Genomic DNA, 72,089 nt, shown 5'->3' with positions numbered 1-72,089 from the left:
ACTGGTGTTATACTCTGTCATTATGTATAGGAGAAAACACGTCTCTCTCTCTCTCTCTCTCTCTCTCTCTCTCTCTCTCTCTCCCGCTTTCTCTCACACACACACTATGAACACTCTGTCTGTGTTATGTAAATGGAGATACTGGTGTTATACTCTGTCATTATGTATAGGAGGAAACACGTCTCCGAGGTTTTGGCTGAAACTGTAAAACCGCGAGCGAGGGATAAGCCCGAGGGCTGATGACATATAACTGTGTCCTTTACCTCCCACATTCGGATGAGACCCCGTGAATGGAATAAAGAGTATTTCATTTGCATTTGCAGCGGTTGGGTAGTCTGGTGGTTGTACCGTACGCTCGCTACGCCAGAGACCCGGACTCGATTCCCCACACTGGTGCTCTATGTGAAGCCCATATCTGGTGTCCCCCGACGTGATATTGGAATATTGCTAAAAGCGGCGTAAAACCATATTCACTCACTCAGTTGTTACACGGCGTGACACCTAAATGTGAGACGAAATTCTCAGTTCCGCAGGTCTGAGACGGGCATGGTGTTCAAAATACAATGATCATAAACAGTGCTAATCCTGGATTCGAACCCACGATGTTAGAATCAAGGGTCGCAACTCTGCAGCGCATTAATTCCCCACAGATGGTACTTGTTGTTACCCTGTCTGGCGCTCGGCATTAAGGGGCTAAAACAAGGACTGGTCGGCTCGGAGTCAGTATACTGTGTCTGAGTGGGGTATTCATGTTAAACTGCGGCATGGTATCTCAGTGTGCTAGCACTATAAATCGGCATCAGTCCGGACTAGTACAAGCAGCCACACACATACACGTGCATGCACGTCGCTATATAAGTGCAATAATCTTGGACGCGACGTTAAACCCCATTTCACTTCACCTCACCATCATATAACCGAAATGGTGTTCACAGCGCCTCTAATACTATCTCACACTCGCACTGAGTATTAAAAGAGTGAGTAGGGTGGGAGCTGGGTTAAAACGCCTCTTTGAACAGTATTTCATTTATATCACGGCGTGTCAGCTTAATTTGGGAGGAAAACCCGAAGTGATCTGATGCAGGCCTCAGGCGTTTACCACGGTCGTGGTGCTGACAAACCTAACCACATTGTCGGGGCGAACCGGGATTCGAACCCATGATCATTGGTTTCTGGTATGCTCAGAAAGAGAAGCAGCGGTGGACATCAAATTTCGGCGCCTCAGACGACTCGGCCACCCTCGCCCCCAACACTCGGTAAAGGTAAACAGTTGCTGTCACGGACCTTTCGGAGATCCTATGCGAGGACAAAGGTCAAAGACACAAATACTGGTTGGTGTATTATGTTACACAGCAACATACATATATTGACATACTGGCGTCCCTGCGCTGACACGTACACGCAGTGTGACCTTGTCGCAATGAAGAACTCACAACCCCTGTGACTTATCCAGATTTTGCCTTGGCTTAACCTATAATCCATACCGTCCCATGGCGGCTGGACAGCGTAATTAAATGACGTCGAACAGCGCGGGGTACAATCTTCAGTTGTGTTAGTTACTTCTGTTGTCGTAAATCACCATGGAGTGTTACATTTTTACGGTGGCCCATAAGGGACATGGAGTCTGATTTTCAATATTTTGATATTTCACTTACTGTTATCGTAACCTTTTGCAAATCAACACGATTTGTCATACAAATATGTGATAAATCGTGTATAAAATAGCTATTGAATCGCTGAAAAGTGAAGCGAAAATGTCAAAAACTAAAATGAAAATGCAAAAAAAATATTATCACCGCGGTGGAAATACTTTTCTGTATTTTCATTTTAGTTATTGACATTTTCTCTTAACATTCCAGCGATTCAGTAGCTACTTGAAAGTAAATTTTCCATGCTTTCGGTTGTTTTTATACATGATTTATGACACATTTGTATGACAAATTGTGTTAATTTGCAAAAGGTTACGATAAAAGTAAGTGAAATATCCAAATATTGAAAAACAGACTCCATGTCCCTTACGGGCCACCGTACATTTCCATGTCGGTTCTATTGTAAACTTCCGGGCAAATGATGTATGCTGGTGGCAAAAATAAGATGTATTTGATACGGGTATCATGGTTGTGGACCTAAAGTTTGCTATGTTTCGGCGACTGTTTTCATTCTAATAGCGTTTTAATTACGTTTGTTGAAGTAAAGAAATTGCAATGCTCCAACACGACATTTTTTTAGAGCTGGTTTTTTGCCGGGCACTTTTCCCGCTCGCATTTGACCTAGAATCACAGGTTGTCTAGTATAGTCGGTTATATACACAGTGTTCTGTACGCTAAGTGTCATTGGTATAATCATAGAATAGGTCTTCAGCAACCCATGCTTGTCCTGAGAGGCGACAATGCTTGTCATAAGAGGCGACTGACGGGATCGGGTGGTTAGGTTAGCTGACTTGGTTGATGTATGTCATCGATCCCAATTGCGTGGATCATTGCTAATGATGTATATCACCGGATTGTCTGGTCCAGACTCGATCATTTCCAAACCGCCGTCACATAGCTGGAATATTGCTGAGTGCGGCGTTAAACAACACACAAACAAAAATTAACCATTACCACACCACGTGGTAGTACCTACTGTGCACGTGACTAAGTGCACACGATACCTTACAATACTCCGTTCGAGCAAACACTTCTTGCCCTTGTAGAGGCACGGATGACCCTGTGGTCTCAGACCCCGCAATTCGGTTCGCCCCGATTATGTTTCTAAAGTACACACGGAAATAAAAAAACCAACTGTTTTTTCGATCTCAGATTTTAAATAAATGCAGTTAATATACAAAATATATAAATATTCAAACAACCCAATTAGTACTAATTTGGCATTGGCACAAATACAGCGTATCAAAGGTTTTTATGTCTTTTTACACGTAAAAGTGTGTAAAAATATGAACAAAACAGACTATTGTGAAACTGAGCATAACCAGGTGTTAGTAGATCAAGGTGAATATCCATCACCTATGACACCTTGACGACAGGTGAAAACAGGTGCTTGACACCAACGTGCATGTGATTTGTCAGTGGTTAGTGATTTGTGAGTGGCATTGTGGGATAGTGAATCATCGTCAAAATATCAGAACGTAAAAGTAACATATTCCCTTCTCAAACAACAACTTACATGTCATTATTATAATGTACATAAACATAGCTGTTATTTTTATTGATGTTTTGATAACTTTTTTTCCAAGGCTAATTTGCATAATGTCTATAGCCTGTTTCTTCCATGTCAATTTGGACTTAGTTTTATTTTTGAATGTTGAAAGTGCCTACAAATTACCTCCTGTAAAGTACATTTTGTATTGAGCACTGAGATAAAACTAGCAAATCCAGACTAGTACTTTTCCAGTTGTTTTGTTATTTCGTATTTACATCTACATTATGCTTTGTGTCGATTATTAAATCCAGCAAAACAGGTTTTTTTCATTTCCATGAGTACTTTTAGGCTGGTCAGCACAATATCCGAGCTTGTGGGTTTCACCGAAGTTGTACACGTCTGAGACCTGCATCACTTCACGCTTTCCTCCCACATTAAACTGACACGCCGTGATATAACTGGAATAATGTTCAAAACGACGTTAACCCCATGGATGCCAGGGGGACATATATGTCCCTTCTCTTCAATCCCCACTTTGAAGTCGAATACAATTCAAAATACATCACGCAGACAGATACACTTCAAAGTTTGGAATAATGCGGGAAATGATCTGTTCTGAGATATCATCCACTAGCATTTTCGGCGAGGCAAAAGCACTGGAAATGACCTCTGAAAAGTAGGTACATCGTAAATGTCGCCATTTTTTACACATCACCACTCACAGCGTTATTTACTACATGTTTTGAAATCTAAAACACAGTTTCTGTAAAACTGCCAAATTAAAAAAATCGTCGCACAGTACTTTTATCGGTGTACGGTAAAAAGGGGCGGAATTTGTTGTTTATCAAAGCAGAATAAATGATCGGACAACACACCAGTGCGGCGTTAAACAACCAAGGCACAAACATACAGTAAACTACGGTTAAAACGAACTCGAGGGGACCACTAATTTTAGTTCGTAATAACCGTAGTTCGTTATAAGCATACACACAGCATATTTACAACAAATAGTCGGGACTAAAACATAAGTTCGTTATATCAGTCAGTTCGTTATAAGCGTGTTCGTTATATACGTAGTTTACTGTATATGCAATCAGTTATGTGACTCCTTATAACAGCTGTAAATAAGCTAGTCTGTTAGCGGTGATCTGCAATACCTAAAAGCAAGGATAAACATGATACTTAATACAATTTTAAGGGATGTTGTTGATGCTTATTTTATCCCGGCCAATCCCAGTGCTGTAAGTACCAGTGCCAAAACCTGCATACCTATTTTAAATTTAAGCAAGAACATTTTATATCAGAGTACTGTACATCTGTACTTTATGAAATTATTCTGTAATCTATTTTATTCTATACTTTTAGTCTCTCATAACGCCAAAAGGAGTGGTTCGTTTTATATCACATTATAAAGTGTTTTATATGTAAAAAATGAGGTGCGACTCAAATAAGCCATCCTTACTAAGTTAGTAATTCTATAAGCAACGACGTACACGCTGCTTTGAAAATAAAGATATATATATATATATATATATATATATATATATATATAGAGAGAGAGAGAGAGAGAGAGAGAGAGAGAGAGAGAGAGAGAGAGAGAGAGAGAGAGAGAATATTTGTGTTTCCAGGTCTGAGAACTCTATATTTTCCTTCGCCCGGAGAGCGGAAGGTCCGGGGTTCGATCCCCAGCCGCGTCATACCTAAAGACGTTAAAAGATGGTACTTGTTGTTACCCTGTCTGGCGCTCGGCATTAAGGGGCTAAAACAAGGACTGGTCGGCTCGGAGGCAGTATTCTGTGTCTGAGTGGGGTATTCATGTTAAACTGCGGCATGGTATCTCAGTGTGCTAGCACTATAAATCGGCATCTGTCCGGACTAGTGGAAGCGCTCGTTAAATCTCCAATATGATCACCATCATCAATAAACGGAATTAAGAAAAAACAACGCACCTTTTGTGAACTGGTATGCGGCTGTCGGTGCATTGACTACTCTGAAAAGTATTATCTAATACTGATTATAATATATTTCCAAAAACAGTAAGTTAGTGTTGTAAGAAATATATGACATAATGATCTTTAGAGGGAGTTTAATGCAATTGCGCAACAAAAGCGAAACACATGGTACAGTGGTCAATTCGATGTGCAGAGCGCCGCCCCTGAGGATTGCTAAAATCCGATTATCGCGGGTATATGCCCTGGGATGACCTGGTATGCCCTGTTATGCCCTGTTGATCCTTCTTGATTTGTCAGTACCATACACGGTATGCAGTTCTTTGTCGGAAGATGCAACATCAGCTTGATAGCTTGTGAGTGAGTGAGTGAGTGAGTGAGTATGGTTTTACGCCGCTTTTAGCAATATTCCAGCAATATCACGGCGGGGGACACCAGAAATGGGCTTCACACATTGTACCCATGTCGGGAATCGAACCCGGGTCTTCGGCGTGACGAGCGAACGCTTTAACCACCAGGCTACCCGACCGCCCCACTTGATAGCTTGTGATGCGAAGAAGAAGAAAAGAAGAAGAAAATATTTTATTAAGGTGTCGCATGATATACATACATAAGGTCAAACAGTTAAAAACAATTATTGTATATCATCCGGCCGATATGGCCTATGGGACACCAAATATCTCATAAGTACAAATAAAAGCACATAGTGTGCTAAAAACACAAATGTTAAAAAAAGAAAAAAAATACATTTAAAATAAACGATGTAAAACGTGTAAGAGGCACGGGTGCGCGACATGTACCCCGCATTAAGTAAATGATTGGAAAGATATAGTTAAATAAAATAGATGGATAGATACAACTACATGTGCAACTGTCATAGCAATGCGAGACAGATGACGTGCCCCCGGACCTATGGCATATTACTAGTTATTGTAATAATGCTTTCTACGCTGATACGTACAAGAATAGTGCGTTCTCGTTAACACGTATTCTTTGATGATAGGATCGTGTCCGTGGTCTAGTGAATAGAACGCCTACCCGGAAACCAGAATGTCGGGTGATCAATCTCCGGACGCGTCATGTCAAAAACGTTAAAATTTGGTACGTGTTGTTACCCTGTCTGACGCTCGACTTTAAGGGGATAAAACAAGGTTTGGTCGGCTCGGAGTCAGTGTACTGTGTCTGAGTGGAGTGGCCATGTTAAACCACGGCGTGGTGTCCCAGTAGGCAAAACTATAAAACCGGCATTAGTTCGGACTCGTACAAACAGCCACAAACACACACGCACTCACGCCCGTTCACAAAATAAACTGGGCGGCAAAAAAAAGCAAAGGTCGAGTTCCATGATCGATAAAAAAATAACAAGAAGAGGTTTTGTTGTGAATTATGATATAATCTAGGGAGGGGTAACAAATGATTGATCAACCACAGTTTGAATGAAATTGTGCAATCACAGGTAATGTAAGCTCAAGGTCAACAATGGTGGGGTAAAAAAAATTCATTTTCAAAAGTTGTCTGAAATGTCACCAAAAATTGTCAGACACACTACAAGTTCATTGTCGACACAGTTGCCTTCAATAGCGTGTATGACCCCCAGCTGCCTCAATGCATGTTGTGATACGTCGCCTCATTGATGACGTCAGTCTTCTGATGACGTGGACTGGAATCCGTTGCCACTCCTCTCGGGGCCTGCTGCAATTCTCGGTCTTGCAGTATGAGGCCTGGCATTGTCGTGTTGAAACAATGTCCTCTGCTGTTGATTTTGTAAGAACGGAAGCACAACTGGCTGCAACCCTTAGTCTATGTATTGCCCAGCGTTCAGGTTTCCCTGTATAATCACCAAATCAGTCTTCTGATCTCCACAAATACCGCCCCACACCATGACACCTCCCCCGCCGAATGGATGGACCTCTCGAATACACGCCGTTGCCAAACGTTCCCCTCTGCGTCGATAAACTCGTCCTCTGCCGTCATTTCGAAACAAGTGAAACCGACTTTCATCAGTAAACAGCACTCGACGCCAATTTCTCACTTGCCAGCGTCGATCCTGCCTCGCCCATCGCAGTCTCAGGCGTCGATGTTGAGCAGTCAGTACCTTTCCTCGGAAAAGACGATACGCTCGGATTCCAGCAGCACGAATTCGTCGTAGTACTGTACGTTGGCTAATGGGATGTCCCAACGTTGTTGCTGCCGTCGCCGTCGCCGTCGCCGTCGCCGTTACGAATATGTTTCGCAGGTGAATGAGCCGTATCTGACCGTCTTCCAGTGGTGTTGTCACTCGGGGTCGTCCGGTTCTAGGCCTGTCCTGTGTCCTCCCTGTCAGCCTGTACCGTTGAATCAGCCTGGCTACTGTCAATGGTGTACAACCAAACCTTCTGGCAATTTGGACCTGTGTTGCCCCCATTTCGGCCATACCGATGGTTCTCTCTCTCTGCTCATGTGGCAGTCGTGGCATTTCTTTTGTGTGCTTTCACAACAACGAACACAGACGAACGCATTTATACAGCTAACATGCACGTGCAGTTTATGCCATAGGCTGGAAACTTGTATCACCATTTTTTGTCACCGCACGAGCGCCGTCAAAGGTGGCGCGTTCGGGTGAGGTGTTTTTGGTACCTGTCCCTGGGCAGTCATATTCCCAATACCCACTTTCCACTAGTTATCGCTGTTTTAGGAAAATTACAAATTGCCAACCTATACTTTCTTTTGCCGCTTAGTTTAGATAATTTGTGACGTTAATTGTGACGTCGTTGGTCGTTGCTCATAATATCAATCATTGGTATATCTGGTCTCATCATATAGCTTGAGCTGTGAGGCGTTTAACAACAAACAAATACCTGAGTTTGTTACGGCACCAGTGGAGTCCATGTCCAGTTACAATAAAAGAATATTACAGAAAACAAACAAATATTATGACTTTTTGGTTGTAACATGCCAGATTTGTTAAGCCTACAAGTAATATCTTGACGACAGATCGACAAAACAGGTTGGGTTCTGCAGATTCAACACCCTAACTCTGCTAACCTGTCTAAAGGTTCGCAATGAGGTGAGGTGAGGTGAAATGGGGTTTAACGTCGCGTCCAAGATTATTGCACTTATAAAGCGACGTGCATGTACGTGTGTGTGTTTGTGTGGCTGCTTGTACTAGTCCGGACTGATGCCGATTTATAGTACTAGCTCACTGAGATACCATGCCGCAATTTAACATGAATACCCCACTCAGACACAGTATACTGACTCCGAGCCGACCAGTCCTTGTTTTAGTCCCTTAATGCCGAGCGCCAGACAGGATAACAACTTTTAACGTCTTTTGGTATGACGCGGCCGGGGATCGAACCCCGGACCTTCCGCTCTCCGGGCGGACGCTCTACCATTAGACGACGGAGGCGGCCGGTTCACAATGAATGACATTAATGGACTTTTAACGGTTTCTGGTTTATGGGCGTGCCTTACCAAAATAGTATTGTCATGCTACTCGCGCAATTTCAATACACATTTCATCTGTAAATATTTGTATTTATGTCCTTTGTGTCCCATGTTACATCAGACAATTGGTGTCCTGACAGTCGCTTGGCAGTTAGTTGTGAATGAGTTAAAATGTAAAGTCACGACAGCATTATCACTGACACATATCCTTGACGTTTAGCACACAAATCTAGGTAGCACAATACCCCCCCCCAAAAAAAAAAAAAAAAAAAAAACAATTAACAGACCACAACTTTTCCACTGTGTCAACATTGCCCGCATGTATGTATTGAACAGGGTCAGCCCTAAACAAGCGTCCTAACACCTACACCGCTTCCAGGGCCCTGACTCTGTGTATGGACAGGGTCGGACATGTCGGGGGAATGGAGCGATAATGTTACCTGACCCAACAACGCATGAATATCTTCGGAACATGTATATCTATTTATGTCAAGGGTATGGCGTCAGGCTAACAACATGGCGCTCTTTATATTCATGTTTCGGGAGGAAGGTAGAAATGAGAGTGGAGGTCGTTTGAGGAGCACGATTCGATGTACTTGCGTGTATGACTGAGAGTATATCGACCTTGCAGAGAACTTGTGGTGTAGGTAGGTATTGAATATAACAATGTGTAGCTTTACTGTGTGTATGTATGATGCGTACTGCTTGTAAGGTCGCTACGGTAATAAGTTCCTGTCATATACGACTTGTGCTCATGCCTAACATTTAAATGCACCAATATACATATTTGTTTTGTCTCTTCTCGTCAGTCAAGAAGATGTGGTAGCATTCTATTATCACCAAGACATCTCTCAAGCTCGCGAACGCCCCCCTCTCTCATCTCTTATTTCTCTCTGAACTCCTCACATCTCTCTCTTCCAGCCTCTTCCAGCCTCTTCCACCCTACTTTCATATATTTCATATCTCGCCCTATCTCTCTCTATCACTCGCTAATCGCTTCCTCTCATCTACACTCCCTCATATTTCCCTCTTTTCTGTCTCATCTCTACTCTCCTTTTCATCTATTCTCTTTCTCCAATTTATTTGCCTCTCACCCCTTTCTCTCGTTTCTCCTTTCAATACACCTCTCTCTCTCTCTCTCTCTTTTCATTCAGATTTACCATTCAGAGCAATGTTGGACCCCCACAGATATCGCCTCCTTGTGGCGACGTGGGCAGTCGTGGAGACGTCATTGTTCGGGGGAGTCATGTACGGATGGCCATCACTTGTCTACATCATCAAAGAGGAGGGACTATATTCCCACCTATGTACACCAAATATCTCGCAAAACTCGCACACTGACCAGAATATGACTTATGGCTCTACCTTGACATATAGCATAGAATCAACATCCCCGTCATACCTGCTATTCACTAGCAAGACACACTTAAAGTACCCTCAAGTAACGTACGAACAGTATATGAATCGGAGTTTAAAGACCTTCGCGGATGAACACAATTCAACTCAAGCAGCGGAAGGATTCGCTACCGGAAGTGTGAAATGTAAAGCCCAGGATTCAGTGATTGCTTTAGGGCAGACGATTTCCGGTAGTGTGTCTTTCTTGGGAACACTACTCATTGGTCAACTTCACAGACGGATTGGAACCAAACGACTTCGAATCGGAATTTGGTAATATCGCATTTTAAAGAACTCTAAATGTAACTGGAAAGGTAATTGCAACAGCCGATTATGTGTTCTAACATGAAAACATAAAATATCGAAAATATGACGTAACCGTCCTTATCCAAGATGACATTTAATCGGAGTATATTTTGATTCAGTGGTAATGGTATCAGTATACTTGTATAATATGTCTACCATCAAAGAAAGTCATCTAGCAATACCCGCACACTGGAGGACCTAAAATAACCGACAGGCTCCGTCGTGTGTGGATAGAGCGTCTGCTCGGAGAGCGGAAGGTCGAGGGTAATCACAGCCCGCATCACCCCAATAAAAGTAAAAACTGATTTTACTTGTTGTTACCCTGCCTGGCGCTAAGCGTTGAGGGGATAAAACAAGGATTGGTAGGCTCGGGGTCTGTGTCTGAGTGGGGTATGGTATTTCGGTGGTCTGACAATATAACACTTTACCTGGTACAAGAAGGAACACACGCACGCACGCACGCACGCACGTACGAAAGCACGCACGCACGCACCCACGCACACACACACATACGTGCATGCACGTCGCTATATAAGAGCAATAATAATGAACGTGACGCTTAATCACATTTCACTTCACTTCATCTGAATTAACACGTGGCCCAAAAGATCACAGTTGTTTCTTTTCTGCACAATACACAGTGATATAACTACATAAGGTTAAAGTGTAGAAAAACACAGCGACGCTTGAAGTTCGTTGTGGGATTAAGCAGCGGTTGCATTAAGTCTCGATGTCAACTTTCATGGAGTATTAGTTATATTTTTGTGGACCAATGTTTCAGCTATCTCCAAAACAAATTTCAGGTTCCTCTTTGTCTTCGGCTGCCTCTGTGTGGCGTTCGTGACGAATGGTGAGTTGAATTTGAAACACAAAAGAAATGCTGTATGTGTATGATGCACCACAATAGTCAATGTGTATACAATGAAACCCTCTGAATAAGATTTCATACCGGAATACATGAAATCGCCCAGATCCACAAAAGTCCGAATTAACGAATTGTGTGTATATGGTATATCGCGTTAACTATAAAAACACGTTGTAAGGAAATGATAAGAAAATCTTAATGTATGACATGATTTCAGCGACTCCTTGGTTGGTATTCGTGGGGTACTGGACAGTCGGTCTATCCGGACTGGGGCTTCTCATCACCAATATACAGGTAGATAGTTTGAGCTGCAGGCTTCTCATGACTTAATAACAGGTATGTAGTTAGAGCTGCAGGCTTCTCATCACCAATATACAGGTATGTAGTTAGAGCTGCAGGCTTCTCATCACCAATATACAGGTATGAAGTTAGAGCTGCAGGCTTCTCATCACCAATATACAGGTATGTAGGTAGAGCTGCAGGCTTCTCATCACCAATATACAGGTATGTAGTTAGAGCTGCAGGCTTCTCATCACCAATATACAGGTATGAAGTTAGAGCTGCAGGCTCCTCATCACCAATATACAGGTATTTAGTTAGACCTGCAGGCTCCTCATCGCCAATATACAGGTATGTAGTTAGAGCTGCAGGCTCCTCATCACCAATTTACAGGTATGTAGTTAGAGCTGCAGGCTCCTCATCGCCAACATACAGGTATGTAGTTAGAGCTGCAGGCTCCTCATCACCAATATACAGGTATGTAGTTAGAGCTGCAGATTAATCGTGTCGGTATTAAAGGTAGATAACTAGCGCCATAGGCTCCTCATCACGAAGATACTTGTAGATAGTTAAAGCTTCAGGCTTCTCATGGCGTACTTGCAGGTATGTAGTTAGAGCTGTAGGCTTCTCATGGCGTAATTACAGGTATGTAGTTAGAGCTGCAGGCTTCTCATGACGTTAATAAAGGTATGTAATTAAAGCTGCAGGCTTCTCATGATGTAATTACAGGTATGTAGTTAGAGCTGCAGGCTTCTCATGACGTATATATAGGTAGACAGGCTAGAGCTGCAGGCTTCTGATGACGTTATTACAGATACGTAGTTAGAGCTGCAGGCTTCTCATGACGTAATTACAGGTATGAAGTTAAAGCTGCAGGCTTCTCATGTCGTAAATACAGGTAGACAGCTTAGAGATGTAGGCTTCTCATGACGTAATTACAGGTATGTAGTTAGAGCTGCAGGCTTCTCATGACGTAATTACAGGTAGATAGTTAGAGCTGTAGGCTTCTCATGACGTAATTACAGGTATGTAGTTAAAGCTTCAGGCTTCTCATGACGAAATTATAGATAGATAGTTAAAGCTGCAGGCTTCTCATGACGTAATTACAGGTATGTAGTTAAAGTTGTAGGCTTCTCATGACGCAATTACAGGTAGATAGTTAGAGCTGCAGACTTCTCATGACGTAATTACAGGTATGTAGTTAAAGCTGCAGGCTTTTCATGACGTAATTACAGGGAGATAGTGAGAGCTTCAAGCTTTTCATGACGAAATTAAAGGTAGATAGTTAGAGCTGCAGGCTTCTCATGACGTAATTACAGGTATGTGGTTAAAGCCGCAGGCTTCTCCTGACGTAATTACAGGTATGTAGTTAGAGCTGTAGGCTTCTCATGACGTAATTACAGGTACACAGGTAAGAGCTGCAGGCTTCTCATGACGTAATTACAGGTAGATAGTTAAAGCTTCAGGCATCTCATGACGAAATTATAGATAGATAGTTAAAGCTGTAGGCTTCTCATGACGCAATTACAGGTAGATAGTTAGAGCTGCAGGCTTCTCATGACGAAAGTACAGGTAGATAGTTAGAGCTGCAGGCTTCTCATGACGAAAGTACAGGTAGATAATTAGAGCTGCAGGCTTCTCATGACGAATATACTAGTAGATAGAGCTGCTCATGACGAATATACTTGTAGGTAGTTAGAGCTGCAGGCTCCTCCTGGCAAATATACTTTTAGATAGAGCTGCGCATGACGAATATACTTGTAGGTAGTTTGAGCTGCAGGCTTCTCCTGACAAATATACTTCTAGGTAGTTTGCGCTGCAGGCATCTCATGACGAATATACTTGTAGATAGAGCTGCTCATGACGAATGTACAGTTAAAGAGTTAGAGCTAGTAGCTTCTACTGACGAATATACAGGTATATTCATACACATAGCTTGTAACTTCTCCATCATCGATATACAGGTGGGGTATTCACTTATTCACCGTATCTCCTGCAGGTGTCGTATCTGTTCTCCAAGACGAGCGGCACTGTGGCATCCGTCATCTGCGGCGGCTACGATTTCGCCGGGTCCGTCATGCTCTTCATCAAAGTACGTTACAGTGTGACCCTCTCCCCGAGAACAACTACTATTCTATTTATGAAAACAATACTTCGTCAGTCAAAAAGGGACAGTTGACTATTGGACAGTTCAAGCGACACAGTACTGACTTACAGAAACATGACATATTTGTTGCAGTTTGCCTACGAAACAGGAGCATCCCTCATGATCACACATCTTGTTCTGGCGGGAGTAAGTGTGATGACTGTCATCAGCGCCATCTGTTGGATGCCGTCGGGAATGTTTGAAAAAAATGACCAAGTAGCGCCACCTGACGACCAGGATCAGGAACAAGAAATGCAGCCATTCAGGGTCGAAGGTGACAACAAATGTGAACCATTGAAGACTACACACACACACACACACACACACACACACACACACACACACACACACACACACACACACACACACACACACACACACGGTTATGTCGATCTACACGTTAATACGGTTATGTCGATCTACACGTTAATACCTGGAGGATATTCTGTTATGTGATAAGGTTCCTTAAAGTGGACAGTCACGATGTGGCTAAAATACTGCCGATCTGACTTTCAATCTTAACTCACCCACTCACTCACGTTAGGTGGAGATGGTGCATAGGTTGGATTTGTTTAGTTGTAACGTATATTTCATATTCACTTACTTCAACATTAACTTAGCCTGCACATTCCTTAAAACTTTTGAAAGCCAATTACAATTGAAAGCCAATTACCGTTGTGAATCGGGTGTCGAAAGTGGGCATTTTAACTATAGCATGGTTTAGTAACAAAGAAATACAAATTCCTGTCTTTGGCAAAACGTAATCCTTTTCTCGATTTAGTAGTTTGCGAGTGTTGTAAAAGAGTTGAGAGCGGTATCTCTGAATATTTGTGGAAATGAAAATGGGAACGTAATTAGAATAGATACATATACACACATCCAATAATATTATCTACATACCATTTCGGTTGGCCATGGCCAATTAAAAAGCATCGATGGTTATGTCCGTAATATAGATCAATCTCGATCACGGAACCGGTCTTTGAGCTTTGTGAGAGCTGTGTATTCCTATCTGCATGAAAAGCTCAGAAGCTGAAAATCGGTCCTATATCTTCATCATCCCCGGGTAGAATTAGTCCTCCTGGTCATAAGAGACGACAATCCGGATCAGAGGGTCAGGTTCGCTGGCTTTGTTGATGCGTGTCATCGTATCCATAGTTCGTAGATAGATGCTCATGATATCAGTCGCTGGATTGTTTTGTCCATTGTCATGTGACTGGTGCCGCGTTGTTCAACAAACACACAAACATATTTTAGAAACGGCCACACTGGCCTGAAAGCATCTTTCATGGTCACGACACTGAAAACAGAAAGCTGAGTTTGGAAGCTGAATAACTGGACCGATCTGGAGCTTTTTAGATTTTGATTTTTCAAAACCAAAGGGTTAAAGCAAAAGAATACGAAATCTTTGTTGCGATGTCTATCGTTCCATCTTTTATTGATCAAAATGGAAAGCTCTGTTGTGAGACAACACAAGGGCTGGTATTAACAAATTTTGTATATTTCTAGCCTATCCCCACAATCGACTACTATCTGATATTGATACACTCTAGACAGGGACAGTGACCAACACCAGCCTGAGGGAGACAAGCAGCTACATCCGTCCAAAGAAGATACCGCCGGGGAGCAGATCCCGGGGGTGACAAAGTACCTGCTGTCCCCCCTGTACCTGTTCCACCTTCTGTGGTACAACATCCTGCAGATCAGGTTCATCAACTTCACGTCCCTCCTCAACCCTTACCTCACCTACATAACCCGAGGCAACACACAACAGGGTAGGTCGGTAGTCTTAAAGTAGTTAGACCAGAATGTTAGAGAAAACATATTTTGATAATAAAATAGTAATAATAATAGATTATGAAGGCAAATACATTTTGCCTTTTATTTTTGAGTTAAAACATGATTTCTCTTCTTGTAGGAAGATGTTTTAGCCAACAGAACAAAAACAAAGCAATTCCAAACCCCTGAACAGTGCTCTCTTGAATGAAAATAAAAGTAATTTCCACATGCATTGGTATTTCAGGGGGATCGTCATAGGTTTCCCTTCCATTTATAGGCATTTATAGGGTTCAGATAGCCCAGTCGTCTTAGGCGTCACACATTGCTGTGAAGATACCGCATCCCTTGGGCACGCCAGAAAGCTATGGCCGTGGGTTCGAATCCCGGTTCGTCCCGATAATGTTTCTAGGTTTGTCAGCACCATACCCGTGCTCGTGGGTGTCACCAAAGTGGTAAATGTCCGAGACCTCTATTTCGTCCCACATCAAGCTGACATGCTGTGATATAACAGGACTACTGTTTAAAACGGCGTAAAATCCAACCCGCTCAATCCTGTTTAACGAATCTGTGTATGAAACTTGCCGACAGTTATGACAAGGTATATGACTGAACCTTCTTCTACAGTCAGCCATTTCACCAACGTCTTCCTGTACGCCACCATGTTCGGTTACGTCACTTCCTGTCTGAGCGGCATCGTGTACGACTTGCAGAGGGCCAAATATAAAGGTCAGTATGCTCACATAGGGTTAAAATAGTTATGTCTTGTGACAACCTCTTGTTTCATAAAACTGAATCCTATATTTGACGTTTATGTTTCAAGTAAATACTACAAATAAAGGCTTTTTAAAATACCATGATACATGGCCGTTTTTTTATGGATAACAGTTCTATATTCTTTGTAGCGTTTCATGGCTACGTCTTGCCCTTTCATCAGGTGAATACGGAGTAAGTGTATTGAGTTAATATATATTTTTGCTGAAATGTTTACACAAGGTAGGGTTAATGTACAAAGATAACAAGATAAGGAGAAAAAAAAGTGTGATAAATGGAAGAGATGTAAAATTAAGTACAATGGAGCTGGTGGAGCTTGATGTGGACATCTTGAGTATCTTATTGTAAAAGCCATATAGCGCGGGCAGGTAGCATGGGTTGTATACTCCCCAGGGAGTTGAGAATGATAACTGGAATGCAAATGGTTTATTGGCCGGAATACAAATATACCGCATTTGAGCAGATACATAGTAATACCTGGATAATTGCCTTTTGTCAATGTATTGACCTTTTTCACACTTTCGCGATCTTGGATCGGAAACGAGGCTTGGAGAGCATAGTTTCATGCAGTGTGAGTCGCATCAGCACATAGGGGACAGACAGCATGTTGTGCATTTCACTGATGGACATTTCAAACTAACAAAAAATGGTATCCTCTGTATCTAAAACAGAAGATATTTCACATTTAATCATGAGGTCCAACTAAAATATGCCTGTAATACACTGGAATTAGCATTTTGCTGTCAGGATCCAGGAAGTGAATCGAAAGGTGCATTTCGAGATATGTATTTCAGGAATAGATTGTTTTATCATAACCTTGTCGGCATATAGGTACAATGTGACAGTACATTCAATGACAGAAGATAATAATTTTCTTGCTTGGAAACAAATGGTACAATGTGCTTTTTTTTTCTGATAAATGTTGGCCATGTTGTTTTGTGAGTGAATAAGGCTTTTCACTTCCTCGTCCTATTTAAGTGAAATGTGGCAGGAAGCACATTTGTTGACTGAATGGATATGGCTTTCCACTTCCTAGTCCTTTGACAGGACGCACATTGTAACCATTGTGTTACTGTCAGCAGAAAGCTCCTCCAGACATCCGTCACCGGATACTAGTACTTCATTGTGTTGACTCGCTGTCCTGAAATGAATAATTCAATAATATTGTAATGATATTTCTACTTCAATAACATTTTTTTATAAACAATGCATATTAACCTTCTCTCAAAATATTGCTCATTTAGAAAACAACATTCTTCTGAAATTGAGAAGTTTAAGGAAAATTAATCACAGTGTGTAACATTCCATGCTACTTCAGAACAATCTTGAAGGCATCTCAATTCATCTGATATGCCTAAAACTCAAACAGTAAATTCTGTGTTAACTCAACAGATGCATCAATTTAATGACAGTGTACTACAGCTCTTTATATCAATGTCACACAGAAATTCACTCTTGTTTTAATGAAACACGTTTTGATATTTGTATTACCGGTATGTATTTAATCATGAAATACTTTGTTTAGTCTGACCATGCTGAAAACATACTTTCGCTAAAGTGAAATCAATTTTTTATTAAAATCAGGTGAAATATCACGTTTTGTCACACCTAAACTCAGTCTGCCTCATTGACACTATGGTTTTCTGAGTATTGTCATGAAGATCACAAAGAAAATATAAGACTTGAATTTATTTTGTCAAATGAAATGTTTATCTCTTCTTGTGGTGTACTAAAGTTGATATCTTGACTTGAAAATATTAACTTTGTCAGATCACAAGATGAGATATTATTAAACATATTTTATTGTCCAAAAAGACAAAGGGATTGGGCATAAGTGCAGCACTTATTACCGCCTTCTCCCTATATACAGTTATACATAATATTGCATAATGAAATTGAACAATTTATTGTTGAAGCTTCACACTGTGGAAAAATAGTGCACAATATATATACAGTGCTCATATGAAGGATATGTACAATGAGCTGGAAAGTGAAGACAGTGTGCATCTCATACATATCCTAACATTATACATTTTAGTGTTGAATATAGATTTAACAATATTAATGATCAACAGTTTGGAAACAATAATATGCTAGCTACTGAATCTGTTCGTCGTTTCTATAAATTTGTGTACAGACAAGAATATTTTTGTATTCAGGAAAACATCTAAGTTTGGATCACCAAATAGAATACAATGTAGATTTTTTTGTCCTCCAAGATTATTGATGGCTGTCAGTAATGTCTCCCTAAAAACATCATATAAGGTACATTCGAAGAAGAACTAGAATGAATTTTTACAAGGAGCATGCTATACCAGGAGCATGAGATAAATTCATGCTATCATCGTTATTTGACAAGGAAAACAAATTTCTTCTATGTATGTATATTTTTTATAGATTTCTCGTTTTGATTGAATTATAAAATTATCAAAATGATCACACAACTTGACTTGATCGAAATAAACTAAAGTTCCAAAGATTGTTAACAGTAGTTAAATATTACATCATAACAATAAAAAATGACACAGGAAGCACAACTAAATTCTTTCATATAAATTGATATGATTAATAATCAATAATACATAGCAATTGCTTGCACAAAAGAAATATTTTTTGTTTTAAAAGTTTCAAAACATGTTTGTGGACATAAAACCAGATGGGTTTCACAATTAAACAAAGGGAATAAATGAGTTATGATTGCAATACGCATGGGAATTAAAAACAATTCTGTTTATACTTTAAGTTTATAGTGATGTCAATGTCAATTTATGCATTTGAAATATTTGAATACAAACTGTTAAAGAGTTATCTGTTTCTAAAAAGTTATATATTAAAGATCACATGTAGATTGAACATTTACTGGCCATTAATTAGTTGGGTTTTTGTTCATTTCATGACAAGATTAATTTGGTACAGTAAAGTAAATATCATTTTGGTAGAAATATTGTTACCAAAATTGCAGATCTAACTGTACTGTACTTCAATTATTTACACACCCTTTATGTGATAATTCAGTTGAAATATTACACCTCATGCTATCTAATCTGTCAACATCGACAATAAAAATAACAACTGTTCACAATCACAACAGCACAAGAAGATCTAGAGGTCTAATATTCTATTGGAATGCATTTGAGTCCATTACAATTTATATCAAATACGCAACTGATGTAAAATTCTGATTTGTTACGATTGTAAATTCTCAGTAGGTTACAATTTGAGTTATGAGATATGAGTTACATTATATCAACATATCAATTTTGTTAGTTTCTGACATATATCTAGATATGGTCAAAAGGTCAATATTTCGACTTCAAATACAACCCGCAAAGTTATTTAAACTCACAATAAATAGTTTGGCTTAATGGTGTGTAAACAATGAACTATTCCTTACAAGATCTCAGTAGCATTTGTATTAAGTCTGTTCAGCTACCATAAACTGCACTGGGAGTTACCAGGTGGTCATGGATATTTTAAATTGAAATCACAACAGAACGGCCAGACTCAAATTTATATCGGTAAGGAGACCAGATAACAGTAGAATAGTTTGTCAATGATAAGAATAAGAATTATGTTCAATACTTACGATAAATGTACCGGGATGGTTAACTTGTCACAGTTTGTCCCGATTGCGTGCCTTGTTGACATTTCAAACCGGAAGTAGCGAAGTGTGAAAAAGGTCAATACTACTACTACTACTACTACTACTACTACTACTACTACTACTACTACTTGTTGTTATTGTGTTACCATAGTAAACGTTTAACCATCCTCAATGCAATGTATCTCCATTTTATTGTGAAATATTCCCAGGTCCCGCCCTCACCTTTGCCTGTTTAATGGTCACTACGCTAAATCAAATTATACTGCTCTGTAATGATTTAAACAAGTAGTGATATCACAGGTACTCGACTGTACCTTTGTATACCGTCGCAAATACGACCCAAGTGACGCATGATTTAGGCAACTAAGGTATCAGCCTTTTTAATTAACATTTTGTCAACAAATCTAACATAAAATTCACCGAAGGGCTTCCGGGTTATACACGTTATAGTATTTATATAAAACACTCGATAATAAGTTCGATTTTTAAACTTAACTTTGGATGTCATTTGGCGCGATCGCGACGAGTAAAACATTAGGTGATTTTCCGCGTGAAAACGACTTTATAAATTCACACTAGCATACTTTTGTGTCAATTTTAGCTATATAAGACTATTTTAGGCTTTGTAACAATTTAAAACCTTTGTGTGATTTCTATATTCCGAGATATTTTACAAAGCAAAAACTGTATGGGTTGATGGTAGTTGGTTTAACACTGTTTAGGTTGTTGATTTTAAATTTAAACTGACTGTCGTGGTAGTTTTAGCCTGACAACATCTAATTTATACCTTGTTCCTGCCTCTTAAATTGCCGATAATTAATAATTAAGGCCAGGATTATAATAATTAAGGTCGTGATTATAATAATCAAGGCCATGATTAATGTATGTATCCTTGTCAGAATGACGGAAGCCATTTTTCATTGCAGTTACTAAATTCTGTGAATTGTTTTCACATGCAGTCTCAGAAAAGAACCAAGTTCAATTATTTTAAAGATTTGATTTTTTTCACACGTCATTCCTTTTTCCATGGGTCATTTGTTGCTAAACGTGGTGCCCACAGATACATCTCTTTCTTTAGTTTCAGGACAAATTGTCCAATATGAAAGCACATGTCATCTCCAATTTACTGAGAAGACAAGTATGCTGGACTTCCTAATTGATAAAATCTCTGTGAATTTTAAGGAAAAGGCATTTAGGCAAGAATTAGGCATCCCCATGGGCACCAATTGTGCTGCCCTTGTTGATGATCTGTGTTTTATGTATATGAATCGAGATTTGCAAAATAATAACAAGGGAATTTTGCAAAGAAGTCTAACTTTGCTTGAGGTATATCGTTGATCTGATATCGTTCAATAATAGCCACTGATGTACCCACCTGAACTAGAAAGAGTGAAACTGGCTCCTCCATGTCACATTTGGATGAATACGTAATAATTCAGAGTAACAGGATGACAAAAAGGAACGACTTTGACCTTCCAACTTTCCCTTTATGTCGACACATATTCCAGCTCCAGCCTTTGGTGTCTACATTACACAGCTTTTGGGATACAATCGACCATGGTCTTTCAACGAAGATTTCAAGCGCGTCATACAACTCTTGCTAAAATTTCCGGTTAATTTCTACTATACATCCCTGAGTTGTTTTTTCAGATTTGCCTTTGCATGTGTTTGGGCCACCGGTGGGACAGGTGCACCTGGTATCATCACTATTTGATAGTGAATCATAAAAATGCTAATAATATAGTTGGAATCGTACAATGGACTTTTATTAAACAAGAGCGTGAATACGTCATTTCTTAATGCCACCGGAGGACGTTTGCAGCTATTGGCGGCAAAAACAAGGTTGTTGAAATACAATGATGGTAACACATGGACTAACAAAACGTTCTAAAATGTCTTCAACGAGAACAGATTTCATCAATGCCACTGCTGTGTAATCAGTTCAAATCAATGTAACATTCTTATATTAACTATCCAGACATAATATTCCAACAACTGTGACAGTATTTCTGTTCACGCAATCAACAACCATCAACATATCTCAAAATATATTCATATTGTACAAATCCTGAAATAACCCGAGAAATCTAACATCAACACAAAAGTACGCTAGTATGAATTAATAATGTCGTTAAATAAAGATAGTTTTCCTCTCGTCTTTGCAGCACCAGACGACATAATAAGTAAAGATAAAAATATCTGATATTTTATTGGTTTTTGTATATAAATAATATAATGATTATAGTTCGGAAGTTCGTCGGTGCATGATATAAGTTCGATGTAGTTCAAAATATTAATTAAAAGGGCTAAACACCTTAGTTGCCTAAATCAAGCTTCATGTGCTGGGGTGAAATCCCATTTTGTTTACTATCCAGCGAGAAAATGGCTACCTATCAACTTCCGGTTTGGCATGGACAGCGTTTACCCCTATGCAACCGGAACCACTTGAAACATATAGGCTTCCCACCCTGTCCAGCTACAAAAACACTTCTAACAGTATTTTGCATATTTTTCAATACATTGAGGGCTCGCTCGATTGAGGCCGCGATTTGAATGTAGATCTGTCCTGAACTCTGGTGCAGAAGTAACATTTTCACTGCACACATAAACATCTGTTGTTTTTCTATCCAGCCTCGACACCTTTGAGACGGTCCCTCCTGCCAGCGGTTGTACCTTTGAGTGCGGCATCCTTCATTGGCGTCCTCCTGTCTGTCCTCATCCTCATCCCTCACCTGGAAGTCCTGTACGCCATCTTTGTCCTTACGACTGCATACAGATCGTTCCTGTACAGTGTGGCGGCGTCCTTCGTCAGCCAGGTGTAAGTGTAAATCACAACAACCGTCCCTTCTTGGCACCCTTCCTCACTTCAATCACAAAAAGGGGCGGTCGGGTAGCCTAGTGATTAAAGCGTTCGCTCGTCACGCCGAAGACCCGGGTTCGATTCCTGACTTGGGTACAATGTGTGAAGCCAATTCACTGACAAAATAACTGCACTCACGAATATATTTGCACATGATAATTAATTTTATTTTTCAAATGTCCAAATATACTTGTAGGTTTCCAGCTGAACACTTCAGCATCCTGTACACGGTGATGGTCATCTCTAGTGGCTTTCTCTCCTTCTTGCAGTACGCCCTGTATTCCTGGTCGTACGCATACGAAGGGGCGTACACACACGTACGTACAGATCACGTAATGTGTTAACTGATGAGCAAGATGGAAGCTAAAGATAATATGGTCGGGATAATAATGATGCATTTGGTTACTAAATCCAAGCGGTATTTTAGTTAATTATCGCCTTGATTTAATCATAATTATGATCGTCGTCGTTATTGTTGATATTTTGATTGTTATAAATAATATATTACTACGATCACTAATACTATTGTGACGATCTTAAATTGTTAATAATCACCATGTTTAGATCCCGGGGTTCGATCCCTGGCCGCGTCATACCAAAAGACGTTAACAGATGGTACTTGTTGTTACCCAGTCTGGTGCACGGCATTAAGGGGCTAAAACAAGGACTGGTCGGCTCGGAGTCAGTATACTGTGTCTGAGTGGGGTATTCATGTTAAACTGCGGCATGGTCTCTCAGTGAGCTAGCACTCAATCCGGACTAGTACAAGCTGCCACACACAAACGTACATGGACGTCGCTATATTTGTGCAATAATCTTGGACGCGACGTTAAACCCAATTTCACCTCACCTAACCAGTTACCCGGTGCCATCGTTAGGTGAAGACCATTTAAGGTAGAAGGTATGTTGTCCTACGTTTGTGAGGCCTGGTCGTGGTGTCCTGTGTCTTTCATCCTTGGTGATTTTATTAAAGTCATTGAATGTGTGTTTAGACATAATCAACATATTGAGTGTTTGAGTTGGGTTTAACGCCACTTTGAACAGCATCCCAGTTCTATCACGGTGTGTCAGCTTAATGTGGGAGGAAAGCCCGAAGTGATGTAGGTCTCACACGTTTATCACTTATGTGAACCCCACGAACACGGGTATGGTGCTGACAAACCTAGAAGTATAATCGGGGCTTACAGGGATTCGAACCCACAATCATAGGTTTCTGACGTGCCCAAGGGACGCAACTCTGCACAACGAAAGCTTAAAGGTGATATAAAAAAGTCAGTTAATTTGATGACGCTGATTAGATGAACAGTTGTTGATGACGAGAGTCGACTCTACATTACCAATCACCGTTGTCATCCTCCACAGATGTGTATCTTGATGCTGTGTTTGGTGCAACTGTCGTTCCTGCATCCCGTCTACATCGTCGTCAAGTGTCGTCGAGAGACAAGCGTCACCGTCAACAATAACGCCCTCAAAGAGAACCTCTAATATTTCGTCATGTGATCATGTAAATACAATACTTGACCATCTTCCATAATTATGAAATCAAAAATGGGACATTGCCACGTTTTCGCCCTTGCTAAAACAGGCATAAAATATCAAAATTAACCAAAGCGCGACAACGCTACAAATGGTCAAAATGGGCGTTGTCGCATTATCACGCTCTGGCTAATTCTAAAACCTTTTATTTGTTTTCTTATGGGCAAATACGCGACAATGTCTCTTCTAGGATTCCAAACATGGCCCCAACAAAGGGATAACTCTATCATCTGTTTTTTAATTAACATCAACAGGTGGCCTTTCACAAAAAAAACCACCTGCATAGTCTGATGGCGACTTTGATTGACTGCATTGCATTCCACTTACAATATTAGGTTCAATGTGTAAATACGATTCTTGATTTAAATACAAATATATTTCGAAGGTATTCTATCTGTATCAGGAATAAATGGCTCATGAACTCAAATCAGTTCTGGTTATAAATGTGATGTTCACCTGGGTATAGCTTGAATACTGCTGACTGCGGCGTTAAACAACATTCGCTTACTGTATATGTGATGTGTGTTTTGTTGATAGCTTACTGGGATATTTGTGTTCGCAGGGTGTGCAAATGTTCGTTATGTGTGTACTCGTACATAGAGAAAACACAATATCACCATAAATAGTTTTAAACATGGCACGCTTGACATCACATCACATCACAATGTAAAGAAAATATTACAATCTCAAGAATGCGTTGGACCGCCTCCGTGGTCCAATGGTAGAGCGTCCGCCCGGAGAGCGCAGGGGTCCGGGGTTCGATCCCCAGCCGCGTCATACCAAAAGACCTTAAAAGATGGTACTTGTTGTTACCCTGTCTTGCGCTCGGCATTAAGGGGCTAAAACAAGGACTGGTCGGCTCGGAGTCAGTATACTGTGTCTGAGTGGGGTACTCGTGTTAAAACTGCGGCATGGTATCTCAGTGTGCTAGCACTATAAATCTAGTACAAGCAGCTACACACACACACACACACACACACACACACACACATACACGTGCATGCACGTCGCTATATAAGTGCAATAATCTTGGACGCGACGTTAACCCCATTTCACCTCACCAAGAATGCGTTGCCACATTCTGGAGCAGTGATGTCGTATAGTATAGCATTGAGAGCATGTGGCGACACAGGTGGCCCAGTTGTCTGAGGCATCGCAACTAGCTCTGCAATTGGTAGCCAAGGAACATATGATTGTGGGTTCGAATCCCGGTTCGCCCTGATTATGTTTCTAGGTTTGTCAGCATCATACCGTAAACGAGACCTGCTTCACTTCGGGCCTTTTTCCACATTACGCTGGCACGCAATGATATATCTGGAATATACACGCCATGATGTAACTGGAATATACGCGCAGTGATATAACTGGAATATACCTGTCGTGAAAAAACTGGAATATACATGTCGTGGTATAACTGGAATATACATGTCGTGGTATAACTGGAATATACACGCCCTGACATAACTGGAATATACACGACGTGGTATAACTGGAATATACACGCCCTGATATAACTGGAATAGACACGCCCTGATATAACTTGACTATACACGTCCTGATATAACTGGAATAGAAAACGCCGTTGTATAACTGGTATACACACGCAATGGTGTAACTGGAATATACACGCCCTGATATGACTGGAATATACACGCCCTGATATGACTCTGATATAACACCCTGATAAAGCTGTTCAGTACTGTTCAAAACGGTGTCAAAGCCAACTACGCACTCACTTGTAAAGCATAGTTGGTTTAACATGACGTAACGCCGTAGCCGTAGTCGCTGTAGTCGTGGATGTGAGTGATGGCCATACACACCGTACTTAAACTTAAGCCTTCTCCCCTTGTAGTCCCTTAGTCACTCTTGGCAGAAGGCACCATCCAATAAAACAATCACCAGTCACTCATACAATCACTTGCCAAACTTAAAGCACTTCCTACCCATACACTCACGAGCAATCCATAGACGTATTGTCTGCACATACACACACTATCCACCAATACAAGCAGGGTCCATCTGTACGAAAGCTATCGAACCAACACTTGCACGAACTGCCCGAACAAGCATTCTCTGCCTCTTATAAAAAAACTATTCACCCGGACAAACATTGTCCACTTACACAAATATAAGCGACAAAAATAGTTCCGTAATCATAAGACAAATCTGCCCAAAGTAGAGTCCATTGTAAGATTCAGACTATGGAAAGACTTCTGCCGCGTACACCCCTCCCTCTTAAAATATATATAAAAATAAAAAGATTGAACGGCAATGTCTACATATATAACTTTTGGGACACGGGCTGCAGTCTTTCTCCGACGAAATCATGAGCAGGTGTTCGCAAAAAGGTGAGCGTACCTATGACTATCATTTGAATAGAAGTTACTTGGAATCGCTGCTCTGATTGTGTTTTGAGAGAGAAAGAGAGAGAGAGATAGAGAGAGAGAGAGAGAGAGAGAGAGAGAGAGAGAGAGAGAGAGAGAGAGACATCAGTTCCAGTAAAAATAATAATGGTTTGTAGACAGGGATTTTGATTTTATTGGTAGATTGGGCCTCCAATCACTGAGATAAGATACAAACATGAGTTTATTTTCAACCTTTTTGAAACAGCGGAAAGTCTGTTCATCTGACACGGAGTAATCGATCTACACTGTTAACGGCTGACCTACTTTTCTGTTGTATGAGACTGCACATGAATCACGGATTGTCCTTAAAACGGAAGTAGCTACTGCGCGTGTACGGAAAAGGCGTTGTTCGAGTCCTGTCTGTGTACGTGCACATAGAGACGCCTTCTGTACAAGCTCTCTCTTCTGTCATTCCTCGTACGGTATGTATTTTGTTATGTGCTGGGATAGTGAATAGATTGATGTGAATCTACAGTTACTTGCTGGTTGTTATCAACACCTCAATGATATAGCCCCCCCCCCCCCCCCCCCCCCTCCCCCAAATGCCCGTCAAAGTCTAATACTCTATCTTCGTGTTGTCAGAAACATCGACTCGAGAATGCCTTGCGACCTAATTTCGTTATTCATAAGTTGCCTTTGAATTAAAAATAAAATAGATTTTAAATTTAGATTTTCTGTTTGACCACTACTTTAATAACGTGTTTTAAATATCTATTTACTTCCTGGTTTCTATCCGCATATGAATGGTACAGGTCGCCCTTATCCCGTCAAAGATTGTTTGATACATGGAAAGTTCATTCAAGTTCATATATAATGATCATGATCATTATGTCTTTTCCCAGACAAACATGTCGGATCTTGTCTCAGTGGCTGCGATCAAGGATCTTCTGACAGAGTGCCCAATATGTACAGAACACTTTGATGACGCAACACGAATTCCCCGTCGTATGCCATGTTGTGTACAGTCCATATGTCAACCCTGTCTGGAAACCTGCAGTGGAGGTGCTGCAACCCTATCCTGCCCCATGTGTCGACACCGACATAATCTGCCTGGTGGGGTGAAATCTCTGCCCAAAGAGACTGTCATCCTGAAGACTCTGGACTACCTCAAGATTCAGAAAGGTCTCCGTCTGCCATGTACAGATTGTCCTGACAAGGAAACAGCTGTAGCCCAGTGTGACAACTGTGGGGTATTTCTCTGTTCACTCTGCTTGAATGCTCACAGAAGGAATATAACAACAAAAGCCCACACTATAAATACCTTTGATGAGATGAAGGGACGACCTGTACATAGTTTACGTCGTCTTCATCAGTGCAGTCAGCACCAACACCCTCTAGAGTTTTACTGCCACACTTGTGACAAGGCCGTCTGTGTGTCCTGCACTGTAGTAGATCACGATAAAGGGAAGGGGCACAACGTTGTGTCTGTGGATGAAGCACACCAAGAATGGTCAAAATCCTCAGATGACATTTTTTGTCAAGATGAAAGAGAAGTCAGAGAGATTGGGAAAAGCAGAAGAAGAATTATTGCAGATGATAGTGAACATTGAAATGTCAAAGAGGGTAGCAATAGATGATATCAACAAAACCTTTGACAATCTCAGCAATGAATTGAAGCAACGAAGAACAGTTCTCCTATCAGATGTTGAAAGAAAATCTGCTCAGAATCTTAAGCTGACAAAGGAGGCGTTGGAGTCAACAAGAGATTTGCAGACTAGAGTTAAATCTTCCACTGATTACACAAGACACATGAGAAGTAAAGCTGACAAGATAGAAGACCTACAAGTTTTGGGGTCATCAACTGCCTCCTAGCGAGCCATGTTGGAGGAGACACTGCAGAAGGTACCCTTTGTCAGAACTGGAGTCAACTTTGTCCAAGCAAATATAAACCATCTTCAAGATAATATGAAGGCAGCAGGAATGGTCAGATCAGTCACGTTCTCCCCAAGAGAGAGACCGCATGGTGTTCCAGATACTGCACCATACACTGCCATCACACTGGAACCTGAAGAGTTCCCTACATGTAGGTTGTAGAAAATTAGAACATATCATATTTCGTGTTATTCACCAAATGTTGCATGTGTGTTAGTGTGTGTGTGTGTTAGTGTGTGTGTGTGCGCATGCGTGTGTGTGTGCTTGATCCCCACTCACACACAGTTTACTGACTTCGAGCCGACCACTGTTTCCGACCTCTTTAATGCCGAGCGCAAGTCTGGGAAACAGCAAGTACAACCCTGTTTATACTCTTTCCCCTTGCTCACACTATGACATCATTCTCCCCCAATCCACTTTATGCTGACGTCACATCGTCTAACCCCTATACTGGTTACGTCATCACTATACTTTTTTCTTGCATATCCATCACATTTCAGTTACATTTCCCTTCCTTGCCTCATGTCAATTTCAACTGTTGCTGTCCATTTCCGTGTACTTATTGTATTATAACAATGAATGTTTCTTTTTCTTGAACAGAGTACTTGTGGGCTCACTAAGCATATGCTATTTTCTACAGTTTATTGAAATCACCAAATTTATAGGCTCCTGCTGTTCAGGGGGATATTTATTATTATCACTATTGCTGCTCGCGAGACTATTCGTCCATCGCTGCTGCTGCTGGTTGCAACTCCACTTGCCCATTAAACTACCTTTGCTTAACTACCCACAAGTCCTGCCTCACCGAGGCCTTTGACCAAACATATTCTTCTCTTATTTCTTCGGCCTGTCTGGCCAACATGTCCTTTCAGACCAAGTCGGGGAGGGTGTGTTTCAGTAATCCAGCAATATCACGGCGAGGGACACCAGCAATGGGCTTCAAACATTATATCCACGTGGGGATTCGCACCCGGGCCATCGACATGTAGAACGAACTCTTTGACCATGAGACCACCACACCGCCCCTCTTGTTGAAGAGTATATGTAGGCGTGTTACACCAGACAGGAGCATTTACTTATATATTTGCATATATATTTTGTAGAAGTTACAAGTCCTATGTATTTTTTCAATGGTGGAGATGGACAGGAGGATGTCAGACCAGGAGATAACATGTGAGTTGTACCCCATGATTGTTCTGTATCATTGATGATACTTCATTCATTGAAGTTTCTGTGTGACGCCTATCAATACATATCTCTAGTGTGATATATCTAACAGTAACAAGAGGCTTTGCTCAATTAGGATCCACAGCTGACATTTGTTTAATCCTTTGTCGTGGTACAGGAAAATGTATTGCACAACCAGATGAAATTTCTTTTAATGTTTATAAATCATGGATTTTGTTTTTCTAATTTGACTTAATTGTGAATCGGAAACTGTGAGAACTAATTCCTGTTCACTACAATGGCATGTATTTGTATCTATCATGAATGTTACTCTTTACACAGGCCCTATGTTGGATTGGGACTCAGGAATGGCTAGTGATGGTATAAGCGTATCTGAGCATGTAATTACCAACATCTCACCAGCCGTCACTCCTCCTGATACAGGATGTCGGGTTCAAGAAATCAACTCATGTCTGGCATCCAGACCTCTGATGGTCCGAAACAGTCACGGTCAGCTTTACATGTATCAAGTAAACCTTACGTTCTCTCTACAAACAGTGATACCGGACAATACGACGGTACTGGAGAAAACTCTGACCGCCTCCCCTGTAGATGCTGGCTGGAGTCAAGTCACTGGACTGAGTGTACGTGTTGTTACATGCCTAAAGCACAAGCAGCAGCTGTGTCTCCGGGTGTTCTTCAACAACACCCTCCTCACTGATCACCCTCTCATTCAAAACACAGTTGGACAATCCTATGACCTACAACTGGGTTTCTTGTTGGATGGCTCCAATAACAAAATCCAAGTTCTTAATGCTACTGATAACACAGTGTACACCACCGTCACAGATGTTGCCCTTGACAGACCCATGTGGGTCAAGATGTATGCTGGTCGTCCTTCAACCTTAGAGTCAAGAGTGGAACTGATATCAGGCCACAACATCACAGGATCCTTCACCGACTACAATCGGTAGAATAGTCTCAATCATCAGCAATACACTCTACATGTACAACACAGAGTCCAATGTCTGAAACCAGGCCACACGTATAATTATTTGAAGTTTTCAATGTTGTCAGTCATGATCGAAGTATGACACAGATGTTGCATGCACTGTAATGGCGATTGTTTTGCAGTTAATGTAAATTTCAAAACCTGTCGTACAAGAACGAAACGAAATATCAACTATGAATGAATACAACATGTCAAGAATGGTTAAATGTGATTCTTAATACATCAAAGGTCTGTGGCTGTTATTAAAGACCATATCAATTATCGAGGTTATAACAGAAAGGTACAGTTTGGATTAACTACTATTTTATTATTGAATATATTCATGCTGGCAGTGAATACATTGTGCTCTCTGTGTATTACCGTTGGCATGCACAACTGATCTTGGTCATTTGAAGATTTATGGGCTTTGAGAAACCGATGTAGCCGAGAATAATACACTTTTAGTCTACATATCAATACACTGTTAGTCTAAATATCAAGAGATTTGTTTTTTAACATGAAGTATGTAAATTCCCATTTCCGGACTACTGATTGATCACAACATTACGTTTTTGTGTAAGTTGCATCAATATCTCTTCAGATGTAACGTTAATATATGTACATATATAGAACAGCTCGTTGTGGGATTCATGAAACGATAACATGATGCTTTGTAAACTGCTGCAATGGTTAAACTAAGGGAGATAAGCCGTGAAATACTGCTGGCTAGATCTTGTTTAACGTGTAGTATGTAAATTACGTTTTTGTGTTGCACCAATATATCTTTAGATGTAACAATGTAACGTTAAAATACGTACATATATAGGTGTAGAACAGTACTATACCAGCAAACAGACATGGGTATTTACATTAACGTTTCTACTGTTGATAGCTCTTTGTGGGATTCACCAAACGATAACATGTTGCTTTGCAATGGTTAAACTAAGGGAGATCACCCGCGACCTACTGCTGTCCAGATTGAATTGAAGGCAAGTATGTTTTCACTGGAATATAATTACGATTTTGGACATGCTATCCATAGCGTGTGTGTATTTAGCTGACATATTTTTGTGAATATGTTAAATGGTGTATGTGTTTGTTAAGTTTCAAATATATATATTTATATTTTGTAAATCTAGATTGAATTTTTTATAATCTGTTCTCTTTCCCTCAGACTTTTTGTCATGTGACAGTTGTAAGGAATACCTTATATATTTCAGGTTGAAGTAGCATAAAAGGGATTGTTGCCGCTTGGTATCTTGACCTTGTTTTTTTTATTATTTGGAATATATGCTTTGATGTTTTGATAACATAGTGATATCAGTCAATGTGCCCTGGTATATTAATAGTATATTTTTCTAGATTCCTGAATCAATATGTTTTATGTAAGAACTATAAAGGAAACCTCAAAAGAACACTCTTTTGATCTTGTCGTAATTTCTATCAATGTTTTATTCTACCCACAATGACTCAACACTATCAGTATCGAGTTTGGACAAGACAATCCATTGATAGACATCGTGAGCATCGATCCACGTAATTGGGATATGATGGCACACAGCCTCTCGTGAGTTTCTATCTGTAGGTTACCATTAACACAGACGGTAGTAGCCTACTAGCCTGTACGGTAGCATTCACACAGCCGCCTCGTGGGTTACTATGTGTAGGGTAGCATTCACACAGCCGCCACGTGGGTTTCTATCTGTAGGTTAGCAATCACACAGCCCAATCGTGGGTAACTGTCTGTAGAGTAGCATTCACACAGCCGCCTCGTGGGCTACTTTCTGTAGGGTAGCATTGACACAGCCCCCTCGTGCGTTTCTATCTGTAGGTTAGCAATCACACAGCCCAATCGTGGGTTACTGTCTGTAGAGTAGCATTCACACAGCCGCCTCGTGTGCTACTTTCAGCAGGGTAGCATTGACACAGCCTCCTCGTGGGTTACATTTTGTAGGCAAACATTCACACAGCCGCCTCGTGGGTTACTATCTGTAGGGTAGCATTCACACAGCCCCTTAGTGGGTTACTATCTGAAGGGTAGAATTTACACAGCCCAATCGTGGGATACGATCTGTAGAGTAGCATTCACACAGCCCCCTCGTGGGTTTCTATCTGTAGGATAGCATTCACACAGCCTAATCGTGGGTTTCTATCTGTAGTTTAGCATTCACACAGCCCAATCGTGGGTTTCTATCTGTAGTTTAGCATTCACACAGCCGCCTCGTGGGTTACTATCTGTAGGGTAGCATTCACACAGATCCTAGTGGGCTACTATCTGTAGGAGGGCATTCACACAGCCCCCTCGTGGGTTACTATCTGTATAGGGTAGCATGCACATGAAACAGATGTCATATCCATGCATATTCCAACATGAGACTGAAACAATATCTGCACCACCATTACAATAGAAGTGATTATCGTCACATAGAACAAATACAATATTAATATAATGATTCTTATGTACACAATTGCCACCTAATTGACAGAAGAACATCTATACAAATATAGATATATACAGTAAGTGACAATAAGCACAATCATGGCGGCCAGTAGAAAACTGACACAACAAAATACAGATGAATGGTTTCTCATGTTGTCTTGTTTGCACCGTGACATTACTGGGGTGCTTTCCAAAGCGAGGCTAACCGCAACTCACTCGCTGATTCAATTACGATGCTCATTCAGTGATCATAAATACATGGCAGAATATTTGTATAATTTTCTTTCAAAGCTGAGAAAAACATATTCAGCGACGAAATTATCTTTCTGAGGACCCGAGGATTCCAGGCAGAATGTATCCTAAACATTCCTTGCAAAATGCGATAATGTTGTTGGGACAGGGTGTGCAATATGTAACGTGGCTGATTGTGTGCCATCGCACCTCCACTGAGTGGATCGTTCCTAGGGCTGGGACGAGTCCAAATTTACTACGCGGGTACCCGCCCCCCTATTACCCGAACCTACCCGCCCCCCTATTACCCGAACCTACCCGCGTACCAACTGTAGGTCTCAGGAGCTCTCGCAAAATGTCCGATTGGGAACAATTTTAGCATTGCCCTGGCAAAACGTATTTCGATATATTTCGATATATTTATTATACAATCTGGTCATGCATACACTGAAGTTCAACCATATGAAAAATCAGAAGGAATGGGTGCATAGTCAGAAAGAAATGCGAATATTAATGACTTGTAGTGTAGCCATAGAGTTCCAGATAAGTTTAATCATTAGACAATATATCACGTGACTAACCACGGGTCCGGGTAGTCCTGTGGGAACCCTGGACCTACTCAGTACCCAAATGACTTGGGTACCCGAGTTACCCGTCCCAGTCCTAATCGTTGCTCATGCTATCAACCAATAGAGTGCCTTACTCGGATTCGATTATTTGCAGGCAACTTTACAGTTGAATAGTGATAACCGTGCAGTGGCAGGAACCATGCCTGGGAGAGGCGTGTTCAGCTGCGACGTCTACAAACACGACTACGTCTTGGTGTTTCGAGTGCGGCATTTATAACAATGTCGAAATTAGGACCCATATTAAAACTATATTAATACTTGTTATTGGAATAAAAGCGACAAAGCCCTTTCCACAGCCATTGATATAAATTGCCAATGCCAGAGATTAATAACCAGTCTAGATTATCCACCGAAACATTTGGCGTAAAGGGCAAACTAACTGTGAATGTTATGTAAATGGACCACTAGAAATCGTTTGATGACTCAAGGTGTTCGTGAAAAGAGTAAGCATGCCCTGCCCTACCGGAAGCACCCGCTATTCTCACAATTTGAATGAAAAAGTAAGTATTTATTGCCTGATATCTCTCCCATGAAATCTCCACCAAAACCACTGTACGATTCCGACTATATCATAAGCATGAGTTTATGAATCACGATCAATTAGTGACGATATCATTTGTTCGCGTGTTCACGTGTTCACCTGTTCATCTAGTCACGTATTTTTCTTTATACATGCATTGCTGGAGTACAAAAAAAGTTCATCTGGTTCTTTTCCTTCAAATGTTTATTTTCATTTCAATTCTGTAAAGGGGCGGTAGGGAAGGCTAGTGGTTAAAGCGTTCGCTTGTAAAGCCGAAGACCTCGGTTCGATTCCCGACATGGGTACAATGTGTGAAGACCATTCCTGGTGTCCCTCGCCGTGATATTGCTGGAATATTGATAAATGGGGCGTACAACCATACTCACTCACTCACTCACTTCAATTCTGTAAACAGCTGAATTTGAAGGGACCTACGTCAATACTTCGAGTTATCCGAGGTTTGACACAACCGATTATAATGGATAAAGAACGAATACACAGAGATCAAGCTTTTACTTCGAGACAAGCGTTAGTTCGACACAACGGTGTTTTAACTGTATTTCATTGTAAAATGAATGGAAGTTTGTGTTGCAAACTGATTTGTTGGTAAACCTTGCCTATTTGGAATGGACATCCTATTGACTCTTCACTGTTTAACGAGACATCCGTAAAGACGTCAAAGAGCTATGGCAATGATGAGTTCAGGGAAACAGATCATTCCTTACTTTCGTTATTTATAAAGAAGGCTCTGACAGCCCAGTCGTCCACGGCGCTGAACGTAGCTGTGCAGAATTGCGTCTCTTGGGTTTGTTAGGATCAGAAGATAACCATCGCTTGTGGGGAACTACAATAAACAAACTGTTCACCATAACTTATGTAAACACCAGAAATTCCGGGAGAATTTGTATTTGAGTCTGTGAATTGGTTGATATTTAATTTGAAAAACGTGTTCAACACCAGTACAAATAAAAAACCTTAAGAAATTAAAAAGGGTTTTGAATCATTCTCTTCTTCAAATTTACAGTATTGTTGGCTAAAGCACAATCCCAGTTGTATTTGTCATTTATATTACTCTGGGTCTGAGTTAACCTTCGACCTTGACCGCAGCACCCTCAGCACCCGCACCTGATCTACAGTTGACGATGTTCCACTTGTGTCGCGATCTGCGACTGGAGCCGACAACTGATGCTCATCACCTTCCAGAGTAGTAGTTTCCAATCAAACTTTGTTTACAATAAGGGGCGATATGCACGATATTAACCCTTCATGTAAAAAAACTAATTTTTACATTAAGGGTTGCGGGTTGTTACTCCTAATGTAATATTTTTTAAATTAACAGTTAACACGTAAACCTTAATGTAACATTTCTTACATTAAGAATAATTTGTACATTGAGGATTGTCACACACGTTCCACCTGTACGTACGCTATCGAACCAATACATGCACGATCTTCCCAAACAATCACTATCTGCCTCTCATAAAAAACTCTGCATCCGGACAAACATTGTTGACTTAAACCAATATAAGCGACAAAAACAGTTCCATAATCATAAGACAAATCTGCCAAAAGCAGAGTCCATAGTAAGATTCAGACTATGTAAAGACTTCGGCCCGAAAACTCCCCCCTCCCCCCCCCCCGCCCCCCACCGCCTAAAACAAATGTAATTAAAAGGGCTGAACGGCAATGCCCACATATATAATTTTTGGGATCGGGGGGCAGTCTTTTTCCGACGAAATCATGAGCAGGTGTTCGCAAAAAGGCAGGTGTCAAAAACGCATACAAAGGCAAGTAAATTGTTCACCTAAAACGGGGACATATGGTACAAGTCAAGGGAATTGCACCGGACAAGCATTAATAACCCATACAATCACTAGCCATCGGCACAAGCACTAACCACCCTTGTATGCATTACTAGTATCCACCCATACACGCGTAATACATGCATCACACATGCACTATCAATCCATGAACGTTCTTTCCGCCCACACAATTACCATCCACTTAAATACACACTCTCCACCCATAGAAGCAGCAAGGAAACCTACACGTTATGACTGTCATTGAAATAGAAGTTACTTGAAATCGGCGACTGTGCCGTATGTTTCAGCGACCCCCTTGTACCTTAGTCTTAAATTAGTTGAATACACTGTCAAAGAGAGATGGAGTGAGGGAGGGAGGGAGGGAGAGAAAGACTTTATTTAGCTTTATCTATTTATTATGGCCCATGGAGTGTGACTGAGAAAGACTGTGAGGCTATATGAAAAGCATGCGTTTATGAATCACAATAAAATAGTGTCTGATGTCATGATTGATGCTATGTTTGTATGTGTGTAGAAAGAATGCTCACGGACAATGCTTCTTATTTACAATTTCGATAAACAGTATGTAATATCCGACTTACGGGTGTTATTGAGTATTTGATCCGTGGGGACATCGGTTCCATTTGAACAAAAGTAATCCTCACCACCTACAGGTGGCGGGTACACCCTGGATTTGGGGGATCGCATCCATGCTGCTCCAGGGTAAGACGGGGGCCATATGATCATGAGTAAGTTCTATTTACTGACTCTACAAGCACAAAACGTCCTCGACAGAAACGCGAGTGAGTCAAATTTACTTGGCTTCACCTAGGACACTGTGGGTTAAATGCTTACCTCAGTGTTATTGATAAAGAGGTTTCTCCGCCATGTACATGTACTTACTGCGATGCAAATACCTACGAGGCCCAGGCCACATTCATATAAAACTAAATTTAGGAAGTGCAGTACTTCAGAGTGAGTGAGTATGGTTTTACGCCGCTTTTAGCAAAATCGAGCCAGGGAATCGAACCCGGGTCAGTGGCGTGACGAGCGAACGCATTAACCACTCGGCTACCCGACCGCCCCGCAGTACTTCAGAAAGACAACACCTTTTCTCTAATTACACTTAAGGGCCCCACTCTATTTTATAATTTAATTCAGCAGGCTACATTAGTGTCTATATCAGGAAAGTTTGATATATTAGAAGATAATTATAAAATATATACTTGATCCCGAAGCAGACTGTTTAATCATCACATCAACATTACTCACTTTTCTCTAGCCTATAGTTATTTGTTGTGGTCGGCGCAAATATAACTTTAATGATCGCCCTTAAACTCAACATCAACCTACCTACACATACACACATTGTCATTCATCACCTGATGTCGCTGGTCTAAGGGGGGCAACTCTGCATACAATGGAAACTGACGTTCAGAGGGTTACCACCAAGCTCCTCACAGCGATAGTCCGTTCGCGGAGCTCTCTATACTATCGCTGCCACAAGTCAAAACTCCCCACTGTGATAGGTGGCCCCAACCATGCTTGGAGTTGAACTCGCAATCGAATGACAGTTATGTTTACAGACAAGTGACGACTGTCGTGATGCCGAATACACTTACCGCTGATAAATTACTTTCTTTGTTTGTCAAATTGAATTACTATTTCATTAAAACTATCATCTTTAATTGATATAATAAGAATGTAAGGGGGAAGTTGGTTAATTTTCCGTTTGTCTGCAATCTCGAACCAATCTGATTATTGAAACAACAAAGTAAATTCATCTGGAAAACATGGTCAGTCGTAAACCTTTTCAAAATGAAATATGATGGCATTCCCAAAGACATAAACAAAAGTACAAACGTGATTACATATGGGGTTAGAGGACACATTTCAAGATTCTTGTAATGGCCGCGCCCACACTGGTGGGAGCGATGTTACCGAGAGTGTAACGAAGGTGTCACGCGCTGGTAAGGAGCTCGGGTTACCACCACCCCTGGCATTTTGTAAGCGCATTGCCTGCTATGATAACATGTTGAATTGGCTGTTAATGTAAAAGTGACAGTGGTTTCTACACAGGGTTTGAGATTTGTTTGGTAAAAACCTCCACACACCGCTCCCACCCCACCACCCCTCCACAACCTTTTTCTCCTGATTCCGTTCCTGACCGTGACACAGGCATTATGAGTTCCTTTTCACCTTTCTGAAACAGCGGCACGTGTGTTCGTCTGTAAGAGGCGATGTTGTGGCCCCTTGTGTCAGCGATACCCACACGACGTGTGTGCTCGCCTTACACTCACTGTTTATAGCTGACCTACTTGGCTATTGTATGACACTGCACACCCCATATGAATTATACGTAACAGGTTGTCTTTAAAACGAAGGTAGCTACTGCGCGTGTACGGACAAGGCGTCGGTCGAGTACTGCCTGTGTATGGACGGTCTGTATATGTCTATGGACGGTTTCTGTACACGCTCTCTCCTTTGTCATTCCTCGTACGGTAAATACGTTAATCAGTCTATTTGTGATAGATTATGTTTGTTTAGGGATTAAACAATGCTTGTTATGTAGCAATGGATTCTGTAATGTGCAGGGATCGTGAGTTTATAGGTGGATGTAAATCTCGAGTTACTTCCTGGTTGTTATCGACACCTGAATGATTTAGGTCGCCCTGGACCCCCGTCAAAGTTTAATCTTAATGCTATCCGAAACATCCACACGGGAACGTCATGTGACCATTTCTTGCTCTTCTTCAATTGCCTTAGAATTAGAATTAGAATTCGTGTGTAATGTGGTAGGCTTTCTGTTTGACCAGTGCTTTAATAACTTGTCCTAAATATCTAAATACTTCCTGGTTGCTATCCACATATGAATGGTACAGGTCGCCCTGGATCCCGTCAAAGATTGTTTGGTGCATGGAAAGTTCATTCCAGTTCATATATCATGATCATGATCATTATGCCTTTTCCCAGACAAACATGTCGGATCTTGTCTCAGTGGCTGCAATCAAGGATCTTCTGACAGAGTGCCCAATATGTATAGAACACTTTGATGACGCAACACGAATTCCCCGTCGTATGCCATGCTGTGTACAGTCTATATGTCAGCCCTGTCTAGAAACCTACAGTGGAGGTTCTGCAAAACTATCCTGCCCCATGTGTCGACACCGACATAATCTGCCTGGTGGGGTGAAATCTCTGCCCAAAGAGACCCTGATCCTGAAGACTCTGGACTACCTCAAGATCCAGAAAGGTCTCCATCTTCCATGTACAGATTGTCCTGACAAGGAAACAGCTGCTGCTCAGTGTGAAAACTGTGGGGTATTTCTCTGTTCTCTCTGCTTGAATGCCCACAGAAGGAATATAACAACAAAAGCCCACACTATAAATACCTTTGATGAGATGAAGGGACGACCTGTACATAGTTTTCGTCGTCTACATCAGTGCAGTCAGCACCAACACCCTCTAGAGTTCTACTGCCACACTTGTGACAAGGTCGTCTGTGTGTCCTGCACTGTAGTAGATCACGATAAAGGGAAGGGGCACAACGTTGTGTCTGTGGATGAAGCACACAAAGAATGGTCAAAATCCTCAGATGACATTTTTGTCAAGATGAAAGAGAAGTCAGAGAGATTGGGAAAAGCAGAAGCAGACTTTATGCAGATGATAGAAAATATCGAAATGTCAAAGAGGGTAGCAATAGATGATATCAACAAATCCTTTGACAACCTGAACAGTGAACTGAAGCAACGAAGAACACTTCTCCTATCGGATGTTGAAAGAAAATCTGCTCAGAATCTTAAGCTGACAAAGGATGCCTTGGCGTCAACAAGGGATTTGCAGACTAGAGTTAAATCTTCCACCGATTACACAAGACAAATGAGAAGTAAAGCTGACAAGGTAGAGGACCTACAAATGATGGGATCATCAACTACCTCCTTGCGTGCCATGTTTGAGGAGACGCTAAAGAAGGTACCCTTTGTCAGGACTGGGGTCAACTTTGTCCAAGCAAATATAAAACATCTTCAGGATAATATCAAGGCAGCAGGAATGGTCAGATCAGTCACGTTCTCCCCAAAAGAGAAGCCGCATGGTGTTCCAGATACTGCAGCAAACAACGCCATCACACTGGAACCTGCAGAGTTCCCCTCGGGTAGGTATTAGAAACTTATTACATATCTTATTTGGTCTTATTCACCAAATGTTGCTAGTAAGTGTGGTATGAAGAACATAATGTGATTTGTTCAATCAAATTGGATTTCCATACTAACTGTTGCCCCTGTTATCTCAAATGTTGCAACTTGTTATTCACACACACAGACTTTTCTTACGAGTCCTTACGGATCGCACAAATTCACGGATCCTTACGATACTTACGGATTGTTACGATTTATTTACGAAAAAATCAATCCGTGGACAATGGTAAGATGATTTTTGACATCTCCTTCCACGGATTCTTAAGAGTGGGTTGAATAATATGAATTTGAAACACACGATTTGCGTGCGTGTGTGCGTGCGTGTGTGTGTGTGCGCACTCGCTTGAACGAGTCCGGGCCGATGACAATTGTATAGTACTAGCTCCCTCAGATGCTGTGCCGCAGTTGAACATGAATACCCCACTCACACACAGTATTCTGACATCGAGCCGACCACTGTTTCCAACCTCTTTAATGTCGAGCGCAAGTGTCGGGCTCAATTAGTATATGCTATATTATCTTTTATTTAACGAACCAAATTTATAGGCTCCTGCTCTTCAGTGGGATATTTTCTCGTTTCACTTATCACTATTGCTGCTGGCGAAAGTAGACGTCCATCGCTGCTACTGCTGCTGGCAACACTTACCAATTTAAATACCTTTACTTAACTACCCACAAGTCCTGCCTCACCTAGGCCTTCACACATATTCTTCTCTTATTTATTCGGCCTGTCTGGGCAACATGTTGTTCTTCCAGACCAGTTTGGGAGGGTGTGTTTCAATAATCCAGCAATATCACGGCGAGGGACACCAGAAATGGGCTTCACACATTGTACACATGTGGGGATTTGCAACCGGGCCATCGACATGTAGAACGAACCACAAGGCCACCACACCGCCCCTCTTGTTGAAGAGTATATGTAGTCTTGTGACACCAGACAGGATCATTTACTTATATATTTTAGAAATGACATGTCCTATGTATTGTTTCAGTGATGGAAATGGACAGGAGGATGTCAGGCCAGGAGATAACATGTGAGTTGTACCCCATGAGTGTTCCATATCCTTCATGATACTTCATTCATTGAAGTTTCTGTGCGACGTTTGTCAATACATAACTCCAGTGTGATATATCTAACAGTAACAAGAGGCTTTCTTCACTTTCCGGTCTGTCCTTTTGCGTTATTGAAATAATTAGGAGAAACAGCTTTCATTTATTTATCCTTTGTCATGGTATAGGTAAAGGTATCACACAGCCAGATGAATTTGATTATAAATGATGATTTATGTTTCAGTAATTTGACTTTATTGTGAATCGGAAACTGTGAGAACTTATTCCTGTTCACTACAATGGCATGTATTTGTATCTATTATGAATGTTACTCTTTACACAGGCCCTATGCTGGAATGGGACTCAGGAACGGCACGTGATGGTATACACATATCTGGACATGTAATCACCAACACCCTAACAGCCGTCACTCCTCCTGATACAGGATGTCGGGTTCAGAGAATCAACTCATGTCTGGCATCCAGACCTCTGATGGTCCGAAACAATCCCGGTCAGCTTTACATGTATCAAGTAAACCTTAGGTTCTCTTTAAAAAAAGTGATACCCGACAACAAGATGGCACTGGAGAAAGCTCTGACCGCCTTCCCTGCAGATGCTTGCTGGAGTCAACTCACTGGACTGAGTGTACGTGTTGTTGCATGCTCAAAGCACAAGCAGCAGCTGTGTCTCCGGGTTTTGTTCAACAACACCCGCCTCGCTGACCACCCTCTCTGTCAAAACACAGTTGGACAATCCTATCACCTACAACTGGGTTTCTTGTTAGATGGCGCCAATAACAAAATCCAAGTTCTTAATGCTACTGATAACACAGTGTACACCACTGTTACAGACGTTGCCCTTGACAGACCCATGTGGGTCATGATGTGTGCTGGTCATCCCTCAGATATAGAGGCAAGTGTGGAACTGATATCAGGCCACAACATCACAGGATCCTTCACCGACTACAATCGGTAGAATAGTCTCCATCATCAGCAATACACTCTGCATGTACAACACAGAGTCCAATGTCTGAAACCAGGCCACACATATAATTATTTGAAGTTTTCAATGTTGTCAGTCATGATCGAAGTATGAAACAGATGTTGCATGCACTGTAATGGCGATTGTTTTGCAGTTAATCTAAATTTCAAAACCTGTCGTACAAGAACGAAACGAAATATTAACTATGAATGAATATAAACACATGTCAAAAATGGTTAAATGTGATACTTAATACATTCAAGGTCTCTGGCTGTTTTTTAGTCAATATCATTTTAAAAAGGTTATAACAGAAAGGTACAGTATGGATTAGGTACTATTTTATAAATGAATCTATTCATGCGAACACTGAATGCGTTTGAGGTCCCTCTGTGATTGGAGCAAGCATGCATTGGTCTTGGTCATTCGAAGATTTACGGGCTTTGTGAAGCGATGGAGCCGAGAATAATACACTGTTAGTCCTACGATCAACGTGTATCTTTTTAAACATGTCTGTAAATTCTCATTTCCTGACGACCGAGTGATCACGACATTACATTTATGTGTAAGTTGCATCAATATCTCTGAAGATGTAACAATGTAACGTCAATATATGTACATATACAGGTGTAGAACAGTACTATACCAGTAAACAGACATTTACGCCAAAGTTCCTACTGTAGATAGCTCTTTGTGGGATTCACCAAAAGATAACATGCTGCTATGTGAACTGTTGCAATTGTTAAACTAAGGGAGATCACCAGCGACTTACTGCTGTCCAGGTTGCCTTGCAGACAATTGTGTTTTCACTGGAATATAACAATGATTTTGTACCTGCTATTCACATCGTGTGTGTATTTAGCTGACATACTTTTTGTGAATAATTTAAAATTGTACATGACTTTTTGGAGTTTCAAATATAATTTCATCCGTTTTATTATATAGATTTCAGGTTTTATAATCTTGTCACTTTGCCTATGACTATATACCTTTTTTATTAAAGTTTGAAATGACATAAATGGTATTGTTGCCGCTTGTTATGTTGGCTTGTTTTTTTTTCACTTGGAATATATGCTTTGCTGTTTTGATAACATAGTGATATCAGTCAATGTGCCCTCGCGTATTAATAGTTTATTCTGTCGATTCCTGAATCAATATGTTTTGCGTCAGAACTTTTATTGAAACCCAAAAGGGACCTCTTAACACGGAGAAACACTATTTTGATCTTGTCGTAACTTCTAGAAATGTTTTATTATTTATGGTGACCGACATGGGCGATTTGCTGTGCAGATTGGCGTTTCTTCGGCATACACTCACTTATAGTAACCGCCAAATTGTAACAAGCAAGAAATGTGTAAATGTGGTAAATCTGTAATTTCTCTACTTTCGACCAATGGGTTAGCGATCAATGGCCATTTTAGTTGACATTATAAGATCAATGTCGTATATATGTACGTACTTAGGCTTTGAAATTATTTCCAAAAAAACATATTTGGTAGTATGCTGGATAGGCATAACTGATTCTCTGAACACAATCCATGTTCCGGAATCTGCTATATTTAGGGAAATAAGTATCACAAGCATCGATAGGATACACTGTCGTTGAAAGATTAGCTACATTCAATAAGTCCATGCAGCGTGATGCTATCGCACAAATTCAGTTTATACGGCTCAAGTTGGAATTGGAGGCATTCGTGTTGAGATGATGTTTTCCAAGTGCACGCACGATCATGGGGAATATAGGATACGTATGAATGAAAGTGAAGTTGATCTGGGAAATTGTCAGATACGAAAATGTTTTGTCATGACGATGTCACCAACATGTGAAAGTAAGAGCGTCCCTCGTGGGCCACTATCTGTATGTTAGCATTCACACAGCCCACTCGTGGGTTACTATCTGTAGAGTAGCATTCACAATGCGCACTCGTGGGTTACTATCTGTAGTGTAGCATTCACACAGCCCCCTCATGGGTTACTATCTGTAGTGTAGCATTCACACAGCCCCCTCGTGGATTATTATCTGTAGGGTAGCATTCACACAGCCCACTCGACGGTTACTATCTGTAGAGTAGAATTCACACAGGCCCCTCGTGGGTTACTATCTGTAGAGTAGCATTCACACAACCCCCTTGTGGGTTACTGTCCGTAGTGTAGCATGCACACAGTTCCCTCGTGGATTATTATCTGTAGAGTAGCATTCACACAGCGCCCTCGTGGGTTGCTATCTGTAGTGTAACATTCACACATCCCCCTCGTGGATTATTATCTGTAGGGTAGCATTCACACAATCACCTCGTGGGTTATTATCTGTAGAGTAGAATTCACACAATCCCCTCGTGGGTTATTATCTGTAGGGTAGCATTCACACATCACCCTCGTGGGTTACTATCTGTAGTGTAGCATTCACACAGGCCCCTCGTTGGCTACTATCTGTAGGGTAGCATACACACAGCCCCTCGTGGGTTACTATCTGTAGTGTAGCATTCACACAGCCCCCGTGTGGGTTTCTATCTGTAGGGTAGCATACACACAGCCCCTCGTGGGTTACTATCTGTAGTGTAGCATTCACACAGCCCCTGTGTGGGTTTCTATCTTTAGGGTAGCATACACACAGCCCCTCGTTGGCTACTATCTGCAGGTTGGCATTCACACAGCCCCCGTGTGGGTTTTTATCTGTAGGGTAGCATACACACAGCCACTCGTGGGTTACTATCTGTAGGGTACCATTTACACACACCCGTGTGGGTTACTATCTGTAGGGTAGCATACACACAGCCCCTCGTGGGTTACTCTCTGTAGGTTAGCATCAACAAAGATCCTAGTTGGCTACTATATGTAGGAGGGCATTCACACAGCCCCCTCCTCGGTTAGTATATGTAGGGTAGCATTCACATGAAACAAATGTCATATCAATGCATATTCCAACATAAGACTGAAACAATATCTGCACCACCATTACAATAAAGAGGTTTATCGTCACATGGAACATATACAATATTAATATAATGATTCTTATGTACACACTTACCAACTAATTGACAGAAGAACACCTATACAAATATATATATATACAGTAAGTGACAGTAAGCACAATCATGGCGGCCAGTTGACACAACAAAATACAGACGAATGGTTTCTCATGTTGTCTTGTTTGCACCGTGATATTACTGGGGTGCTTTCCAAAACGAGGCTAGCCGCATCTCACTCACTGATTCAGTTACGATGCTCATTCAGTGATCATAAATACATGCCAGAATATTTCTATCATTTTCTTTCAAAGCTGACAAATAACATATTCAGCGACGAAATTATCACTCTTAGAGCCCGAGGATTCCAGGCAGAATGTATCCCAAACATTCCTTGCAAAATGCGAGCCCTAATCGTTGCTCATGCTATCAACCAATAGAGTGCCTAACCCGGATTCGAGTATTTGCAGGCAACTTTACAGTTGAATAGTGTTGACCGTGCAGTGGCAGGAACCATGTCTGGGAGAGGCGTGTTCAGCTGCGACGTCTACAAACACGACTACGTCTTGGTGTAGAGAGTGATGCGGCATTTATAACAATGTCGGAGTTAAAACCCATATGACCACTAGATTAATACTAGTTATTGGAATAAAAGCGACAAAACCCTTTCCACAATCATAAATATAAATGATCAATGCCAGAGAATAAATAACCCGTCGAGATTATCCCCCAAAACAGATTCCATTTGGCGTAAAGGGCAAACTAACTGTGAAAGTTATGAGAATGGACCCATGGAAATCAGTGATGACACTAGGTGTTCGCGGAAAGAGTAATCATCTCCTGCCCTACCGGAAGCACCCGCCATTCTCACAATTTGAATAAAAAGGTAAGTATTTATTGCCTGATATCTCTCCCAGGAAATCTCCACCAAAAGCAGTGTCCACTGGTCGATTCCGAGTATATCATAAGCATGTGTTTTAGAATCACGATCAATTAGTGACGATACTATTTGTTCGCAAAATGGTGGGCGTATCCTGTCCCACCGGTGGCACCCATCACAAACACACGCATAGGTAAGTAACGTGTTCACGTGTTCACCTGTTCGTCTGTTCATGTTGTTTTAATCAATGCCCCATTTTCGTATTTTTCTTTATCCATGCATTGCTGGAGTACAAAACTGTTCATCTGGTTATTTTCCTTCAAATGTTTATTTTCATTTCAATTCTGTAAAGGTGCGGTTGGGAAGGCCAGTGGTTAAGCGTTAGCTCATAAAGCCAAAGACCTCGGTTCGATTCCCGCCATGGGTCCAATATGTGAAGCCCATTTCTGGTGTCCCTCGCTGGGATATTGCTGGAATATTGATAAATGCGGCGTAAAACCATACTCATTCACTTACTTCAATTCTGTAAACAGCTGAAGTTGAAGGGACCTACGTCAATACTTCGAGTTATCCGAGGTTCGACACAACCGATTATAATGGATAAAGAACGAATTCAGAGATCAAGCTTTTACTTCGAGACCAGAGTTAGTTCGACACAACTGTGTTTTAACTGTATTTCATTGTAAAATGAATGGAAGTTTGTGTTGCAAACTGATTTGTTGGTAAACCTTGCCTATTTGGAATGGAAATCCTATTGACTCTTCCCTGTTAACGAGACATCCATTAAGACGCCAGAAAGCTATGGCAATGATGAGTTCAGGGACACAGTACATTCCTTACTTTCGTGTTTTATATAGAAGGCACTGACAGCCCAGTCATCGACGGCGCTGAACGTAGCTGTGCAGAATTGCGTCTCTTCGGTTTGTTAGGATCAGAAGATAACCATCGCTTGTGCGGAATTACAATAAACAAACTGTTCACCATAACATGTAAACACCAGAAATTACGGTAGAATTCGTAATTCGAAAATTCGCCTATTACAAATAATTACCAGAAACCGAGAAAAAATAATGAAAAACGTGAAAATATCCAAAGGTACCATATATTTCCAATAAAACTTTGTTTTTAAGGGATGATATGTACGATATTAACCCTTAATGTAAAAAAACCCTAATTGTTACATTAAGGGTTGCGGGTTGTTTCTCTTAATGTAATATTTTTTATATCAATAGTTAACACGTAAACCTTAATGTAACATTTCTTACACGTCCCACCTGCACGAACGCTATCGAACCAATACATGCAATACATTTTGTATGCTCAATGCCTACAATGATAACATTTTGAATTGGCGGTTTAAGAAGAGGTGACAATGGTTTATATGTTCATATACAAGGTTTGTGATGTTCTTGTTAGAACCTTAACCCCTCCCCTTCCGACACCTTTTTTTTAATCTCCTGATTCCGTCCCTGACCGTGACACTGCCAACATGAGTTCATTTTCACCTTTCTGAAACAGCAGCACGTCTGCCCGTCTGTAAGAAGCGATATTGTGGCCCTTGATACCTACACGACGTGCTCAACTTACATTCACTGTCTACAGCTGACCTACCTTTCTATTGTATGAGACTTAACACCCCATATGAATTACACATCACAGGTTGTCCTTAAAACGAAAGTAGCTACTGCGCGTGTACGGAAAAGGCGTTGTTCAAGTCCTGTCTGTGTACGTGCACATAGAGACGCCTCCTGTACAAGCTCTCTCTTCTGTCATTCCTCGTACGGTTTGTATTTTGTTATGTGCTGGAATAGTGAGTTAGATTGATGTGAATCCTGAGTAACTTGCTGGTTGTTATCAACACCTGAATGATATAGGTCCCCCCTGGACCCCCGTCAAAGTCTAATACTCTATCTTCGTGTTGTCAGAAACATCGACACGAGAATGCCATGCGACCTTATTTCTCTTTTCATAAATTGCCTTTGAATTAGAAATAAAAGAGATTTCAAATTTAGATTTTCTGTTTCACCAGTACTTTAATAATGTGTTTTAAATAACTCGTTACTTTCTGGTTTCTATCCACATATGAATGGTACAGGTCGCCCTGTGTCCCGTCAAAAGATTGTTTGATACATGCATTACAGTTCATATATCATGATCATGATCATTATGTCTTTTCCCAGACAAATATGTCGGATCTTGTCTCAGTGGCTGCGATCAAGGATCTTCTGACAGAGTGCCCAATATGTATAGAACACTTTGATGACGCAACACGAATTCCCCGTCGTATGCCATGTTGTGTACAGTCCATATGTCAGCCCTGTCTAGAAACCTACAGTGGAGGTGCTGCAACCCTATCCTGCCCAATGTGTCGACGCCGACATAATCTACCTGGTGGAGTGAAATCTCTGCCCAAAGAGACCCTGATCCTGAAGACTCTGGACTACCTCAAGATCCAGAAAGGTCTCCATCTTCCATGTACAGATTGCCCTGACAAGGAAACAGCTGTAGCCCAGTGTGACAACTGTGGGGTATTTCTCTGTTCACTCTGCTTGAATGCTCACAGAAGGAATATAACAACAAAAGCCCACACTATAAATACCTTTGATGAAATGAAGGGCCGTCCTGTGCAGAGCTTCCGTCGTCTACATCAGTGCAGTCAGCACCAACACCCTCTAGAGTTCTACTGCAACACTTGTGACAAGGTCGTCTGTGTATCCTGCACTGTAGTAGATCACGATAAAGGGAAGGGGCACAACGTTGTGTCTGTGGATGAAGCACACAAAGAATGGTCAAAATCCTCAGATGACAGAGAAGTCAGAGAGATTGGGAAAAGCAGAAGCAGAAGTAATGGAGATGATAGAAAATATCGAAATGTCAAAGAGGGTAGCAATAGATGATATCAACAAATCCTTTGACAACCTGATCAGTGAACTGAAGCAACGAAGAACACTTCTCCTAACGGATGTTGAAAGAAAATCTGCTCAGAACCTTAAGCTGACAAAGGATGCCTTGGAGTCAACAAGAGATTTGCAGTCTAGAGTTAAATCTTCCACTGATTACACAAGACAAATGAGAAGTAAAGCTGACAAGATAGAGGACCTGCAAATGATGGAGTCATCAACTGCCTCCTTGCGAGCCATCTTGGGGGAGACGCTACAAAAGGTGCCCTTTGTCAGGACTGGCTTCAACTTTGTCCAAGCAAATATAAAACATCTTCGGGATAATATCAAGGCAGCAGGAATGGTCAGATCAGTCACATTCTCCCCAAGAGAGAGGCCGAATTATTTACCAGATACTGCAGTGTACAACGCCCTCATTCTGGAACCTGCAGAGTTCCCTACAGGTAAATTAGAACATATCTTATGTCTCATTACCCAAATGTTGCCAGTTAATGCATCTAGCCTTTGTAGTATGAAAAACGTAATGTGATTTGTTCAATCATATTGGATTTGCATACTAACTGGTGCCCCAGTTATCTGAGATGTTGCAACTTGTGACACAGTGTTATATACCTAAGCTCTTATTTGGCGATGTGCATGCACGTGGGTATGTGTGTGTGCTTGATCTAGTCCGGGCCAATGACAATTGAAAAGTACTAGCTTCCTAAGATTCGGTGCCACAGTTGAACATGAATATCCCACTCACACAGCATACTGACTTCGAGCCAACCACTGTTTCCGTCCTCTTTAATGTCGAGCGCAAGTCTAGGTAACAGCAAGTACAATCCTGTGTAAACTCCTTCCCCTTTACACTACGACATCATTCTCCCACAATCCACCTTATGGTGACGACACATTGTCACCCCGATACTGGTTACGTCATCACTATACTTTCTTCTTGCATTTCGCTGCTCTTGGTATCTTCACTATCATCTCTATCCTTCACATTTCGATTATATTTCCCTACCTTGCCTCATGTCAATCTTCAACTGTCACTGTCCATTTCCGTGTATGTATTATATTATAACAATGAATGTTTCGCTTCTTGAGCGGAGTACGTGTGTGCTCAATTAGTATATGCTATACTTACATTTTATTTAAATCACCACTTTTATTGGCTCCTGCTTATCAGTGGGATATTTATTAATATCACTATTGCTGCTCGCGAGACTAGTCGTCCATCGCTGGTGCTGCTGCTGCCCATTTGAATACCTTTGCTTAACTACCCACAAGTCCTGTCTCACCTAGGACTTTAACCAAACTTATTCTTCTCATGTTTCTTCCGCCTGCCTGGAAAACATGTCCTTTCAGACCAGTTCGGGGAGGGTGTGTTTCAACAATCCAGTGATATCACGGCGAGGGACACCAGAAATGGGCTTCCCACATTGTACCCACGTGGGGATTCGAACCCGGGCCATTGATATGGAGAACGAACTCTTTAATCACGAGGCCACCACACCGCCCCTCTTGTCGAAGAGTATACATAGGCTTGTTACACCAGACAGGAGCATTTACTTATGTAGCTGGAACATGTGGTACATATATATTTTGTAGAAATGACATGTCCTATGTATTATTTCAGTGGTGGAAATGGACAGGAGGATGTCAGGCCATGCGATAACATGTGAGTTGTACCCCATGAGGGATCCATATCATTGATGATAATTCATTCATTAACGTTTCTGTGTGACGTTTGTCGGCTGATAGATCAAGGAAACCGAACCATTTGGAGTGCACAGACGGGACCCTGGCAATGCGAGTGACCGACTGTTGGTCCGATATTCAAAGCATGGTGCTAATGTGACTTTTCAAATTTTCTAATAGGTACCCTGCGTACTAACAACATGGCGCTTGAATTCTCATAAGTTGAAGAAATTCTTCCAAAAGGATCTTGAGCGTCGGTGCTGTTATGTTTTCGAATACAACTGCAGGCGCATATTCTTGATGCCTATGCATAGGAATGTAAAAGATGCCCATGTGTGGGCATATATCAATATTCATGCGCAACCAGATTTTGCACCCGCTTACAGTTTGGTCTGTCAACGGACAAAAGTTGTTATGTATTTACACTTACATACATATTTAACGTGGGTAATAAATAATCTCGTTAGATACCAATTTTACCTAACTCGTGAACTTTCTATGATATATGACCTCGCTTCCGCTCGGTCAGATACAATAGAAAGTCCACTCGTTTCGTAAAAATGGTATCTAACGAGAATGAGTGTAGTATTCTCTATACATAACTCCAGTGTAATATTTCTAACAGTAACTGGAGGCTTAGTTCACTTTCCGGTCTGTCCTTTTGCGTTATTGAAATAATAAGGATCCACAACTTACATTTATTTATCCTTTGTCATGGTACAGGTAAAGGTGTGACGCAGCCAGATGAATTTGATTATAAATGATGATTTATGTTTAAGTAATTTGACTTTATTGTGAATCGGAAACAGTGAGAACTAATTCCTGTTCACTACAATGGCATGTATTTGTATCTATTATGAATGTTACTCTTTACACAGGCCCTATGCTGGAATGGGACTCAGGAACGGCTGGTGATGGTATACACATATCTGGACATGTAATCACCAACACTCTACCAGCCGTCACTCCTCCTGATACAGGATGTCGGGTTCAGAGAATCAACTCATGTCTGGCATCCAGACCTCTGATGGTCCAAAACAGTCCCGGTCAGCTTTACATGTACCAAGTAAACCTTAGGTTCGCTTTACAAACAGTGATCCAGGACAATGTGATGGTACTGGAAAAAGCTCTGACCGCCTCCCCTGTAGATGCTTTCTGGAGTCAACTCACTGGACTGAGTGTACGTGTTGTTGTATGCTCAAAGCACAAGCAGCAGCTGTGTCTCCGTGTGAGCTATAATAACACCCTCCTCACTGATCGCCCTCTCATTCAAAACAGAGTTGGACAATCTATTGACCTACAACTGTGTTTCTCGTTGGATGGCGCCAATAAAAAAATCCTAGTTTTTAACGCTACTGATAACACAGTGTACACCACTGTTACAGATGTTGCCTTTGACAGACCCATGTGGGTCATGATGTATGCTGATCTTCCCTCAACCTTAGAGGCAAGGGTGGAACTGATATCAGGCCACAACATCACAGGATCCTTCACCGACTACATTCGGTAGAATAGTCTAAATCATCAGCAATTCACTCTGCATGTACAACACAGAGTCCAATGTCTGAAACCAGGCCTTACGTATACAAGGTTTGAAGTTTTCAGGGTAGTCAAACATGATCGAAGTATGAAACAGATTTTGCATGCACTGTAATGGCGACTGTTTTGCAGTTAATGTAAATTTCAAAACCTGCCGTACAAGAACGAAACGAAACATTAACTATGAATGAATACATGTCAAGAATGGTTAAATGTGATTCTTGATACACTAAAAGTCTGTGGCTGTTATTTTAGACCATATCAATTATCGAGGTTATAACAGAAAGGTACAGTTTGGATTAACTACTATTTTATTATTGAATGTATTCATGCTGGCTGTGAATACACTGTACTCTGTGTATTATTGTTGGCATGCATTGATCTTGGTCATCCGAAGATTTATGGGCTTTGTGAAACGATGTAGCCGAGAATAATACACTTTTAGTCTACATATCAATACACTGTTAGTCTAAATATCAAGAGATTTGTTTTTTCACAAGTAGTATGTAAATTCCCATTTCCCGACTACCGATTGATCACAACATTACGTTGTTGTGTAAGTTGCATCAATATCTCTTTAGATGTAACGTTGATATATGTACATATACTGGTGTAGAACAGTACTATACCAGCAAACAGACATGGGTATTAACATTAACGTTTCTACTGTTGATAGCTCGTTGTGGTATTCATGAAACGATAACATGCTGTTTTGTAAACTGCTGCAATGGTTAAACTAAGGGAGATAAGCCGTGAAATACTGCTGGCTAGATTGTATTGAAGGCAAGTGTGTTTACACTGGAATATAACAACGATTGTCCATGCTATTCATAACGAGTGTGTATTTAGCTGACTTTTTTGTGTGAATATTTTAAAATGGTACATGTGTTTATGGAGTTTCAAATATATTTAAAAGTATGTTCTATATAGATTTTAAGGTTTATATTCTGTTCACCTTGTCTTAGACCTTTTGGCCTTCGTTAGGAATACCTTATCTATTTAAGGCTGAAATAATATAAATGTGATATAAATGTGATTGTTTCCGCTTGGTATCGTGGCATTGATTTATTCACTATTCGGAATATATGCTTTGATGTTTAGATAACATAGTGATAACTTGCCCTTGTATATTAATAGTATATTCTGTAGATTCCTGAATCAATCAGACCTATTTTGGAAATCCCAAAGGAATATATTTAACAAAGAGATAACTTCTTCTGATCCTGTTGTAAATCCTAGAAATGTTTTTCACTTCCCATAATGACTCAACGCGATCGGTATCCAAAGGCTGTAATATAGATACTCACTTGGTGTTTATGTTCAACATGTTTACATGTCCAGTCTGTTTCACTATAGGTTTGGTGTTTGTTGTTTAACGCCGCACTCAGCAATATTCCAGCTATATGACGGCGGTCTGTTAATAATTGCGTATGGACCAGACAATCCAGTGATTGACATCATCAGCATCGATCCACACATTTGGGATACAAAGAGATGCATCAACCAAGTCAGCGAGCCTGATCACTCGATCCCGTTTGTAGACTCTTATGACAAGCATAGTCGCCTTTTACGGCGAGCATGGGTTGCTGAAGACCTATTTTACCCCGGTATCTTCATGGGTCCGATTAACTATAAAGACACCAAAGCAGCAAAGACATCTTGTATAGATTGTGTATTGTGATTTGTTGCATTTCTTAACCCTACTAACGTTTAATGATGTTTTACAATTTCAAAGAAAATATAGTATGAGCACACAAAGAAATCGTTTGTTGGCACTAGTGTCCGTGCTGAGCTTTCTATGATTGTTTTACTAAGTTCCACCCACAATGACTAATCGGTATCTGTATTTTGAAATGTCATATTCAGCATCCAACAGGTATGGTTTGTCAATAACTGTAGAAACACTGAGAAACATCAAGTGCATATTGTGTTGTAAGATAAAGGCTTCATAGTGTGCCACTACACTACACACACTGATGAAGATAAGCTGGAGGAAGGGGGAATCTATCTATCTATCTATCTATCTATCTATCTATCTATCTATGTTTACTTTTGGGATGTATTTTGGTAGGGGTTCATGTCATACTTAATACTGAGGCGGCTCGCCCAAACACACCATTTTGACATGTGAAAAGCATGCATTTTGTATCTGCCTTTATTGTATGAAGCCATACCACGGCAGTTGTACAGTTGATATTCACTGTCGTGAGATCTTGATAGGAAGGAGGCCTTGTGAGTATACTATTGAGTGAGTGAGTGAGTATGGTTTTACGCCGCTTTTAGCAATATTCCAGCAATATCACGGCGGGGGACACCAGAAATGGGCTTCACACATTGTACCCATGACGGGAATCGAACCCGGGTCTTCGGTGTGACGAGCGAACACTTTAACCACTAGGCTACCCGACCGCCTGGGTATACTTTTGTGTTATTTTAAGGATAAATATGTGGAATGGTTACTTCGTATTTAATTGTAAATAAGGTTTGCTTTGGCAAAAGGATTGTCCATTGTGGAAATGTAACATATATGTTCTTTTCCATGTTCTTGAATACTTGTATTGTAATACATGATAGTAATCACCAAGTAGTTAGCCATTTTTATGATTAGTGTGATTGCTCGTACTTGCGATCCCTAACTCGGATATCCATCACAGACCTTTACATGGGACACCTCTGAACATGGGGAACATGTGTGAAAAGCACATTTGAATGTTACTCTGATGGTTTTATTTTTGTGTGAAACTATGTTATATTCACTGATATGTTGACCCTGTAGGAACAGTGTCTGTACTCACTGTACTGCTTGTCTTTGTGAAACAAAGGGGAATTCGCAACACTATTGGATCTTTTGTATTATAATGCCATTTAACCTGATGTAAATATTGCTAGCTGTAATATATGTGATCAACCTAATGTTTGTTCGTTTTTGTTTGTAATAATCTGGTGACTTTAACCGCTGAATTCTGTATGTCTCCAATTTCTTGCTATGGGCCGCACAAGCCTGACATTTTATTTGTTAGACAAATACAGCTTTCAAGGTTGTATTTGCTGTAGTATAGCACCCTTGTAGCCCTGGTGTTGCAGATTGGGCACCTCTGCAACGTCATCCTTATTGACTCTCGATAGCGGGTGGGGATCAGGGGTGCGGAATACAATTATCACACCATGTCAAGAAAGTTCTGGTTCATTGAAAACCAATAAACGGCATGTGGACTCTTTGTGATCTGATGAAGATGTCGCTCTAGATGTTTCTAATTCTTGGCCACGGTTCATAGTTATATCTACTGATAGAAAGCCTCTTTAATAATAATTTAAGTAGTGGCTTCCAGTTGTCCATACCTATCAGCGCTAATTACTGTAAAGTGTTGGCCATGCCAAGTGTGAAGCCCTTTTCTGGTGTCCCCGCCGTGATATTGCTGGAATATTGCTAAAGACGGCGTAAAATCTCACTCACTCACTGGACTACCTTACAATCCAAAAAGGTCTCCATCTGCCATGCACAGACTGCCCTAGCAGGAAAACAGCTCAAACACAAGGTTGATAAACTGTTGAGATTACAAATGCAAAGATTCAATAGATTCATCTACCATAAATGTATGGGGTGACGCTTGTGAAATTGAATATTTTCTAACAATGTAATGACACTTAGTGAATGTAGAGGAATTATAACCAAATGAATATTAGTTCAGAATAATGCATGTAAGTATTCAAATTACCTTACCGGTCCTATGTTATGCTTAAGACACTTGATGCGGCCTCACGACAAGGGCATCTGGTGTAAAACATCGGTAATGTGAATGTGTATATTTCAGTAAACAACGATTTTATTACTGCTTCAGTCAGGATTGGCATCGTAGCATTTAATTGTCTCTCAAATGTCATTATGCCCAATGAATTCGTTACTTACTGGTGAAAGGTGCCTTTCATCACATATTTGATTCTCTTATAGATATGGAACTACTAAATTTAGTAATGATGGAATGTCCGTAGAAACGTGGAGGCATAACAGAAACTGCCTACTGTGATGGACTGCGTTTAAACGGTTATGCTAGATCATGCCTTATATGTAGGAGGTGAAGGTGAGGAGAAATAAAGGTTTAACGTGGCGTTCAAGATTATGGCACTTATATAATGTGTGTGTGTGTGTGTGTGCGTGTGTGTGCGTGCGTGCGTGCGTGCGTGCGTGCGTGTGCGTGCGTAGTTGAGATACCATGCTGCAGTTTGACATGTATACCCCACTTAAACACAGTATACTGACTCCGAGCCGACCAATAATTGTTTTATCCCCTTTATGCCGAGTGCCAGGCAGGATAACAACAAGTCCCATCTTTTTAGGTCTTTGGGTATGACGGCCGCCTCCGTGGTCTTGTGGTAGAGCGTCCGCCCGGAGAGCGGAAGGTCCGGGGTTCGCTCCCGGCCGCGTCATACAAAAAGACGTTGAAAGATTGTACTTGGGGTATTCATGTTTAACTGCGGCATGATATCTCAGTGAGCTAGAACTATACATCGGCATCAGTCCGGACTAGTACAAGCAGCCACACACACATACACGAGTTGGACGCGACGTTAAACCCACTTTCACCTCACCTCTTTGGGTATGACGCGGCCCGGAATCGAGCCCCGGACCTTCCGCTCTACCACCAGACCACGGAGGCGGTCTAACTGCAGAAGACGAGTATCATGTGCTAAGGGTATGTAAACAATACGAAAATATGAGAGGACTATCTTTCCCTCGATATATTTTGTATAATCCATGTGTGGACAATTTTCAGTGTTTGTTTGTTTGTTTGTTTGTTGTTCAACGCCCCACTCAGTGATTTTCCATCTTATAACGGATGTCTGTAAATAATCGAGTCTAAACAAGACAATCTATCAGTTTTTAATGTATATATTTATTTTTACGCTGCATGAGCGATATTCGAAATATATGACGGTGGTCGGAAAATAATCGAGTCTGGACCATATGATCTGGTCATTGACATCATGAGCATAGATCTACGTAATTGAGAAACGATGACATGTCGTCAAGTCACCTAGCCTAACCACCCGATTCATTTAGTCGCCCCTTATGACAACCATAGTTTGCTAGGGACCTCTCGTATGCTTGCTCGGACTCCTCACGGGTCCGAGGATGAAAGGATGAAACCTAGCTGCTTGAACACTAGCCCGGACTTGAAATGACGTGGCCAATGGAACAAACGACCGTCCGATCTCCCAGCAGACCCTCTGTCCTCCAGACCACTGAGACGTTCTTGTTTTAAAAGTCTCAGCCTTTGGGAAGCCTTTTCCAAATGATGCATCAGTAACAGCATGATGTGTAAGTTCCTATTTTTTCTTGTAATATATGTCTCAATGCTTTTTCAGGTGAACAGTTGACTTGCTATTGCATGTGTTTGTAACGGGTGCAACCAGTGGGGCAGAATACGCTCACCTTTTCACGAACACTTGGTATCATCACTACTTGATGGTGATTCGTGGACGCATGCTCATGGCATTAATGGTATATAACTAGGATGTAGAAGCAGGGGAAAACTCATGATTGGCTCTGATTGGAGTAAAGCAGGGTAGTGTACTTGCCCCAAATCTGTTTCGAATCGTCTTCGCAGTAACGACAAGACAAACGTGTGGGACCAAGGCGTCGAGTAGCCTTCATCGATCTCCATCAACTTCTAAGAAGCTGGAGTTGGTAAACCAGTTCACCTACCTCAGGTCCTCTATCGCAGACAATCTGTCCTTAGATGCTGAGATCAACAGGCGACCACCACCCTGGCCAGGCTGACAATGAGAATGTGGAAGAACATTCTCCACACCAAGGTTGCTGTCTGCAGAGACTGTGTCTTAAACACATAGCTGTTCGGCAGCGAGTCTTGGTCTCTCTCCTCTAGACAAAAAAAGGAACTCGGTACGTTCCACATACGCATCCTCGAAACTAGCTAAACTGATGGTGTCACAAACACAGAAGTTCTTTCCCACGTCACGATCCTCTGTCTCTTCTTCATGCCCCAACAGCACCGACTTCACTGGCTCAGCCATGTCCAACGCATGAGGACGGGAAATCGCCGCTGGACCTCGTGTACAGCGACCTCGCCTTCAACAAAAGGGAACCTTCAACTACGTTTGCAAGTTTGACTTGAGATCACTCGAAGTTGAGGCTCGGGGAATTCGCTGAAGAAATAAAAGACTTGACTTTCTAAAGAAGATTTATCGATTTTCTTATATTTATTATTGATTTATCTCCCAAACGTCTACATCTGAGACAGTTGTGTAATATGTATGCGTGCAAGTAGTCTACGTGATGTTTTTCTGTGGATGCCATAACAGAGAAGTCTGATCTTTGTCGTCTGAATGTACATGATTTCTTCAAAAGTGGAATATTAATATCTCTATATGTATGTTGATTGTTTCTTCTTGTTCTGGATTGACAAATGTCTTTTCTCAAAGACGGTGAATGAATGTTTTTAAAGTGTACCTTTTACACACCCACAAGAAATCAATAACTGTTTTCGCACGATATCATGTTATAATCTAACGAGGTATATATTGGCAGAAACGTTTATCAAATATAGATGTACAGCGCATATAGTGTCTGAGATATTGTGTCATGTGCAATAGCAAGACATATATTATATTCCGTAGAATATAACGTTAAATTATGTAATACAGAGGAGAGATAAGGTGATATGGGGTTTAACGTTTGTTTTTTAAACCAGCATATATAATTAAAAACATCCGGTACCTAGCCCCGGCAAATATGCCAAGATGTCCCAATGTTTATTCAATGTTATTCGCAGGGAATAAGCTCACTCACTATTTCCAATTACTTGGACATGTGGGGAAGTCACCAAGCTTGAATAATGGTGAACAATAAGTTCACGCAACCTGTTGAGTTTTACATCATAGTGAGGCAAATAAAAAAACCGACCTTGTATCAAATGTATTGATCAATCATTTATTATCGAAATAAAATTGTACATGTGCAGGACTTTCGTCAAGTGTAACATAGAAGGCATCAGTGGTATCATCTTATTGTTTGATTGTTGTTTAACGCTCAGCGAGCCTCATCTCCCGATTCCGTTAGTCACAAGTTAGGACAAGCACAGTCGTCTTTTACGACATGCATGAGTTGCTGAAGACCTATTCTACCCAGGATCTTCACAGGTATTCAGAATACTGTACCTGGTTTAAGCTACTGCTCTCGGAATAGCCACAAAGCATGGTTTGATATGAAGGCGCTGACACTAACGTGATTAATCACAATAGGACTACTTGGTACCGATTCCATAAAAGTCTGGTGTCCAACAATTTGTCCCTTGCCTACAGAGATGACGTCTTTCTTCCAACTGAGCCAAAATGTCCTATACTCATGGCAGGATAGTATGGACGATTCTTTGTAAGAATCCATTAGTGGACACAAGAAGCAACGACGAATACAGGACAAAGTGTTTGTCCATCCTCCGACAACAATCTCATAGGCATCAGTGTCGGTTGTATTGGGACGAGTGTGTAGGGCAATGTTGGCGTCGTGACAGGTCTTTACCAGAAACACAATGGACGAAGTATCACCGGTTATCTTCCTTAACCTACTCGCTGGTATCTGTTGGAAGGTGTAGGTGTTGAGAAATGGACTGTAGACTTTAACATAGGGTCCTGGAAAAGGAAGACAAAAACCATAAACAGCTGATTAAGTATACATTGTTCAGATTGCTGCCCCATTGTCTCGGACGATATACGATGCAGTCGACACGACAGCCGTTTCTAATATCTTCATCAGTGCGTTCCTAAATCAAATACTACTGATTTAAGAATTGGGAATCATCTCCAGAACTGAAAAGCCACACAAAAGTCATACTGAAAGTGTGTAAACATCTGGTGTCATCCCTGGGTTTCTGTGATCTATTCATACATATTTCGTCGCTATGTCGCTTTAACGCCAAATGGAATCTGTTTCGACAGATAATGGAGGATTATTCTCATGTAGATATTTGGAGTAAACGAACTTTTCTACTTACAGATTAGCCTTGCCCAATTATGTTTTGTGTAATATATAACACTGACACTGTAGCCCCCAATCCACTAACCAACACACGCCCAGGATCTCCTTTTTAAGAGTCTAAGCCTGTTGCCATGGGACAATGACGGGGCTCCTTTGAACAGAACGCGTAGTCAGACCATGGCAGAATTCTCCAAGGCTGCAGTTATACAACACCAAACATATCCTTAATTGGACCTGGGTTTTGAATAAAACAAATAGACTACATAACGTTTCTTTCTGAAGATAAATTGTTCTTGTCAAAATTAACATCAGCTGTCTTATTGAAGACTAACATACCCAATTAAGGTAAAAAATGTATGGTACATATATTCCACATGATTTCACCGCCGCCTATGGGCTAAAAACGACAATCTAGGTCCGGCACCTAACAGTGAAAAGAGTTTACATATTGCAGCCGTAAAGTGGGAGATTTTTTGTGTTCCTTGAGATAATGCAAAAATCTGGTGTGATTGATAATGTCCCATTTGTGGGGAAGTTTAAGTGCAAAGTATTGAGCAATTGTTCAAGCGACGTACAAGCATGACACTGCACAACTATTTCTATTGTATGTATTTTGAAATAAAAACGTTAACCACCCGAAAAGAAGGTTGCCAAATATCAAGATGTCCGCAGTTTGCCACTATCTTTATCGATTTCTGACATAGATATTCATAGAATTATCTGACATTCGATACCATGCTGAGACATACTACTTACATTTCAGATTGTTCATTTCAGAAAACTGCATACAGGAAACGATCACAGAGACTTGTATTTACGTGACTCGCCATGTCTAATATGTCAGGACCGCCTCCATGGTCTAGTGGTAGAGCGTCCGCCCACAGAGCGGATGGTCCGGGGCTCAATCCCCGGCCGCGTTATACCAAAAGACGTTAAAAGATTATACTTCACCTCACCTCTAAAATATGTCAGCGTCAATCCTGAAGCGATCACCACAAAGCTTTAAACATATTTGCAACAAAAAACAAAAAGAACAAAATACATCCGCAACATTTCTCATATTAAAATCCATAATATAAAGGTGCTTGGTGAGATGGAAATCCTTTCTCCAGATAAAGAGCTTAAAAGAAGATGTTATCAAAAGCTTAATAAGTCGTGAAATGACCCCTTGTGTAATGAAGATGGTACGGATTTTTACGCTGCCTGTTGCACGACATTCAGGCATAAAATAAGGATGGATCGGTTCGGAGTCAGTGTAATGATATGAGTTGGGTATATGTGTTAAACTGTCATATGGTTTCACGCTTACTGTATTATTACATGTGTAGCACAGGTAAGGGAGATAGGTGAAATTGAGTTTAACGACCCGTTCAGGATTGTGTGTGTTTCAATTGTGTATATCATTTTCTTAAGTTCGTATTAACTGTTTATTTGCAATCATAAGGGATATCATTGCCAAAAATGAAAAAGGGGCATATATTAATATTGCCTTAAAAATTGTTTCTTATTATAGATATATAGGCTTGACACTATCATCTAAACTATCATGGTCAGTTGCGTGCAAACAACTAGCATCGCAAGCATCAAAAGCAATTATACCTGTCTATAACTTTTTTCAAGCACAATATACACTAGCCACATAAAGAAACTGTGCACGGAGAAAATATAGATATAAGGGCACACCGTCCATATATGAAATATAGGTTTGAACACAGTAATTATTGGAGACATTCAAACGCTCATGCACGTGCCATGCGATATGACGTCATTGATGGGGGCCTATGGACGTGCAATGTGTTACTGCACGTGCATCCTGTGCAGCTGTACACAACATGTGCAACTCAAAATTCGCTGTCGCTTTGGAAAGCATGATCTGTGGTCATTAAAAAAATTCAAAACATCTCAGGCGCAGACACAAGCATATCACAAGCAAATCATTCCAAGATTGACAGCTGCACAGCGTCATGAAGCCATTGGAATGATCCGATCGGGAATGAGGCAACAACAGGTGGCAACACATTTCCAATGCCATCCTAACACGATATCGGCATTGGTGAGGCGTTATCAGAACACAAATGGCGTTGCCGACCACCCACGTTCAGGACGTCCCCGAGTAACGACGCCAAGACAGGACAGATGGATTCGGGTGACACATCTCCGACACAGGTTCCAAACGGCAGTAACGACGTCCCAGACAATTCCTGGACTGCGCCGTATCCATCCAAACACTGTCAGGAATCGTTTACGTCAGTACGGGATTCGACCACGACGCCCTGCCATACGTCCCATCCTGGCACACCGTCATCGAGTCAACCGTCTAAGATGGTGTCGAAATCATGTTCGCCAACCTCGAATATGGTGGAGAAATATTGTCTTTACAGATGAATCGAGGTTCAACATTTCCCACAGTGACGGGCGCCAACGTGTCTACCGGCGTTTGGGAGAACGTTATGCACGCAACTGTATTGTGGAGAGGAATCGTTTTGGAGGTGGCTCTGTGATGATTTGGGGCGGGATAACAGCACGGCACCGAACCCCTTTGGTGGTTGTTCAGGGCAATCTCACCGGTGTTGGCTACAGAGATCAGATTCTGAGGCCTGTGGTCATTCCTTTCCTGCAACGTCATGGCCCGGGATTGACATTTCAACAGGACAACGCTCGTCCTCACACGGCTAGGGTCGCAATGGATTTCCTTCACCATAACAATGTCATGTTACTGCCATGGCCTGCAATTTATCCAGATCTCTCCCCAATAGAGCATGTGTGGGATGAAATGGAGCGCCGTCTGCGTAGTCTTCCACATCCTCCAGATAACGTCCGTGACTTGGCACAGGATTTGAGGAGGATATGGCAAGCCATTCCCCAGGCCTTCCATGCCCATTTGGTGGACTCCATGCGTCGGCGATGCACTGCTGTGATTCACGCACAGGGTGGTCATACCCGTTATTGACTTTGTGACTTTGTCGTTTGACCCCCTACTCCATTTTGATCTTCTGACGTCATCGTAACAGATGTTTTTCAGGTCCCGTTGACATTTTCTTATGGTCCGATCATTCAGCTGCTACAGCGTCTGCATCATTTTGTTCTTTCTGTGTTGTATATCAATCCAGAATATATTTTCTCCGTGCACAGTTTCTTTATGTGGCTAGTATACATATATATGACGGCAAAATCACGCAAATCTGTGTACATGGAGCAGAAATATGGGGCGCAAAATATAATAAAGTACATGCTTCCTACTTTAAGCGCCTTTTAATGGTTGGAAAATTCCAACATAGCTATTTTAGGTGAAACAGGACGTTATCTCATTCATGTTTTAAGTCAACTACGAATGACTAAATATTGGTTAGAACTACTGAGGGTGGAGCCGCAAAGATATCCTTACCAATGTTATAAACTACTGAAAGCTCTCGATGACAAAGGCAAAACGAATTGGGTGTCCAATGTCAGATATTTATTATTTTCATGTGGCTATTCATTTGTGTGGATATCCCAAGATTTCATGATAGCAAGGCCACAGGATATATATATATATAGTCAAAAGTGACATGATAGTATATCTTCTTCTCGTTTCTTTAGCCATTACAAGGATATCAAGTCTGCTATAGAACCAGAGAAGTATATAAGTACATGTATGCTAGATGATAAATTGCTTGTTACGGCATTAGGTAAATTCAGAGTGTCATTACACGATTTCAGTGTAAATTTTAGACGCAGATGTGAACAAAGGACGTTGAAATGGTTATCTGTAAAAACTGCCAGTTAGGAGAAATTGAGGATGAATTTCATGTTTTATTAGTATGTGATAAGTATGAACACCTAAGAGAAAAGTTTATTCCGATGTTTAAGAATAGGCATAAAAACAAGAGGCTGATGATCAGTCTTATAAAATCTAACAACTCTGCTGTACTTCGTTCATTGGCCACATTGTTGACACGTATATTGTCAGATAGTTTTTATCTGTCTGTCTGTCTGTCTGTCTGTCTGTCTATCTGTATGTCTATCTGCTGTACGATTCTGGTTTTATCCTAAGCTTGTGAATCCCTATTAAATAGTCGGGTCAGTTGATCAGTGTGCACTCGATTTGTATTTGTAGATCTGTGGGGGATTTACATCCCAAGTTGCCTTTAAGGTGCCAGATGTATTACCATCTCATCCTGCATGCGCAATCATATATCCACATTGAATATCCATGGTTATTGTGTAAGCTAAAACAATTATATTTTACTATAGTTCTAGTTCCTTTCTCTGTTATGATATATCAGTGTTACACGAAATGAGAGTGTAATATATACATCATGGTGAATTGATTTCATATTTACTGGGCAAAATTGTGCCAGTTTTGAGATTGTGTCGCTGGGAGCATGCAAATGTACACAGCCAATCTGACGACTCAGTTGTCCGTGCCATCACTTTGCCTGTTGAAGTTGCACGGGAGCCAGAGTTATGTCCCATTTTGTCGTGAGCCACCGGCATGTCATACGAACAAATGCTAGCATATGAATGGAAATAAGTGAGTACATATCTGTTGTAATTGTAACTGTCATGTCATTCAGGGGTATGGGATGAGTTGGGTTTTCACCATTCTCTGTCAAAGTTTACACATGTACTACTAGGGTATGCTATAGCATCGATATGTGAACGAAGGTAAGTCAAGTAAAGGATATACCAGAGCAGTTAATCGAGGGTGTCGACCAACTGCCGTTCTTCATGCAAGTGTTGTTAACACTGAGGACGTCTCGAGGCACATCTAGATAGTTGCTTTGGCAGGTACAAGACCGGGTTCCTCCTATCAGCTTGGATTCGCAAGTGCAGGTTGCGTTCGGAACATCTGCTTCAGAACATACATAGACACCAACTGGGGAGAAGAACATAAACATATCTGATTGCCTATTAATACATAATATGATGTCGTTTGTAAAAACGATAACGGGTGTATCGAAATAAGATCAGTTATTGGCAGGACCAAACCCGAACGCGCTGGTTTCACTGTGTTAAACAAAGAAGAACACGTGTCACTTCCGGGTTTGCTTGCTCATCAAGCTTTCAAGCCATGCTATAACTGAAATACTGTGCAAAGGGTCATGTAGTTCAGGAAGTAATTTTTGTTTTAAGTGTGGCCTCTTTTCATATGGCCAATATCTCTTTGATAAACATTATGTTTCCTGCACAGATATCATGATTGCTGCACAAGAAAAATCACATTCACACATGCAAACAATTGTCTGATAAATTAATCTAATGATATTTCCAGCGAAATTCCATCGTACGTTTGACTAAAATATTTATTAAATAAACGATCCTTTCAAGGTCCGCGGTAATGTCATTTTGTGACATGATATATTTGACATATAAATCATTAAGATATTGAACTTTCGAGACGATATGGAAACGAGCACATCTACAAGGGATAGATTTTCTCAAGAATAAATGTCTCTGGGAAGAAACTCGAATGTTTTCATCAACATCTTTACATTTCTGTATTTTGTTTCTTCCTATCTCTTGTTGGTGGAGACACGTTTAACCAAAATATATGCTGTAATAATATCCTTCAATAAACAACAATCTATACATTGAGACATGATGACATGCAATCAGCCATGGAATGCATTTGAAACATCCAATCCTCTTACGACAAGCATGGGATACTGGGGAACTACAATGTATTCTACTCTGACGAGCATGGGATACTGGGGACTTACAATGTATTCTACTCTGACGAGCATGGGACACTGGGGACCACAATGTATTCTACCCCGGCAAACATGGGATACTGGGAACTACAATGTATTCTACTCTGACAAGCATGGACTACAATGTATTCTACTCTGACGAGCATGGGATACTGGATACCTACAATGTATTCTACTCTGACAAGCATGGGATGCTGGGGACTACAATGTATTCTACTCTGACGAGCATGGACTACAATGTATTCTACTCTGACGAGCATTGGATGCTGGGAACTACAATGTATTCTACTCTGACAAGCATGGGGTGCTGGAGACCGACAATGTATTTCACCCGACAGGAATGTCGTAAGAGGAAACAAAATGTATCGAGAGATCAGGCTCAGTGACTTTGTTTATTGCATGTTGTCGCATCTCAATATCGATGCTCATAATGCCAGTCATTGGATTGTCTGGTCCGGACCTGTACCTGTCGCCGTCACATAGCTGCAATATGGTTCAGTGCAGAGTTAGACAACAAACAAAGAAGTAACACTTTACATTTTTAACTGTTATCATTGTAAATAAACGGTGGTGTTGAAACTTGGTTTAGGTTATTGAATAAGTGCTTACCCTCCGTACACATGGCCGCTTTTGTCACACGATGCACACTACATCGCCTCCCAGGGGGACAGGCGTGATCTGCACATGGGCCCATCAGTTCCTTTGGAAGAGATATATAAGTTGTTTTAGAAAAACAATCTCTGGGATCGCATCGACAATATTCAGGATCAAACATTTCCTAAATGATTTAGCAATTGTTTACTTTGTATTGGTTTCTGATAGGTACTAGTTGATAGGGATTCATAAACTCATGCTCATGATATATTTGGAATAATCGTACAATGGACTGCTATCAGCAGAATTTACTTATGCATATCAAAACGTTTTCGCCGCTTTTCGTACGTAAAAGCACGCAATCGGTTGAAAGTAACACGATTTAAAAAGTCGTTGACCACTGATTGGCATCAAGATAACTGCTAACCATAGACGTTTCAGAATGGAGTGGATTCGGCGTTATTGCATCCTTGGCACTAAAGAAGGCCGAAGTTGAGTTTGGAGCAAATGGAGTTTGGGTCTACTCGGATGATGAGTGACTTACATTTAACGTCGCATCGGCATTATTTCAGCCATATAGCGACGAGGCCAAGTTAATATATTTACAATTTGGGCCCATCAGTTCCTTTTGACAAGATATATAAGTTGTTTTAGAAAAACAATCTCTGGGATCGCATCAACAATATTATGATCAAACATTTCCGGAGCACCTTTAGAATATAGAACCACAACTTCTCGTGAGGACGATCTCTGCCGTAGGTCATAAGTTTTTGAGAGAATCCGTCGGACGCGAACTTGTTAGCCCGACAGCTAACCGATCGCGACTGAGCTACGCCCACACTGTGAAACTAAGTGCAAATTTACCTAGTCATGCCTTTACGGAACTGAACCAAAAGGGCCGAATAGGTGACGGACACTTACGAAGGTTACGGTTAGGCACGGTGGCTCGTGCCTTTCATCCGCGGACACTTACGAGTGATCCGGATGCCATTTGGCACATTCGTCCCATTCCGCAATCTACTAGATACCGAGAGGTGAAGAATGTGCCGATATGGCGAGAACTGAAAATGGCTCTTGGCGTCAGACGTCGCGGGTACGCATGAATGACATGGAATTTAATCATTCATCGGGTGATTTTTGTGACAGAAAATTGTGGTAGGGAACACTGTAAGGATAATGTGGATAATTCTAAGGAACGAGGGAGGCATAAGCATGGCTAGTGACGACACAAGGGTGAGTTCGCTTTTGAATCAGTACTGAATAAATGTAGCGTGGCCTAAATATTCGACAGTAAATCATTTAATCCTTTTTTTCTCGACGTTTTTGTGTGAAGAATATTAGGAGCAGGAGCAGCTATAGAATCAATAATAACCACTAAACGGGTAATGATTCTAAAGAGGTGATTGGTCGTAAAGGAGATCCAAGGGCTGAGGATAGAATTAGGGGTAACCTACCCCAACGCCGTCGACATTAGGATGTGTTCAGCGCAAATATAATATTACTTAATAAACTGCATTCCTGTGGATAAAAAAAATTAATGAATCAAAAAAATATCATATATACATATTATTTCCCATTTCCCATTCCCATTTATCGGTGCCCGTCCGATGTAAATCGAATTGTGCGCTGCCCTTCCGGGCACCGGTCGATGCCCGGATGAACACCGCCCGTTTCCTGCTTGCTATAAAAAGGAGCCCGCTCGGTGCACGGCCGATCGTAGTTCGTGTTCGACGACTGTATTACATTTGTAAATTTGTGGAGTCTGAAACTTCGGAGATGAAGAGTGGAAAGGCAAAGGGAGCTTTGGGCTCAAGCGTACTGCATACGGAGCCATGCCAGTGTATGTGGAGGGACAGGCATCCTGAAGACATTCTAAGCTGCTCATCCCATTCAGCCCATTTTATACACTCCGGGACAGGCACCTCAACATTTCCGGTGTCCGATGAATGATACCCGCTCAGCGCCTGCTCGATGCTTGCCCGGACTCCGGTTGGTCACCTACAACTTGACTTAATCGTCCTGTCACCAGATGGGAACATTCCGAGTATTGACCGATTCCCGGCAGATGACCTTTCGGCTATCCTCCGGTGAACATGACCAATGCTCACAGATGATCGTCCGGCGCCTCGTCGGTTATCTCTCAATTTTGCCGATTTCAGTCTTTTTGGGCATCGTAAACTAATCCTTCTCGGCAACGGTGGAAATGTGACTCCCGCATTAGTTAACAAATGTTAAAATCTCTCAACATCGCTGGGCGTATTCAGTGGTACTGTATTCTAAAGGTCGGCCACAGTCCCTGAATGATTTAGCAATTGTTTACTTTGTATTGGGTTGTTATAGGTACCAGTTGATAGGGATTCATAAACTCATGCTCATGATATATTTGGAATCGTACAATGAAATGTCTTATGAATATCAAAAGGCTTTCGTCGCTTTCAGTATGTAAAAGCGCGCAAACGGTATAAAGTTACAGGATTATTTAATCGCTGAACACTGATTGGATCATGATGACTACTAACCACAGACGTTAAGAATGGAGAGGATCGGCGTCATTGCACGATTGTCACCAAAGATGGTCGAAGTTGAGTTTGGAGGAAGTTGGTGCTAACATGCATCATAGCAGTGCACGATGGTGGCACGGTTCGGAGCTGACACCAAATACAACAGATCGATCCAGCCTGACAATCATGCGCATGTGTCAGTTTAAGCCAATCAAAAGGCCGGGCCCGCCCTGTGGATCTGCCAGATTTACTTCTGGGGTTAAATGATGCTTGTCAACCTGTGTGCCACCGGTTCGTGCAATTCTGACTCGCGATATCTGTTTTTACAAATTCTTTGTATCTCTTTGCCACACCCTGGACAGGAATTACTCTTGGTATTTGCTCAAATTAAATTCTTAATAGAAAATCTTCGTTGACTGATGAAAATGAGTTTCACATTCACTTGTAGATTGGTTTTGCTGGAGACATAATGTATCTATGACATTTTCATTACTGTTTTTCAACTTTCGATGAGACATTACCAAATTGAAAACATATTTTGGATGACAATCAGTCAGAATGAACTGATCTGAATCTGTATAGATGTTTGTTTGTTGATTAAAGGAAATGTTAATATCTAAAGAATAGCAGGTGTCAGACTACCTTCCAGATACCCAAATATAACATAATAGTTTATGTCATGATTCATTTATCATTAAAACAAACTGTAACTAGCCAATGTAGCAGAGAGGTGAAATAATTTACTGCTTTGTTTTATTAAGAATACTTCAAATGATATTGAATTGCAATAAACTATCTCTGTTTAAATTGCACCGGATATAAAACGCAGGCAATGTGGTAACTGTCGACGATCTGTTAATAGATTTCAAATGAATTTAAACTTGCCCATGGGCTTGTGTGTATTTCAAGAACATAATGATGGAAAGAAAAACACAAAATTAAACAACCCTGTCAACGTATTAACAAAACAATATTGACTGATCCTCGTCTGGCCTGACATGCGTGGCTCGAGGTACTGCACTTTTGACTTTCAGCAATCATTACTTCGTCACTGACTGATACACATAAACCACATTTTCAACAAACCATATACAATGTAACAGCTAATTTAAGAAATAACTCAGAACAAACCCTCCTTTCTTTAGATTTTGTGACAAATGACTATGTTCTATAATATCTCAAACCCGATTTATTGCTCACGTTCAGGAGTTTCGCTGGGTGTGACACTAAGAGGATTTTTCCACGAGTGGTTGTCCCCCACTTTCGTCAAATACGAAGAAGGATTATAGGCCGGGGCTGGATCGGTTTCAGGTGACACCTGACTTAGGGGTCGAGTAGCATGGGGAGTATAATTTCGAACGGGATTTCGCCCACAAGGCACACGTCGTGTTTCAATGAATGTTTAATGAACATTGGGGTACTGTTTAGAGCCAAACCAAGTTACAACATCATTCTGTTGGATGATCTTGGATGCCGTGAGAGCTTCACAATCTGGAAGGGTGTCTGCTGATTGAAAAGGATACCGTCAGGACCCTCATTTAGAACAGTCCCGCGCGTCGTCGGGCAAATACCGTGTACACACTCGCACTATAGTATCTTTGAGGTTACATAGCAACCAAGTCAAGATCAAGGATTTTCCAGTCACTTGATCACTGTTGAGTACATATCCAAGTGGGCTACAGCTACACTATTATATATACCATTGCTGGGAATATTTTCACATAGATCTTCAGAAGAATTTCAACAGTAACAGTATTTGAATTGGGCGAAAATAGTTAAATACGTGGGTAGATGAAGGTCAAATACTGTATTTTTGTAAAAGATCAAACTTTCCACAAAACGCATAGTACCGTATTCCACACACCACTTACTTTCATTAGGATACTTGCAGAAATGGCTGAACAATGACAATTTGTTTGAAGCACCATTTGCTGGTATGACTCTTGCCAATAGAAGCGCAATAGACTATTTTCCATAATCATAAGCAATCTCTACTAAAAGCAGAGCCCATTATTCGAATCCGAGTTTAAAGATTTCGAGACAACGACAGACGTACAGACTTGGCATGAGCTCAGCTGACTTTCAGTTAGGTGAGCTAAGAAGAGCTGAATCGCATATGAGGTTCAATCTCTAAACAAGCAAGCTGTTATGGTTAATTGACCACGTTTGTGTCGGGGGGAGACTTCAACCAAAGTCGGAGAAGACGTCAAACGTTAACAGACGAACAGGCGAAAAACATGGCACACCTTGTCAGAAGCTCATCGGACCTTCGCTCCTGACGAACACACAAAAGAGAACTGTTCTCCCGTCTCAGTAATGGAACAACTGATGGAATATAAAGAGTTAATATGCCTAATCACTGATTCGTCAAAGTAATGTTATTTTCTCCGAAACTATGGTCATTTGGAACTTAATTTATCTATTTTCAGTTTAATTTGACACACATTTTGATAAAAAGATCTATTAACGCCACTGTCAATACTATTAAAACTACAGAAAGAAAGGCACACCAAGAATGTGCTTCTCACATGCGACCAACATGTATGAGGGAAATCGAAACCAGGTTTTCGGCCGGACTAGCTTTCACATTAACCACAAGGCTCCCACGTCGTTCTTTATTATGTATGGTAAATACAACTACTTGAATCATCTGGAATTATATAAAGACACACACACATATATATATATATATATATATATATATATATATATATATATATATATATATATATATATATGACAGAAGTATAAACATTTACCTTTGGCCACTGAGAAATATCACTATGTTTCCACCCCGGTTTTTCCACAAGGTCCATTGGTGCTGAATTACTGTCTTTCTTGTGCAGATGGCACAAATAAAGGGTAGGTTCGAATCCGAAGGACGAACAATCGGAATGAGACATACATTCCACTGCACAGTCAAGTTCGACAAAAGCCCTTTCTTCAATGACGCCATACAGGTTGTTTTCCAAATAACGGTTATCTGTTGTCATGCCTGCTTC

General features: G+C 41.1%; 5 protein-coding genes across 9 annotated transcripts; all 5 read left to right on the top strand.

Annotated features, from left to right (window-relative positions):
* The first annotated feature begins 8,582 nt into the window (after positions 1-8,582).
* LOC124135167 (equilibrative nucleobase transporter 1-like) lies at positions 8,583-24,468 on the top strand. 2 transcript variants are annotated; one of them, XM_046500391.2, is made up of 11 exons: positions 8,583-9,163; positions 9,671-10,184; positions 11,021-11,067; positions 11,300-11,376; positions 13,361-13,453; positions 13,601-13,781; positions 15,061-15,282; positions 15,911-16,012; positions 22,293-22,479; positions 22,718-22,838; positions 23,884-24,468. In XM_046500391.2, exons 1-11 carry the CDS (start codon positions 9,121-9,123, stop codon positions 24,004-24,006), a joined length of 1,710 nt encoding a protein of 569 aa, XP_046356347.2. In that variant the 5' UTR covers positions 8,583-9,120; the 3' UTR covers positions 24,007-24,468. The 2 variants fall into 2 exon arrangements, with proteins under 2 accessions (XP_046356347.2, XP_046356348.2); XM_046500392.2 differs by having other exon boundaries at positions 9,087-9,159.
* A 2,335-nt stretch (positions 24,469-26,803) lies between these two features.
* Positions 26,804-28,542, top strand: LOC124135257 (tripartite motif-containing protein 45-like). The gene is made up of 2 exons (XM_046500525.2): positions 26,804-26,884; positions 27,305-28,542. The coding sequence occupies exon 2, from the start codon at positions 27,311-27,313 to the stop codon at positions 28,010-28,012; it is 702 nt and encodes a 233-aa protein (XP_046356481.2). The 5' UTR covers positions 26,804-26,884; positions 27,305-27,310; the 3' UTR covers positions 28,013-28,542.
* A 690-nt stretch (positions 28,543-29,232) lies between these two features.
* On the top strand, positions 29,233-32,542 carry LOC125380067. The gene is made up of 2 exons (XM_048396279.1): positions 29,233-29,507; positions 29,844-32,542. The coding sequence occupies exons 1-2, from the start codon at positions 29,465-29,467 to the stop codon at positions 30,473-30,475; spliced, it is 675 nt and encodes a 224-aa protein (XP_048252236.1). The 5' UTR covers positions 29,233-29,464; the 3' UTR covers positions 30,476-32,542.
* A 5,321-nt stretch (positions 32,543-37,863) lies between these two features.
* Positions 37,864-43,586, top strand: LOC124135165 (tripartite motif-containing protein 45-like). Of its 4 annotated transcripts, none has more exons than XM_048396278.1 (4): positions 37,864-38,084; positions 39,088-40,267; positions 41,303-41,344; positions 41,704-43,586. In XM_048396278.1, exons 2-4 carry the CDS (start codon positions 39,094-39,096, stop codon positions 42,333-42,335), a joined length of 1,848 nt encoding a protein of 615 aa, XP_048252235.1. In that variant the 5' UTR covers positions 37,864-38,084; positions 39,088-39,093; the 3' UTR covers positions 42,336-43,586. The 4 variants fall into 4 exon arrangements, with proteins under 4 accessions (XP_048252235.1, XP_048252234.1, XP_048252233.1 ...); XM_048396277.1 differs by lacking the exon at positions 37,864-38,084 and adding an exon at positions 38,168-38,555; XM_048396276.1 differs by lacking the exon at positions 37,864-38,084 and adding an exon at positions 38,168-38,615.
* A 4,233-nt stretch (positions 43,587-47,819) lies between these two features.
* Positions 47,820-49,460, top strand: LOC124135164 (tripartite motif-containing protein 45-like). The gene is made up of 2 exons (XM_048395918.1): positions 47,820-47,967; positions 48,365-49,460. The coding sequence occupies exon 2, from the start codon at positions 48,371-48,373 to the stop codon at positions 49,079-49,081; it is 711 nt and encodes a 236-aa protein (XP_048251875.1). The 5' UTR covers positions 47,820-47,967; positions 48,365-48,370; the 3' UTR covers positions 49,082-49,460.
* The last annotated feature ends 22,629 nt before the right edge of the window (positions 49,461-72,089 follow it).

Source organism: Haliotis rufescens, unplaced genomic scaffold (genome assembly GCF_023055435.1).
Source record: "Haliotis rufescens isolate VD_foot unplaced genomic scaffold, xgHalRufe1.0.p SCAF_15, whole genome shotgun sequence".
NCBI classification, from domain to species: domain Eukaryota; kingdom Metazoa; phylum Mollusca; class Gastropoda; order Lepetellida; family Haliotidae; genus Haliotis; species Haliotis rufescens.
This window is presented reverse-complemented; position numbering and strand designations above follow the sequence as displayed.

Excerpts from the sequence above, each read along its gene's own strand:
- LOC124135167 (XM_046500391.2), top strand. The coding sequence starts at position 9,121 with ATGACTGAGAGTATATCGACCTTGCAGAGAACTTGTGGTGTAG. Across the intron at positions 10,185-11,020 it reads CGACTTCGAATCGGAATTTG|GTTCCTCTTTGTCTTCGGCT; the intron begins GTAATATCGCAT and ends AACAAATTTCAG. Across the intron at positions 11,068-11,299 it reads TGTGGCGTTCGTGACGAATG|CGACTCCTTGGTTGGTATTC; the intron begins GTGAGTTGAATT and ends ACATGATTTCAG.
- LOC124135257 (XM_046500525.2), top strand. The coding sequence starts at position 27,311 with ATGTCGGATCTTGTCTCAGTGGCTGCGATCAAGGATCTTCTGACAGAG.
- LOC125380067 (XM_048396279.1), top strand. The coding sequence starts at position 29,465 with ATGGTGGAGATGGACAGGAGGATGTCAGACCAGGAGATAACAT. Across the intron at positions 29,508-29,843 it reads GTCAGACCAGGAGATAACAT|GCCCTATGTTGGATTGGGAC; the intron begins GTGAGTTGTACC and ends CTCTTTACACAG.
- LOC124135165 (XM_048396275.1), top strand. The coding sequence starts at position 39,031 with ATGGAAAGTTCATTCCAGTTCATATATCATGATCATGATCATTATGCC. Across the intron at positions 40,268-41,302 it reads ACCTGCAGAGTTCCCCTCGG|TGATGGAAATGGACAGGAGG; the intron begins GTAGGTATTAGA and ends GTATTGTTTCAG. Across the intron at positions 41,345-41,703 it reads GTCAGGCCAGGAGATAACAT|GCCCTATGCTGGAATGGGAC; the intron begins GTGAGTTGTACC and ends CTCTTTACACAG.
- LOC124135164 (XM_048395918.1), top strand. The coding sequence starts at position 48,371 with ATGTCGGATCTTGTCTCAGTGGCTGCGATCAAGGATCTTCTGACAGAG.